Genomic DNA, 63987 nt, shown 5'->3' with positions numbered 1-63987 from the left:
TAACCAGCTAGCTAAACACTTTTGAGGATAAAGTCACTTGGCTCTGCAGTTATTTAGACATTGCTATTGTGGCAGTGCCAGCCATGGCTGTGGAAAGGAGAAAAGTGTTGTAGGATCAGTTCCAGTTAATGCAACCTGATGATATGGACAGGATGCTTGCAGTGATGCACCTGTCCACTTGCACATTAGATCCTTGGCTTATTAAAGCTAGCTGGAGCAGGATGACTGAATGTGTTATGGGCATGGTAAACATATCTCTGCATGATGGAGTGTTGCCTGCTGCTCTCAAAGAGGTGGTGGTGCATCCACTTCTTTAAAAGCCCACTCTGGACCCAATTGAGTGTAACAACTTTAAACCAGTTGCCAGCACCTGTTTCTTGATGGAGAAGGTGGTTGTGGAACAACTTCAGGCATTCCTGGATGAGACTGATAACCTAAATCCACTACAACTGGATTCAGGCCTGGTTTCAGAGCTGAATCAGCCTTGGCCACCCTGGTTGATGACCTTTATTGTGAGAGAGACAGGAGAGTGCAACCCTGTTACTTCTGTTTGATCTTTCGGTGGTTTTTGATAAGTTGACCATGGTATCCTCCTGCACTGATTCAGAGGAACGGGCATCAATGGCACCGTATTGTGGTGATTCGATTCTTACCTGCTGGGCTACAATTGGAAAGCAGCACTGGGTGAGTATTCTTTGACCCCTTGGCACATTGTAAAATAGGGTTCTACAGGGTACTATCCTTTCTCCAGTGCTATTGAACATCTATATTAAGCCATTGGGAGTGGTCATTAGGAGTTTTGCAACAAGGTGTCATCAGTATGGTGATATATGTATTTATTAAATATGAGTGGTGTGTGTGTGTGTGTTTATAGTGAGGTTCTGCAGGGTACTATCCTTTCCCCAATGCTGTTTAACATCTATATGAAGCCGTTGGGAGTAGTCATTAGGAGTTTTGCAGCAGGGTATCATCAGTATGCTGATATATGTATTTATTAAATATATGTGTAATTAATACACACACACTTCAATTTTGTCCTTTTTGGTTCATGACTTTGTTTGATTCCTCTTTAGGTTTATACATCAGTATGCTGATGACACACAGGTCTATTTCTCCATAACATCTGAATTAGGAGAGGTTGTGAAAACTCTGGATCAGTGACTGAATGCAGTGGTGAACTGGATGAGGGCCAATAAACTGTGTCTGAATCTGGAGAAGACGGAGGCTCTTTGGGTGGGTGGTTTCCATGTCTAGGAGACAGGCAAGTTACCTGTTCTGGATGGGGTCACACTCCCTCTGAAGGAGCAGGTGAGTAGCTTGGGGGGTATTCCTGGATGCATTTCTATCACTAGAGGCTCAAGTGTGGCTAGGAGTGCCTTTTACCAGCTGGTTCACCAGCTGTTCCTAGGCAGGGATAGACTAAGCACTGTAGTCCATGCGTTGCTAACCTCGAAGCTGGAATACTGCAATGTGCTGTATGTGGGACTGCCCTTGGGCCTGGCTCAGAAGGTCCAGCTGGTGCAGAATGCAGCAGCCAGGCTGCTGATGGGGGGATATGGCCAACATGTGACACCATGGTTAAAACATCTACACTGGCTGCCCATCTATTACCAAGCCAGGTTCAAGGTCCTTGTATTAATTTACAAAGTCCTGAGGTCCAGGGTATCTTAGGGACCACCTGAACCTTTATAACCCAGTTTGGTCACTGAGATCATCTGCCAGAGCATTGTTGGTTCTTCCCCTAAATTGGTGAGGCTCATTTGTAAAAAACAAGAAATTGAGCCTTCACTGTCCAGTCCTGCGGAATGCTCTGCCAACAGAGATTCAGCAGGCACCTTCTGTTCTGGCTTTTAAACATCTGCTGAAAACTTTGCGACGTCATCAGGCTTGTGCAGACAATTGGGAAAGGATCTTTCTGCAGTAGTTAGTTATTTTTTCCTGATTTTAAATTTTTATATGGTTTTATCATTATTTATATATGTTTTAAATTGCTTTGATTTTTTAACCAATAGCGGCATATAAATATTTTTTATAAATAAAATAAAAATTCTTAGCAACTGCACTCAAGTTTCAACTTCCATTTTCTCCATAACCTTTTTGTAAAAAACATGGCTCTTCAACTAGGGATGGAGGAGAAATTCAATTCAGAACCTTCACACTTTCTGAAACACTATGCAAACTTAGGGTAGAAACACACTCATGGTCCTGCTGGTTCCAGTGCATCTCTACCTCTCTCATCTGAAAATGGGGGCACACAACGCTACACAAACCCTGCCCCTTTTTCCTGTAAAACCTGGTGGTAGCTGCTTGAGTGCATTTTTTTTAATTGCTTCTGAGAGATTTTACCACTGATTGTCAGGTAAACCTATTCTCCTTCCAGGTGTGGCTAATGGAAATGCTTTGATCCAGTGACTAGTGTGTTTGTAGCCCAAAAGACAGCCATTCTTTGAAATCTGCAGCTTCTCAAATTTTGCAAGGCAGTAACCAAGTAACATGTACAAAAATGCATATACTAGGGTAAAGTGTGCATAAAATGCATATATTCATGAAAATAATATACAAAAATGCAATATATTTGCAAAAAATGTATATTGCATGTAAAATATGTAAGGAGAAATTTGATTGATTGATTGATTGATTGATTGATTACATTTATACCCCGCCTTTCTTTTCATGATAGAAACCCAAGGCGGAATTTGCACTAAAATGCTGATCAATTTTCATGAGGACTTATTTCTTAAAAAAATTCTGATGTGGAAATGTGGAGAACTGAACTTAACATTGTAAAAATGAGAAACTGAGAAAGCAAAACTGACAGATTCATCCATCTTTACCTCCAACACATAATCTGTCCTGACTGTGCAAAAGGTAGGAGGTGAGAGATTCAGTAATTCCAGTAGAAGAATGCTAATAATATCAGTGCACAGCTGAACTACAAATTCTGCTGTACAGCTATTCAAAGCCTCAAACTTCTAAACGCAATTGGCCCTATAGGCCTTTCTCTTTAATATGACCATTTTTGGCAGCTGATGTTTGATATAAGGATGCTTTAATGGGTTTGAAGTTCAAGCATAACTTTTGAATATACATTATTTATAAAAGAACAACCCTGTGATATTATTCAGAATATCCTTTGTAGTTCATCTCATCTTAAAATAGCATTCAGTAGGCACCTAAGTTTCAACAGTATCAGAAACCAACACCAAAGGAAGTCACGAAGCTACACAGTTCTGACAGCAATGCAGCAGATGACAAACACTCTGACTCAATGTAGTCTTTACAGCTACTGTTCCTGTCACTGGCAAGCAAATACTGCCTGTTGCACAGCAGAATCTTACAGAGGTAGATGAACTGAAAGACCATCTGGTCTAACCTCTTCTTCTATCCCTGTTCAAATGAGGAGAGGGGAGCGCCTTCCCTACCTCAGTGTGGACACTTGCAATCCCCTGGACACCCGTAATTCATGGATGGTCAAACGGAGAGGGGGAGGGGCATTTGCTGAATATACTCCAGCGGTGGACTGAAATTCTCCAACAGCGTAGAAGGACTTTGAAAAAAGACAGTTTTCAAACTTGTCAAAAAATTATTTCCTGAGAAATTTCACCTTAGCCCTAGTAGAAACAGAATGGCAGACTAGATGAATCTTTGGCCCAATCTAGCAGAGCCTGCATGCATCCTAAAATACCTGCCCTGAGCCTTTTCCTGTACAATTACATCATGTCTGAGTGCAGCTTTTTGAGCAACTGCTACATTTAAAGCAGCTTCATATGTTCCTATGCTGTGCTGTTCTTTAAAATTACTGATTTCTTGTTGAGTTGCTCCTATCCTGACAAAGCATCAGTGCGGAGAATGGGCCCACCTGTCCTGCAGTGTATGTCCCTTACACATTTACTGACACCATCCCTCAGTGTACTCAAGATGCTGAGAGAGGGGGATTTGAAGATTTGTATTTTTTCACTAAGGAGGGCAATCCCCAGCTAGATCTCCCCAGTTAATACTAGGCAAGCACAGCCTGTTTTCCCATTGTCTCTCAGTGACCAAACCATGTATCATCCGGCACACTTCTTGGGATGTCACAAGTATGTAATTAATCACATGTTCCAAATTAATATGCTTTATTATGAAAGATTAAGGGTGAATTAGAAAGAGTATAACAAGGAAATAAAATGTTTTACTCATTAAATAACTTACTAGACAGCAGGTGTGGGGAACTTTTGGCCCTCCAAATGTAGTTGTTGAACTACAGTTCCATAATCCTTGGCCATGCTTGCTGGTTCTGATGGGAGTTGTAGTTTAGCAGCATCTGGAGGGTCAAAGGTTTCCCACACCTGTTATACAGCCTTAAAAGCCTGAAGTTGTGGATAGCAGGGATCATCCATAGTGTTCTAGATGGCAAAAAGTGAAAATAGGTGAAAATACCATAGAGAGTCCATATTTATCCCTGAGGACCCAGGGAGGTGCTGCCAAAGGCTGTGAAGAGAATCCACCAATCAGGTGTGAGCAGGGAGGGTTTAATGTACACTTAAAGAAAATGGCATTCCAGCATATAGGCTCAGAGCCTTATTTAATGAGCTGTTAACACTTTCCCAACAACCCAAGTAGATAGACTTAAGAAGTGTGAATGGGTTATATTTTCTCTTGGATCCTGGTCGATAGGATTCATGAGGGCAGGGGGAGAATTCCATCCAGCGATGCTTGATATGTGCTAGGAGAGATGATATGAAGTTCATTGGCCTTTAGTGTGGCAGCACCTACTCTTTGGAACTCCCTGCCTACTGACATGAGGCAAATGCCTTCATTATACTCTTTTCAACACCTGCTAAAAACATGTTTGTTTAGCCTACTGGGCATGTCGAAGCTATTGCGTTTTTTTGTCTGTTTTGTTCTAATTTTTCTCTTATCCACTTTTTTCACAGTCCAACTTTCACATCCATACATAGGGATCGGGGAAACCGTGGTCTGAATGATCCTGACTCCAGTGATACATCTCTGCATTTGAGGACCTTTATTAGTTCTGTCATAGCTGCCCTCCCCAGTGCTAGCCTTCTTCTGATTTCTTGACTATTGTCTCCATTTTGGTTGATGACTGTCCCAAGGTATTGATAATCCTTGACAAGTTCAATGTCCTCATTGTCAACTTTAAAGTTACATAAATCTTCTGTTGTCATTACTTTAGTCTTCTTGACGTTCAGCTGTAGTCCTACTTTTGTGCTTTCCTCTTTAACTTTTATCAGCATTCGTTTCAAATTGTTACTGATTTCTGCTAGTAGTATGGTATCGTCTGTATATCTTAAATTATTGATATTTCTCCCCCCAGTGTTCACACCTCCTTCCCATTAAACAAGTAGGGTGATAAAATACACCTCTGTCTAACACCCTTTCCAACTGGGAACCAATCGGTCTCTCCATATTCTATCCTTACAGTAGCCTCTTGTCCAGAGGATAGGTTGCACATCAGAACAATCAGATGCGGTGGCACCCCCATTTCTTTTAAGGCATCCCATAGTTTTTCATGATCTACACAATCAAAGGCTTTGCTATAATCTATAATGCACAGGGTGATTTTCTTCTGAAATTCCTTCATCCATTCCATTTTTCAATTTTTGAATTAAATAGGGTTTATTCTGGATATATGGGATTAGCATTGCAGCTTTACTCCCAGAAAAGCGAGTATTGGATTAAAGCTTCATATTGGGAAGGTTTTCAAAACACTGCCTTCTTAAACAGCCCAGGAAAATTTAAACTTGTTTGACTCCTGTACACAAGAGAGAAAAAGACTGAAAGCTATATACCTACTCAATTTATGAGATTTTCAGATAAACAGGAAGAAAAACAGTTTTCTGACCTTGCAGTGGGGTCTAGGTACTGTCTTGTCAATCACAACTCTGACTTCACTTATTGGCTACAAACCTAAAAGGGTGGGATTAGAGCAGCCAGCTATGAACTCATTTTGCAGAAGTTGTGGAGGTGTCAGAATGCAACTGCAGTGCTGAAGGAGGAGGGATTTAACTCTAATAACACAATTTTCCAGATGAAAATTGTCCCAAAGCTGGAATTTGAAAATCAAATGCCTCTGCTCTTAATTTTAGTTTTGTGCCAAAAATTGCTCACCCATTTCCCTACACTTTTTATATCAATTGGTGTGAAAGAAATGGCCTTAAAAATGATCAAAGGGGAGAGAACATTTATTTTCAAGGACAGGATGGTTGTTGTGTTTGCTTATTTTGAGGCAGCTGAGGGGTGTTTATAAGTGTCTTTTCTTTCATTTTATTTCAGCAATGATCTGCACTCTGCAGCCTTCCAGGGGGTCCGTGCTTCAATTAAGCCCCAGGAGAATACATTACAAAGTAATTCCTCCCATGGGGTTTTTTCCGATCAGGAACTGTGGGCAGCCAGGGAGACTGCAGAGTGCTGGAGAAAAGTTTACTGGATAGAAAAACACACAACACTGTCTTTGGCCACTTTGCATGATGTGGTAACCTCAAAACGCTGTACTCAGAGAAATTCTAAAGTGCTAAAGGTGGTGTGTGTGACAATAAGCAGAAAAATGGAAGCCTCTTTCTCAAGGGAAGAAAACTTTTGAGAAATTGGAGGGCACATTTCAGCACAGCGCTAGTTCCTATCTCCTTATTAGGCTATCAATTTCATCCCCTCCATCTCATTTTTTAATCTAACGTTAAAGCAGCTATGCAAAGCTGCCTATGACTGATTTTTGGATAGAGGGTCTTTGCAATTTCCTCTTTCATGTTTCCTCATTTCTCAGATCACTATCGCCTAGAATAGTAGCTTTCCCATTGCGGTAGGAAATGAATCATTTGCAGATGACTGCCATTTAAAAAACATCCTTGTGGGAAGGAATCACTAAAAATGGGATGATTTATGATGCAGCTGCAGGGAAAGGTGTTCTAGAGTGAAAGTTGACTAATGTGGTGAGTAAGTAGAATCTAAAGGAGTTTGAAAGGAAAGGAAATGGATTTCTACATAAATGTTCTCTGCAACAACTTTAGGTATAATATTTTCCATTTTTATATGAAATATAAGCAGGTCATTGCATATCTGTTTATTTATCTATATAGTTATCCATCTCTACACAATTTCTATAGTCACAGAATAATTGAGGTGGCCTTTTCAACATCTGAGTAAAATTAGGAAGCTGCCTTATGCCAAGTCAGGCCATTAGTCCATCTAGCTCAGTATTCTCTGCACCAGGGATGGGACACCTACATCTCTCCAGATGTTGTTGGAATACAACTCCTATCATCCCTGCCCATTGCCGTTCACCAGTTTTGGCCCCCTTTGGACAGAGATGACTTGGCCATAGTAGTCCATGCTTCGGTAACTTCCAGACTGGATTATTGCAATGCGCCCGATGTGGGGCTGCCCTTGAAGTTAACTCAGAAAATTCAACTGGTCGAAAATGCAGCAGCCAAATTACTGGCCTGGGTTCCCTTTAGAACTCATATTACCCCTGTTTTAAAACAGCTGCAGTGTTTGCCAGTTTGTTTCTGGGCCTGATTAACAGTGCTCACATTGATGTTTAAAGCCCTAAATAACTTGGGTCCCAAATATCTGAAAGACCACCTCTGGCCCTGCAGACCCTCTTGGGTGTTGAGATCAGCAGAGGGAGCCCATTTGGTAGTCCTGCCACCCTCAGAAGCTTGTGGGGGTGGCCTGGGAGAGGGCATTTTCTGGGGCAGCCCATAAGTTGTGGAACTCCCTCCACACAGAGGTGCATCTGGCAACTTCACTGTATAGTTTTCGGTGAAAGCTGAAGACACACCTCTTTACCTTGGTCTTTGACACCTGAGATGCATATTTTTAGGGTCCACCCTATTTTTTTGTGTGAAGTTGTGATTTTAGGTTCTTTTTAACTGTTTTTCATTATGTATTTTAAAACTGTTGTAACCCTGTCTGGACCTTTGGGTGAAGGACGGATAATTTTTTAAAAATAATAATAAAAATAATGGAGGGTTTCAGACAGGGTTCTTTCCCATCTCTACTAGGGATTGAGCCTGGGAACTTTTGCATTGCCCTAAATAATCATTCGACAGCTGGTATAACACAGTGGGGAGGAGAGCCTGGCTGGGAGTCCAGCGTCTGTGAGTTCAAAGCCCCACTCGTGTCTCCTGGGTATAAAGGGCCAGCTAAAGATCACCCCCACAGTGAGTGGCTCAGCGGTTACCTGCCCTGCCACCTGTGCAGCCGTGGGCAAGCTGCATAGTCCCAAGGAGCCCAGTTGCCCCCCAGCTGGCAGTTGCGGACAAGGAAGGGGCTGGCTTGTGCAGCAGTGGCAAGCTGAGCAGGCACTAGCCAGCTGGGGAGGACTAGCCTCAGAGGGAGACAATGGTAACCCCCCTCTGAATACCGCTTACCATGAAAACCCTATTCATAGGGTCGCCATAAGTCGGGATTGACTTGAAGGCAGTCCATTTTTCAAATAACCCTTCATATCAGACTGGTTCATCCCAAAGAAATAAAGAATCATAAAATGTGGTGGAAATCATACAGAACAAAAGTTAACAAATGTCCTGTAGGAGGTGGCTTATGCAGAAATGGTGTTTGTTTCATTGTGCCTTCCATTTTCAGGGCTGTGAGACTTGTGGATGGAAGGCAATGTTTGCTATCATGCCGTCCCCACAGTCTTTTTTTCTCCAGGCTAATCATACCCAGTTCCTTCAACTTTTACTTCTTGGACTTGTTTTTCATACCCCTGATCATCTTCGTTGCTCTCCTTTGATCTGATTCCAGTTTGTCTACATTCTTCTTAATGTATGACATCCAGAACTAAACACAGTGCTCCAGATAAGATTTGACTAGTGCAGAATAAAGAAGCAATCATTCTGCTTGATCTAAGCATTTGATACCTTTATACAGCTGGACAGGAGCTGAGGCTTGTGGAAAACAAAATGCTGGATAATTATTATAATTAGAGCTAAAGTATTGGAGGACCCAAGCTGAAAAATGGAAACTGAGCACAGCATCCTCTAAATCTCTAATTTGAGTCAAAAACTAATGGCAAGAGGACCACAGTGGAGGTACTAGATGGTACTCGCACCAGTTAAACTTCCAAAGCTAACAAAAGATATAGTTAGGAATATTGAAACTGAATCAGATAAAATAAAACCTCTCTCTCCATTGGAAGCAATCATGTCTCAGTGTGTTAAATGAAGAACAAAAAACTCACTCTCTGTTCTGTAGAGATTTTGAGACAGTTGCTGATTAATGAAGGCAAAGGCTATGCTAGCCTGTGAATTACATTATAATTTATAGCATCATATAAATTGTGATGAGCTATCAGCTGTGATAAAATCAAAGCATTAAAGAAGCTCTTTGTTATCCTTGGGATGCTGTCACAAATTATATTAACTAAAAGAAATTATGCATCCAGTCTGTCCTCAACATCTCTATCTAGTGCTGCCCAAAATCCTTTATCATCTTTGCTTGAAGACAACAGCAGAACACAACAGCAGTCAGTGCTGAGTTTTGGTAGAAGTCAAAGTCCAGGCACAAGAAAGGCCAGCTATGCCATTGTATATAGAACATTCCTCCTTCACTTGCTTCAAAGCCCAACATAGTTCAGCAGAAACCAATAATGTATTTAAGGTCAATGGATATTCAGATTAAGCTCCTGAAGAATCTCCAAGACTAAAGGTGCCAACTGAAACCAGCATGCTCTGTACCTCATGTACAGGAGTGACTTCTGCTAAAACTGATTTAACCAGGACCAAGTCAAAACTGACAAAATGCAACATTGCAAAGCGGAAGAGCTGGACCTTAAGTTCTTCAGAGAAGATCCTGCTGACTATATGGTTACTGGTGGAATGTCATCCTGGAAGCAGGCCTTCTCTGTGGTAGCACCAAGCCTCTATGATAAAGAAATCATCAAATGTGATGATCTTCAAATATCTGTGGATGACTCATCTGTTCTGACAGGGTTTCCCTGACTCTTATGATGTTTTCAAAGTGTGCTGTTACGTTTTTGCTCTTCTAAAATTCTAAATGATATTGTTGTATTAGATGACATGCAGTATATTTATGGTTTTATTGTTTGCTTTATATTTTATTTTTGTACACCACTTAGATTATTTTGATATTAACTGGTATATAAATGTATTTATTAAAATTATTTTTAATTTAATAAAGAAGACTGGGACTTAGTGCATTAAGGGAGAGATAAAAAACTTTGCATATGAAACAACAGAAGTAGTGCATGCAGCAATAGTCTCTTCTGACTCAGTATTTTGGGACCAAAAGCAGGGAAAGCAGCTGGATCCTCTGCAGATTTTAATTGCATTTTAATGTGGAAGTGGGATAGAATGAACTTATGAATGTTTTGGACATGAGAAACTGGCATGGAAACCATCTATCCCTACCGCAAACACAGGGACATGCTCCAGAAGGACTGGAGGGTTATTTATTAATGGAATAGTCATATACCACTTTTCAACAAAAGTTCTTAAAGCAGTTTTACACAGTATAAGGTGGCTTGTAAATATGTTTGAAAATAGGTGTTTACATTCTCAACAGCAGCAGGCTGGCAGATCTTTTACTCTGCAACAAAAGGATCAGAATCCCTCCTTCCGTGCAACTCCTTTTTTAAAATCATATTTACATCCCACCTTCCCTCCAAGGAGCTCGAGATGATGTACAAACATGGTTCTCCCCATCCCAATTTTATCCTCACAGTAACCCTGTGAGGTCACCCAAGTACATCCAGTGAGCTTCACAGCCAAGGAGGGATTTGAACCCTGGTCTGTCAGGTCCCAGTCTGACACTCTAACCCTGCACCACACTGGCTCTCCACACCACACTAGAGTCCACCTCACACACACACATCTGGGAGCAGAAGAGATAACAAATTCCAGAAGAATTCAGAACCATTCCAGTTTCCTGCCACACAGTTCTTTCCACAGGCAGCTGGCTTGATAGAAGTAAAACTCTTCACAGGAGAGGCTCGATGGAGTGGCCCTTCCCTTGCTGATGTAAGTAGTTATTCTGGCAACCCCTCCCAGAAAGCATACCCCCCTCCAAAGACCAAATCCAGGAGTGAAACAGATAACTTTATTAGCACAGAGGCATTCTGAACGAGTTGAGATGTAAAGATAATACTTCCAAATTATTTCTCTTTATATCCTGGTACTTGATGTCATGTCACAACCTGGCTCTATACAGCACATCTGTTGGTAGTACAAATGGAAAGGCATTTAGGCATTTTGCAGTAGAGTGTTTGTTACAGGGAACTGGCCAGCCAAGGCATCCAGGTTATCTGTGTAGCTCATTTTTTCATCTTCATCGTCATGATAAAAGCATTAACTGAAAGTTTCATCTCTGAAAGCAGATCTTCAAGAGCTACTTTTCTCTGCCACTTTTGCTGGATAATCCATTGGGATCCTGTTTGCTGGAGCCTTTATTTTTGCCATCCTTTTTGGTTGTGCCATCTGGATTATTGACTAATGTGGCAAAAAGATATTAATCCTGGCCAGCCTAAGACGCAATATTGCCTGACAGGGCAAGGCAAGGTGCATAGTACCCAAGTTATTTTGGCACTTAAGGTAGAAAATTCCACAAACACTTCTCCCAGCAAGTAAAAGTACAGCAGTGATAACAATAAGAAATAGCCTTTTCTTCCCTTTCGTGATAGCCAAATCCAGCTGCTTCACTCAGCCCAATGGTTAGAGCTGTTCACATGCAGTTTCATCCTGATCAAGCCAAATTGTTGGTGTCAAGTCTCCCTGCCTTAGGTAGTATGGGAAAGAAGAGTTATTATTTGATGTGCTGATTCAGTGCCTCACGTTGAGAATTGGTAAATCAGCACGTCAAACAGTAACTGTTCTTTCCTAGACCATTTTTTAAAATTAAAAATATTAATAATCTGCCATATATCATATTGATCTCAGGGTGAGATACAAGAATTCCATCTAAAACACAATTTCATAATAGAACAATTAAACAGATAAGATCCATAAGTAGCATCAACATTCTTAAATAATTAGAGTGACTATCAACTTTAAGCTATGCTGAACAATTAAAAATCCCTAAATGCCTGATAAAATAACCAGGTCTTAACCAGGGACCAAAACAAAAACGGGGTTGGTGTCAGGCTTACTTCAAAGAGGAGGGCATGCCAAAATGGAGATAGGTGATAATGCAGGGTGACTCTGTGCACTGATCTTTTGGCTCAAGCAGGGTGAAAATATAGGAGAATCCAGTCCAATGATGTTAGACGTGTTGAAAAACACCATGTTCTAGTTGTGTCAGTTTATTCTGGAAAAGAAGCATTAATCAAGAATCATTAGGTAGCCACTGATTTGATTTGGGAAAGGGAGCAAATTTGTTGTTACTTGGGATAACTTAAAATAAGATAAATTCAAATTAATTTCCCTGGTGATTCTCTCAGTAGCTTCCATGAAATCTCAATCTCAGAACATGAATATTCCGTTTCAATGCATGTGTTTGGCAATTATTATATAACCCTTAAAATGCAATTGTCTATTTTGTCTTTGCAAAGACTGGGAAACAACAATACAGTAAAGGAGACTGTAACAGAACTTTTAATGCTTATTTCCATTGATAGTACCTCATGTATGTAACAGAGAGTCGGAGTGCTTGCTGCTTGAGAACAGAAGAATGGTGTGACAATGTCCAGGGAGGCCCACCTGGTGCCACCACTGTCTGTTTTGAGACGACAGGTAAAAAACTTTTTAATCACCCAGACTTTTGGAGCTTGATTCTCTGCATATTTTAGTGGGGTGGGGATGAGTTTGATTTTGCTTTTTTATGCATGAGATTGTTGTATTTTAGGTTGTTTTATTCTTGGTTTTATATCTGTTTTTTAATCTTTGCAAAATGCTTTGAGTTCATTTTTGAAAAGAATAAGAATAATGTCACCATTCAAATTATATCTATCAGTTTCAGGAATAATGGCCTATATTGGTTTGTATACTCCACAAGCACATAAGTTGTTTTGATGTATCTTTCTTCCTTGCTAGGAGAACACAGAGAAACAGCAATTGTAAGAGGAACTACAGGCTTGTCAAGACACTTCGTAAAAAAGAAATGGGTATAGATGAATGCCCGTGAGTTTTCCACAAAGCAGTTACTCCACAGAGCATCACAGAAATCCTCTTGGATAGCCATTGCCATTGTGATTAAGATTCACATTATTAAGGGTACAATTATACCATATTAATTAGTGACAAATGGACTGAGACACACATCTCCTTTTAGAACTGGGTACCAGTTTTTTTCTGCTGTGGCTCCTCCCCTCTCCTTCACCACCCTTCACTTCTCTACTGTCACATACACTTGGTCTGGTTCTACTGTGCAAATTTGCTCCACCCCAACCCCACACAGCTCAAGCAGACTCTTAAGGTTTTTTGTGGGGGTTCTGTTACATTTTCACCCCAAATCCCTAGTTTTTTATCCTTCACAGTGGACATTAAACCACCATATGTAGCAATTCTCTTGGATCATCATTATCCCATTGCTGTATGTAAGTTGTATGCCAAGAATGAAGTGGAGCAGCCTGAGGATACTAGATCACAGGTAAGGAATCTGAAACCCAGGGGGCACATGTGGTCATCTAGGTCTTTGTATCTCGCCCTTGGGACTCTCTCCAGGCTACACCCCTCATTGATCTTGCTCTGGCCCTCCTCAATTGCTTTTGTCTGGATGGGCTATGATGGGCTATGATGATGCCTCTTACTTGCTTGGATGAAAAGGTGTGTGTGTGAGAGTGTGTAGAAACCTCTGACTTTTGCATTGGTGGAGTATGGTCTACTTGAACAGAGGTAAGAGTTAGATCCATTGCTCCACCCACTTTTGCTTCTGGCCCTACCCACCATTGGCATGCAGCCCCAAGAAGGTTGCCCACAAAGAATGTGGCCCTTGGGATGAATAAAATTCACAATCCCTGCCCTAGGTCTTTACTTAGAAGTAAATATACCTGCTTGAACCATGACATCTTTTTCAGAAGCCTTTCTATGGGTCCCCCCACCAAATGAAATGAGACAGGTGGCTGCTATGTAGAGGGTTTTTTTAGTGGTCGTGCCCTGTTAATGGAATGCTTTCTCCAAAGAGGCTTTCCTTGCACCAAGTAAAGAACATCTGATTTTTCAAGACTTTTCAATTGTGGCCTACCAGGTGCTTTAGCCTTTGCACCAAGTGGCAGGGTTTTATGTTGGTCTGAACTTGTTTAAATTGTTCAAATTGCTGTGTTTTATGCTGATCTTAGTTGATTGTATTTATGGTGAACTTGGTTGGACAGACAGGATAAATATGCAATAAATACATTTTTAAAAAATTAGAACTTCTGATTTCAAGTGACCTGTCCTACCACACTGTTGCACAAGATTGCACTCTACAATTTTTTATTTTATTTTTATTTGTTTAAGACATTTATATACTGCTTAATCATTCACACTGTGCAGTGCACATAAAAACAAGCCATAAATAAAATGAAACAATAAAATAATCATAAAGCCCAACATTACCTTAAAATGCCTGCTGGAACAGGAAAGTTTTAGTTATACACCTGAAGGAGGTTGCCTGTCTAATCTCAGTTCAGAGGGAGTTCCAGAGGCTTGGGCCCATTACACTGAAAGCATGGCTTCAAGTCATTACAAAGCCATGCATCTGAGCCACAGGGACCACCAACAGAGATTCCCCCAAGATCTCAGTGATTGGGCTGGGGTATAAGAGATCAGGTGGTCCTTAAGATATCCTGGACCAAAGTTGTTGAGGGCCTTGTAAATTAATACAAGAACCTTGAACCTGGCCTGTTAATATATGGGCAGCCAGTGCAAGCTTTTTAGCACTGGAGATATGTGCTGGTGGTAGGGATGTGTTAGAATTCTGCCCAATTTGGATTTGGCACCAAATTTTCAATTAATTTGCTTATTTTTTATCATTGTGGATTGAATTTTTATGTAGTTATTTTCCATGGCTCTTTTCGAAAATGGATTTTTAAAGAAAAAATCCACCTTAAAATATTGATATCAAGAATCATAATTTTATCAATGTTTCCTTTCAATATATCAATATTTCCCTTCAAAACAACACTGATAATATTTTTGGGGAGGGGAAAAACAGATTGGTAAAAGCTGCCCTGGGCTCCTACTGGGAGGAAGGGCGGGATATAAATCAAACAACAACAACAATAATAATAGCAGCGGACAAAGAACAAACTCAAACTGATACTGGCCTGTTAGGTTGATGGAATGCTTTTGAGCCAGCACCAGCCAGCCCAATTCCTAGCTGGCAGTAGTTGCTAGGTAGCCGCAGCAATTTGCACCAGCTGGAGCTTCCAGATCAGGTGCAAGGGTAGCTCTACAAAGAGAACACAAAGTCCCACAAAGATGTTTGGACAGCATTGTATTTGAAGAGCTGTTTTGGATGGAGGAGTGGGGAATAATAAGAACAGCTTATGCAAAAGGATATAGGAAAGGGGAGGAAATACAAACATTGGAGAAAACATTCAAACCCAACTTTTGACAAAGAGATTACAGTCAGGAAATGCTCAGCAATGCCTGATCTCCTTGAATTGTGCTCTGTGCTGGCTCCATATGCACGACAGACTGCAGTTGGATTGGGGCCACAATGTGTTATGGGATGGATTCAGAGTTAGTCATGTTCAGAGTAGCTCCATTGAAATCAATGGGACTTGGGCAAGATGCCCTTAGTGAGGTCTCCTTCAGTTAGTTGTCCAGCTCCTCACCACTGGCATTGCTGCCCGATATCCTATTCTGGTCTTCCAGAGGAGCCCACAAGGTAGCCAGGCAAGTCAGAAGTTACAGCCCCACACAGTGAATAACATGCTCTAACAAATGCACTGTGTGAAACTATTCATGCAGTGGACAGTTAAACTATGGAATTAACTCCCTCAGGAGGCTGTGATGGTGACCAACGGATGGCTTTAAAATATTAGACAAATACATGAAGGATAAAGCTATCAATGACTACTAGCCATGATAGATATGCTCTGACCCCACGGCTGGAGGCAGTATGCTTCTGAATACCAGTTGCTGGAAACAGCAGGAGGGAAGGGTACTCTTGCACTCAGGTCCTGTTTGTGGGCTTCCCAGAGGCATCTGGATAGCCTCTGAGAACAGGATGCTGGACTAAATGGGCCATTGGCCTGATCCAGCAGGCTGTTCTTATGTTCTTAGGATTTGCCCCCCTCTCCTCCCCCTGCTCACACTCTGTGCCACTCCAACATCTGCTCTGGAGGTTGGGGAAAAACAGAAAAATTAGGGGTGTGCAGGTGGTGAAGAGGGGGAGAATGTTCCATTGTGCAAGCAGAAATCTTTGTGCAGCAGAATGATCTGCTTAATTCTATGGTGAATACAACCCATTGTGTCCTGGTCACTGCTGGACTCAGTCATCATGACACCCATTTGCTTGCCCCCTTCCACTCAGCACAGGTGTCCTTAGGGAGAGGAAAGGTGGTGAGCAGAGGCTGCTGCTGCCCCTTCTGTTGTTGCTTGCTCACTCAAAGCAGGCAGCAAGAATAGGGGCAGGGGGGTTGGTGGTGGGCCTGGTGCTAGCACTGATATACACGTACCATGGTGGATGGGAGCTGAAGCCTTTGAGAAGAGTCAAGAAGTGATGAGGGGAACCCCTTGTTTCTTATTGGCATATTAAACTAACTAGGGTTGCACTCCCTGTTTCAGAAACACACCTGTAAACATAATGGAAGAACTCAGACTGGGTTCAGATCAAAGAACCCCAACCATGCCTTAGCTGGAAGTGAGATTGGTCCTGAGAAAAAGCCAGCTTCTCAGCAGGAGTTTGCTTCTGCGTGGTCAAGAAAGCCAAGCCAAGCACAACAGATGCTGGGACCAGATTTACAAATCAACAATTGCATAGCAGGCAAGTCCTCAACTTGGAAAATGAACTTCCTGTATCAGAATTAACAGTTGTCCCCGGCCATTGGCCAACTAACCCGCTCCATCAGCACAAGAATTTCCACTTGCAGAATGGGACTTTTCCACCTCTCCTCCCTTGCCTGCCTCCTAAATCTATTCTGGGCTTCTCCCCAACCTTCTGGAGCAGATTTGGGGAGTTCTGTTGCACAAGCAGATATCCTTGTGCTGACGGAATGAGTTCATTGGATACTGCTTCCCCTATATTTGAAATGCTAAGAAGCATGTAATTATAGACACACTGATACAAAGCTGATCCTTCTCCAGTGTGTTACTTTTTCAGACATGGCTTACTGTCCCAGAACCATCCCTTTCCAGGTACTCACAGACATCACCAACATACATTGGCATGCATGTCAGATGATATGATAAAATACATTGAGATCTCTGGCCACAGTCAGGAGCTGATACCTGTAAATAGTTACCATGGCCCTTCAGACAAAAGCTGAACTGCTTAATAAACTTTGGTATTTGATCCAATAGTTATAGGGTCTCTTGGGCCCAGAGCATATTCTGATGTGCTAGGAGCCACAGAAATTCTTTCTCTGGTTGGAAGATACTGGAAGTAGGGGTCTCTGGAACTGTGAACCCAGAGCTTGATGAGCCATCTAGAACATTATGGATCCTAAGCACACTTACCAGGAAGTATATCCCATTTATTTGAAATTACTGAACTGTCCTTCATCTACTCTTCAAGGTCCTGTTGAGGGAGAGGGGCAGTTCTCCTCCAGTCCCCCCATATCCATGCATGATAGTCTCTCTCATCCTGTTTCACAATATGCAGGCCAAACATTTACCCTCTTAATGTTGAATCTCACCCATAGCTTTGCAGTGTGTGTCTCCACTTTCCAAACTAACCTCCTTTCTGTTCATCTCAAATACTTAAACTGTTATGGGGATGATGTTTACTCTTTGCTCATATGTAGCAGCTCTGAAAACTCACAGCGCTCGAACACCAGACAGGTAATGAAATTTCTTTCAGTCCCATCTCATGTGAATTCCAATGAAATTGCTACCCTGGTGTTAATATTACACTAGTATACCAGGACTTGGTGTGACTTGCAAGAATTTCTTTGAATCACCCCTTTGTTCTTTAAAATAATGATTAAGATATTCTTTATCTTCCAGAGATATGGTAAAGAAAATACAATAGATTATAGGGCATTCAAAAATATTCATATAAACAAGACTACTGATTATAGAATATGCAATGGAATTAAATAATCAGGAGATCTGAATAATCAAAGTTCAGATAATCAGGATGTTATTGTGTACCTTGATGAGAGTCTGACACCAAGTTAGAAAAACCACAATAAATGGAAACATAAAAAGGTTGCTGTAAGAAGTTAAAGTGTGAGTACTTTAAGCAGCATCATACACATTATTATGGAAAATCATTCCTGATGCCCTTTTCAAGACCTTAGAATAATTGTTGCAAGCCTACTTATTAGATTTTGCATTGCAAGGGACATTGTAGGAAAATTAAGAATTCATGAACTAGCTGCTTTGCATGCGTAACTCCCAGGTTCAATCCCTAACATCTCTATTTAAAAGGATCTCAAGTATAACCAAGACCTGGGTGGGTAAGCAGGGAGGAGTCAGTCTCTCCCAGCTATGCCCGCCAGGGTACCTGGTTCAGCATCAGGGTAGACCTGAGGGTCGGGGAGGGGGTTGCTGTGGTCTATAGGAGCTCCATCTCCCTTTGCAAGCACCCTGTCCATGTGACTACCAGTCTGGAGTGTTTGCACCTTGTGTTGGGTCAGCGGGACAGGCTGGGGATTCTGTTGGTGTACTGCCCACCCTGCTGCCCAACAGACTCCCTAGCTGAGTTGACTGAAGTGGTCTCAGGTGTACTGTTGAGATCCCCCAGACTGTTGGTTCTGGGGAAATTCAATATCTATGCCAAGGCCACCTTATCCAGGGCAGCTCAGGATTTCATGGTCTCCATGACAATCATGGGACTGTCCCAATATGCCATTGGCCCAACACATGTAGCAGGGCATACTCTAGACTTGGTTTTTGCAACTGGACATGGAGATGGTGATCTGAATGTGGGGGGCACATTCCCTCTGTCATGGACAGATTACTGTTTGCTGAAGTTTAGACTTACTATGGCTTTTCCCCTCTGCATAGGTGGGGGACCTATAAAGTTGTTCCACCCCCAGAGACTAAAGGATCCGGATGGTTTCCAAAGGGCTCTGGGGAGTTTTCCGGCTGATAGGGCGGGCGCTCCTGTCGAAACCCTGGTTGAAGTGTGGAATACAGAAATGACCCGGGCAGTTGACATGATTGCTCCTGAGCGCCTTCTCCTGTGTAGAGCTTGTACGGCTCCATGGTATACCCCAGAGCTGACAGCTATGAAACAATATAGGAGATGGCTTGAATGCAGATGGAGACGAACTCCTGGTGGATGCAATTACACACTGGTAAGTGTCTATGGTAATATGTATTCAGGGGCAGTGAGGGCAGCAAAAAAAACCAATTAATTTTGCTGCCACTATCAAATCATTAATCTGCTGCCCAGCGGAGCTTTTCAGAATTGATGGGGGGCTATTACATGCTGGCCCCAAGGACTGGATGAGGGCTAATAAACTGAGGCTCAATCCAGACAAGACTGAGATGCTGTTAGCAGGGGCATCACTACCGGGGTGTGGAGGGTGCAGACCGCACCCGGGTGACACCCTGAGGGGGGTGACACCCAGAGCCACCCCGCCCTGCGCCGTTGCCCCGCACCAACTCCTCCTCAGAGGCGGGCGGGCGAGACCAAAAGCAGGTGCCCGCTCACTGGTGGTGAAGCCAGGACAGGCCTCCCACTGGCAGCCTGGAGCACGTGGTGAGTGCGTGTGTGTGTGTGTGCACATGCGCACGCAAGACCAGCCACCCCGTCCATGCACCTGGGAGGGTGCGTGCCGGAGGTCCGCCCCGCCCCGTACTCCCGCTAGTGATGCCGCTGGCTGTTAGTGGGTGGTTCTTCTGATCGGATGGTGGATGTCCAACCTGTCCTGGATGGGGTTGTAGCTTCATAGCTTGGGGGTTCTCCTAGAACCATCTTTGTCACTTGAGGCTCAGGTAGCCTTGGTGACACAGAGTGCCTTCTACCAACTTTGGTTGGTGGCCCAGCTACACCCCTATCTGGACAGGGATAACCTGGCTTCAGTTGTCCATACTCTGGTAACCTCCAATCTAGATTACTGCAATGCACTCTACGTTGGGCTGCCTTTGAAGACGGTTTGGAAACTGCAGCTTCTGCAGAATGCAGTGGTCAGATTGGTAACAGGGACCAGACGGTTCAAACATATAAAACCAATTCTGGCCGTTTGCATTGGCTGCCTGTATGTTTCCAAGCTCGATTCAAGGTGCTGGTTTTAACCTATAAAGCCTTACACAGCTTGGGACCACAATACCTGATGGAACGCCTCTCCTGACACAAACCCAACCGTACACTACACTCAACATTAAAGGCCCTCCCTCCAGGTGCCTACTCCAAGGGAAGCTGGGAGTCTGGCAACAAGGGAGAAGGCCTTCTCAGTGGTGGCCCCCAAATTATAGAATGATCTTCTTGATGAGGTGCGCCTGGTGCCAACACTCTTATCTTTTCAGTGCCAGGTCAAGACTTTCCTCTTCTCCCAGGCATTTTCTCATGTGTTTTTAAATTGCTTTTTAAAAATGTTTTTTTAAATCTGTATATTTGCTTTTAATGTTTTAATTGTAAACCGCCCAGAGAGCTTTGGCTATGGGGCAGTATATAAATACAATAAATAAATAAATAAGTACAAGAGTGAAGAAAGATTTCTTCCTGATACTTGGAAGAGCTACTGCATTGTGCTTCCTGGCCAGTCAAGAGTGCATACTAATAGGAAGTAGTGGAAGTCAATGATTTTTTTAAAAAAAAATAGGAACTGAAAAGTAAGTCTTGCTTTTATGAGTGTATGATAATCAGGAGTAAACAACAAAAGGGTAAAAAGAGCAAGTTCTGCAATTTATAAATAAAATGCACAGCCATCTAATAATGCACAGGCATGCACTAATAATGTTCAGGTGAGGAAATTCCTTGGACCATGTGAATTAAACTACAAGGATGGGGACTGTTGTTCCTGTATGTGATTTGCTTACCTCTGTAAATCTAGGAGACTAGATTTGCATGTACTTAAAAGACCCACTGAACACAGAGGGGCTTACTGTTGAGTAAACATTGTGCTGTAAGAAACAATTTTTAATTGGTTTCTTTTCTTTTTGTAAGCATGATGCAACAACAATAGCCTTTAAATAGCACTTTTTCAGTGATCAAAGCACTTAAATGATCTTGTGATTTGGGTTCAATTTAAAAAAGAGACTGAAAATAAAATTGCCAATATCATAATACCATGATACAAATATATGGTGTAATTATACTTGGAACATCATGTACAGTTTTGGTCACCTCACTTCAAAAGGGATATTTTATTTATTTATTTATTATTTGATTTATATCCCACCCTTCCTCCCAGCAGGAGCCCATCATATTGAAAAGGTTCAAAAAAGGGAAACACCCCTATGAGAAAAGGTTACTTGGGGCTTTTTAGTTTAGAAAAAAAAGGTGAGTAAAGGGAGATATGATAGAAGTGAAATTATGTACAGTGAGGAGAAAGTGGGGATATATACATTTTTCACCTCTCTCATAATGTTAGAACCCAGGCTCACCCAATGAAGCTGAATGTGAGATTGCTGAGGACAGGCAAAAGAAAGTACTTCTTCACACAGTACATAATTAAGCTATGGATGATAAGTCTATCGGTGGCTACTAGCCATGATGGCTAGGTGCTATCTCCAGTGCCAGAGTCAGTATGCCTCTGAATACCAGTTGCTGGGAAGCACAAGTGGGGAGGATGCTGCACTCATGTCCTGCATGTTCCCATAGGCACCTGGTTGGCCACTATGGAAGCAGGATGCTGCACTAGATGGGCCTTTGGTATGATCCAGTGGCGTCTCTACAAGACTCTAAGGTAGATAGGACAGTATTGTTATTCCCAGGCTGAACCAGGGTGAGGCTTGCTTAAGGCTGTCTAATGAGTTGATGATTGATGTGAAATTTGAACCGGAGACTTCACATGCTTCACCATTGTGCTGTACCAGTTCTGGAAAATAAAGTGGATTGGCATAATCACACGCTGGCATGGTGATTTCAGTGACTGAATGTTAATATTCTTGAAACAGAATTTATTATGCTTCTGCAGATCTGAATTTCAAGTTGTTTCCCCTATATTGCAGCATTCTGGGTCAGATGAAGTCAATTACACAGCCATTGTTTTCCAAGATCCCACACATAGTACCAGCACTGGTAGAAGTAATGAAGATCTAAATGTGCACGGCCATTATGAGAATGTGTCTCCCTAGGAAAGGAAAGTTGCTTTCTGATCATGCTTTTGTCCAGTTGCTTCCAGTTCAAGCGATGAAGCTACAAAGGACCTATAACTACTGTAATTCTCATCGGATTTTCAGTAACGGTTGCCGTAACCTATTCTTAACCTGATATCTTATATTTTATTCTGGCTAATATTCCAGTTGAAAGTGTCATATTACCTATGAAATATGTTTTTCACTCTCTGCTAGGAAATGACATGTCATGCTATATCTTATATATTACAATAAACTAAAAAGTAGCTTTTGCCTGCCTACAAACTCTCCACTCCCAGTCATTGTCTGACCTGCTGTGATGACACAGAATATTCACAAATATTCTAAATTCTGAAAGAGAAAGATCAGTAATGGAATACTGAAGTTCAACACAGCTTGGCATAGGGGAACATCTAAAAGGGCCTAGAAAAAAATATGGGCTGTTTGGTTGTGGTAGGAAGTAATGTGGCATAAAGTGAACATAATGCAGCTGTTGGGGAGTAGAGCTGCACTGCTGTCCCCACCTCCAACAGTCATGCCTTGGTGTGGGTTTCTCCACTGAAAAAACCCTACATGCAGTTCCTTGTGCATAAGCTTCCATGTAATTGAGGCTCTAGATTGCATGAAAACCTATGTATGAGCAGCTGCTCATGCGTAGGCTTCTTCAGTACAGATGTCTACACCAATGCATGAACATCTGGGGGTGCAGCAAGCAATGTGCCCACTGGAAGGTTGGTTGACACACACTCTGCTGGTAATTGCAGGAAGTCTTTGTTCTTTTTATTCAGGGAGCTGTGCTGGGTTCTTGCATTACATAATTCCCAATATTCATAATGAAGAAATTAATCTCCTTTCATTGCTCCTTTGTTCTGTTTTGCTACTTATTTTTTACTATTTGACTTCAGGTTTTCCAATCTACCACTTACTCGTATAGCTTCAGGAATTTTTACGTCAACAAGGAATTAAAAATCCTCTTTTCATTCCACTGGATTAGCCTTAAGCAGTGCACTTGGGGAAAGTTACATTATCTTTATAATTCTGCTACATTAACTCTATCAGATGTCACCTGGCTATATAGGCAGTTGGTTCTAGTTACTATAAAAAGTTCAATTTTGCATGTTTTTTGCAAAAGGAGTTGTTGCAGTATTGGTAGTGTGTCTGAATTATTACTTTAAAATGGTTAAATTTACTTTTTCATGTTTGTTTTCATGCTGGGTATTATATTTCTATAAAGGTCTCATAGTACATTTTGAATCTTTCTATCTGGCGTTTTAAAAATTGTTTTGGGGGTTATTTCATTTTCAGGCATTTATCTTTAAATTGGATTTTGTTAGACATATTTTGATATAGATGCATTAAATTGAAAATGTTTGTGGCATAAAATAAAACAAATCAATAACTTTGAATGGTTTAACATGAATTTGTATTGGAGTTTTGTACAGAACAAAGAGAAGTGAACAAGCAAAACTGAGAAAACAAACAAGTTACTTTAGAAAGGAACCAGCAGAAGGAAGAATAGATTGCCTTTTTAGAAAGGAAAGGAATATATTGCCTTTCTGTCTATCGCTCCTCACTGGTTCAGGTTATTTTAACATGCTTTACTCCCAACAATTTGTCCATTTTCAATGCCCTTGAAAAGGGATTTTTTTCTTAAATATGTTAGGCTCACAATAAATGCTCTTTTATAGCACCGGGAGTATTGTCTCTCCCCCCACCTTTTTTTCCCCCCTGCTCATGGTAACCATGTGATTTAAGCAAGAAGGGGGCTGCCAGGAGGAAATAGAAATCAAGTGGCCCAGCATCTCCACTTCTTTTGCAACATCCAATTACATCCTGAGTTCCAGTTAGGTTAAAGACAGAGAAGCCAGGATCCTGTCATTTATGCAGAGTCTTATCCAGTGGATGGGAGGCTGCCTTCGCCTTTGTATGCAATACAATTGGAATGTCAAATAGCAGCCAGTTGCCCTGTGGATGCTCTCCATATGAAGATATGGTTGAGAAAGTAGGAGCATGGGGATGGGGAACCTGTGGTTCTCCCAGAAGTTACTGGATTACATAGGAGCATAAGAAACTGCCTTATACTGAGTCAGACAATTGGTCCATCTAGTTCAGTACTGTCTACCCTGACTGGCAGTGGCTCTCCAGGGTTTGAGGCAGGAAGTCTCTCCCAACCCTACCTGGAGATGCTGGGGATTGAATCTTGGACCTTCTGCATGCACTATGCTCTACCACTGAGCTATGGCCTTTCCCCATAATCTTCCTGACCATCAGTCATGCTGGGGCTGATGGGAGTTAGAGGCCAACAATAGCTGAAGGGTCACAGGCAGCCCTGTAACCAGTCTTCGTTGTTAAGTGGGGCAGCCACATTTCTAGGTGGGGCATTGGGGAGAAGAGGCACATAGTGCCAGCTAATTCCCCCTCCCCCTCACTGGTGGAGAGGATGTGAGGGTCAGGCCAGGAGAAGGGAAAGGCAGTGACCTTCCTCCTCACTCCTCTTCCATCCAGAGAGTGTGTTAACTTCTATGAATGAACTTTAATCTTCTGAATTGTCTCAGCCTTCTTTGAAAGATCCCCAGGAATACCAGACTCAAAAGCTTGACTTTGGCTATAGCTAGAGTCTCCCTTCCACCTGTGTTCTGTCCCTGTGTTCTGATGCTTCATGAACCGAACTACTTTGGTAAAGACAGTGAGGTTCTGAGATTGACCTTGATGCTGCATTAGGTATCTCAGTTTTAGATTCCACCTGAAAAACAAACTTGTCCATACTACAAGTTTGGGGAAGGGCAGATAGAAAATAAATACTATAGGGTGCATTTGTTAACTCCTCCTTGAGAGTTTTTCTTTCTAGTCTTTCTCCTGGCCTTTAGAGTTTCCTTCCTGTTGGACAATCAAGGGAGAACTTTTTAACTGGCTGTTATATAAAGGATGAACTTAGCAATTGGAAACTAATTGTGGAAAGCAATTGAAAAATTTTTTTATTGGTTGCTGGGTTGATTTTTCTGTCCAGAAACCCTGAAAAGGCCTCATGTGGAGCTGCACATATTGGAAAAAATCAGAAATTAGGCCTGAATTACAGCCTAGGTGTCCAGCCAGCCAGCTAGCTAACTGTTGCATACACATCTATATTTCTATTCCTCTAGGGCTGTTATCATCATCAAGTACTCAAGGAAAAGAAGAAAAAGCCACTGTGATTGTGAGTATAGTGAGTGTTTAAAAGAGTAAAGGATAGCCATTTTTTTCAGATCACTTTAAGTAATTTCTTTATTTCACTCTTTAGCAATAAGCACCCAATCTTGCTCTACTCATTATAACTGCAGAATAAACCATTCCTTACTGCAGGCAAACAAGCATGCTTCTTTATTACTGGCTGCTTAGACAGCAGAACTGAAAATTAAAATTAAAAGCAGAGCAAAGGAAAATGCAAAGAGTGTAGTCTAACTAGCCCTTAATACAAAGTTCTGATATTTAATTCTTCAAGGATCATGTCCCTATGCAGGCTGTTTTTTCCAGGATCCAGGGTGATTGCGAAAATGAAAAATCAACCCTCAGTCAGGGAAAGTCTTCAGTGAGCAGACTTTTTGGGGCTCTTCCAGATTAAACTTTTCTTGTGCACTCGCCCTACCTTATTCACCAAATTTTTCAGAGAGTCCTATCCTTGAATTGCTCCTGTTCTTAAAAAAAGCTGTCATTCTTTAAATGGAGGTAGTCATTGTCTGTCATGTCACAAATTAAAAAGAAGACAATTTTTGACCCAAAAAAATCCTAGGAGGAGGGGTGCTTGCCGCTCCCCCTTCCCCCAGCTACAGGCCTGCGGGTCCTAAAAGAACCCTCATTGGAAAGCTAAATCGTTCATCCCTCTGATGAACCTTATAAGCCAAAAGGAACATTAACAAAGACCATATCTAGTAACAAAACAAACGCAGCTGTATTTCTTACAAAAGGGCTTGAAGAAAATGAATTTCCTTTTTCTTTGAAGAACACAATGCTGAAAACACCCTGGGCACAGGTTTCCATTCTATTTATTTATTTATAAATAGTGTTTGATCCAGTTAAAAAATAACCAGAGGGGGTTTGCCGTGTTAGTCTCTTGCAGCAAAAGCAATCACTTTAAAGTCTTGTGGCACCTTAAAAATGGAAATAGACTTAAAGACCAATCAATTTATGATGGCATAAGCTCTTGTGAGGACTTAAACCCACTTCATCAGATGCATGAAGTACAATCTTATTTGGAGCATATATAAAAGAGAAAATGGTAAGATGGAGGTCAAATAAAAAAAAAATTATTTATTTGAAATGCATTTAAAAAATAATCTCCTTACTTATTTTATACCTTTAATTCTCTGGAAGCAATACAGAAGAACTGCTATACTTTAGCCTAAGGTAAACTTTAAATGTATATTATTTTCATGTTATAGTTTGGGCAATCAACCCCTTTGCTGTTTGTGTTGTATCTTGTCCACAGAAATGAAATTCCACCCTTGTTCTTTTTGGTGCTTAAGCTATTCCCAAATGCAACCCCAACTTTCCCAGCTGATTTTGTTTTTTTGCAATGTGAAGTCAACTCCAGAGTTAAATGTGATGTTTGAAATCCAGTGGGGAAGCACTAGCCCTCAGCCTCTCTTGGGCATCTATCTTTTTTCACTTTTGACTGATATTTATGATGGATCAGGTGAACTGTTCGTGATGGGATAAAGGATAACTAGCCTAAATCTTTTTTGAAAAATCTTATTCTAGCCTGCTGTATCTGGCTTCTGAGTCAGAACTTTACCCATTGTTTAAATATGCCATGTATGCTATTTGGCAAAAAGGGTATCATTAAGTTTGTTGGTGTGACAGGCACAGTATAAATTACTATTTGATGGTACCTGATACTCACAAGGCTTAGTGAGATGTTTTCAATTATGCTTCAATTATTGGAAATGTAATATTCTCATGCAGATCTGACCCATATGTGGTATGGTGGGGATGACTGGTAGATTATAGTTATTGGATGTTGTATTGTTATAACTGTATCGGGCATGAATTGAATAATCTCTGAAAGTACCGTCCAGGGCCAATACTGGAAAAAACTGCAAATTACATTAACTTCCTCAATATTAAAATGTACCCAAGATGGATAAGCTAATCAATGCAACATATAGAAGGAGAGGCACCCCAGCAATAACCAATACTGCCAAACATTATCCTTCCTTTAGAAACTATTGTAACATATAAAGTTTGATAGAAATATATTGTTTTAATGTAAAAAGCTTTGTCTGCCTTGCTTTGTATTGTTTGTTTCCCTAAGAAAAGTGAAATAAACCATGCAGGCTCATGTTTAGTATTTCATTACACATAGGTACAACTCAGACTGAAATTGGGGAAGGGATATAGACTGATGGTGCGAGATATTTTAAGCCAATCTATAGTGTATTGTGCTTGTGGCAGTGAAGTCGCTAACATGAATTGAATGAATAGCTGGAATGTTCCATTAACACTTCTAATTGCTCAGTGGGAAAAACCGTCAGAATGTGCATATGCCAACTTATGTGAGGGAAGGAGAACTGTCAGTATGAGTGGGAATGAATCCTTATCAGGCCCTACATACAGAAATATTGGGCAAGCTGAGGAATGCAAACAGGGTGGTCAATGACTGGGTGACAGGTGGCATAACCACTGGGAGGGCACATTGGTGGGAGGGAAGGGGATATGCCTTTGTGACCCTGCAACCCCCTCATGTGTCCTTTTAGCACAAGGAGAATTGTCTGAAAACCCCCTATTGCTTTTGACCTATGAGGTGAAGGCAGCACCACTGTAATTAACAGTGGGGCAGATGGTTCCAGAGCATTGAAAAATATAGCATGTCCAGAAACCTCACTAGATTAGTTCTCACTTGTATTGGACTTTGATTCTGCCTCCTTCCCTCTGTTTCCCCTCTGTACAATTTTATATTGTAAGTTCTTCAGGGCAAGGACCTCTCCTCTTCTACTCTGTAAAGTGCCATGCACACTGCAGTGCAGGCACTTCATATTTTATACACCTAATTCTGCAACTGCATCTAAAATAGCTGGACAGATTGTAGAATAGGAACACTGACACTCAAACAGTCCCGTTGCCCACTCTTCTTTCCTGCTACAGTGAGATGAAGCTATGGTACTGTTTGCCAAAACAGCCAGGACAGATGGGCAAGAAGATAGGGTAGGGAAGAAGGCATCAGAGCCCCTCCAGACTGGCGTTTTATTGCAGGTGTGTTCAGTGTTGCAGAGTGGCAAAATTGGGAATGGAGAGACTGAGTGAGTCTTTATGTGTTTGAATCTTTGCTAATTACACCTTCCCTGCAAATTAGTCAGAGACTTTAAGCTTTAAAATAAGAAATAACTACTTTATTCTGGAAGTACATTCTTGATAGGAAAGAGTTCTACATCTAGCTAACTAGCTAAGTTGGAGATGCAAACACTAAGCCTAGTGTTTGCCCTCATGCTTGGAGGAGAGGGAGAGACAATGAGAAAATGCCTGCTCTCTCTCTCAACAGAAAGAAGGAAGGAGACCGGAAGATGTGGTCAACATCTTAAGCATATCAGTCTAGCAGGAAGGGAGAGTCAGCAGGAGATCAAAGGATAGGTATTAGCCTAGCAATCAGGAGGTCTCCTCCCTAGCTACCCTTTTTAATCCCATGCAGCCTCAACCCACAAGTTGGAGTTGAACTACATATTCCAACATTCAGCAACATGTTCTTGACACAATAATAATGCATTCATAATGAATATATTCCACTTTAGTTTGGTTTGTGATCCTTCCGCAATGGCTCCACATTGTTGATATCCAGAGGGGCTATAATGCAGCAAAAACAGGACAAAAAAATAAACCAGTCCCATTGCACAATTGGAAATCCTTGCATTGACAGGCATGTTACTTGTTAGCTTTTAAACAAGATGATTCTGACTGATGTTGAGGCTGTTCAAAGTATGGCTGCTTGTCACCGTCATCTTACTTCTTCCCCTCCCATAATTAGGGTTGCCAGGTTCAGGACCTGACACTGATCCTGTATCTTTAGGAGAAGAGAAAGTCAGCCAAGTGCAGGTGTTCTTGCAACCCTGTAATGGGAAAAACCAGAAGGTGGAATTCTCCCTTCCCCCTGCACAACTTTTAAAGATACAGAAGACCTCTTGGTTGCCAGGCCCAGCCTCCAAGAGGTCTTCTGTATCTTTAAAGATTGTGCAGGGAGAAGGGAAAATTCCACCCTGTGGTTTTTCCCATTACAGAGTTGCAAGAACACCTGCACTTGGCTGACTTTCTCTTCTCCTAAAGATACAGGATCAGTCTCAGGCCCTGAACCTGGCAACCCTACCCATAATAGATATATTGGGGGGGGAGAACAGTGCATAGGCAAACCCTCCCCCACTTGATTATTAGCTTCCTTCCCACCAACACACCCAACTTCCCCCATAATGGTGACACATTAAACCAAGGATAAGGAATCACATTCCCTTGTGGACAACCTTCTACCAGTGGTGGCTGCCTGGGGTCAGAGGCAAAAGTGGGTATGGCCAGAGGGGGAAATGGGTGGAGTAACAGATGTGACTCTTACGTTTGTACAGTAAGCTACATTCTAGCCACACAAAAGTCAGAGGTTTCTGTGGGTAAACACACATCTATCCATCCTCAATCCATGCAAGCAAGAGACATTGTTCCACTTTAAGGACATAGTCCTGCTAGGCAAAAACACTTGAGGAGAGCTCAAAGCTGAGTCAGCAGGGGAGCATGGTCTGGGGGAAAGGGAGTGGTCTAGGTAGACTCCTAATGGCCAGATTGGCCTTCAGGACTGCATTTGGCCCCTGTGCATGAGGTTCATCACCTCTGCCTTACACCCAACATAACCAGACCTATGACTAGCAGGGATCTAAGTTCAAGAGAGGTGCATGCTGAAACCTGTTGTGTCTTGGTCACTTTTGGCTTCACAATGAAGATAGGCTCCTTTGAGAAGGGCACTGGGGGCAACAGATGGAAACATGACAGAAGTTTTATACATGGTGTGCAGAACGTGGATAAAGAAAAGTTGTTGGTTTGTTGCTTTTTTATTTATTTATTTTTGCGCTCTCTCATAATTCTCGGAATTGCCCAATGAAATTGATTAATTGCCAATAGGTTCAAAGCAGACAAAAGAAAGTATTTCTCTATATAATACAGTACACAATTAACTTATCAAAATCACTGCCACAGGTGTGTCAGCTTACCACCAAACAACTTGTCTGAGAGTGACCAAGGTCTGGGAAAAGAAATGTCTCAGGCCTGATATAGGAGCCAAAGTGCTATGTAAGAACATAAGAAGAGTCTTGCTGGATTTGACCAAAGGCTGACCTAGTCCCGCATGCTATTCTCACAGGGGTCACCTAGATGCCTAGGAGCCCACAAGAAGTTTCTGACAGCAGCAAAGCACATCAGTAGAAACTGGGAGTAAGTATTCTTTGTCAGCTCTAAGATTCGCTGAACAAAGCTCTTGTGGATAAATAGACTTTCTAAGTCCCATACATGCTAAGGCCATCATATTCCTCTGCCTTCACATGCCCATTCAGAGTTCCAGGCATAGAGCAACTATCACCTAGTGGTGCTGCACTCTAAAGCCTACATTTTAGAGTACCCCTGATTCAGTCACTGTGTCCTCATATGGCTGGCAGAAACCCTTCAAGTTCCCCAGTTGCATCTGAACCCCAACACCTGTCGCAGCTGGGGTGCTCTGTGGGCTGTGAGTCAAGATAGTGGTTTTCCGGCTGCAGAGGCTCCCATTGGAGAACTGCCTCTTCAGGTTGGAGTGTAGGCTCCCACAGCAGGAGAAAAAGCACACAACATTGTGAAAGAGATGCCCACTGAAGAACATATAAATCCAGGGGTTGCAGCAGCTGCTGAGGCTGGCCAGCAACATGGTGATGGTATAAGTGACATTGCTGGACTCTGAAACAGAGACAGAAATAATGACAGGATTTTTTTCAGCTGCATGCCAATAAAATGTGCAGTAAGTTTATGACACATGTACATTTGTGTGTGGATTGTTGTATATGCACTGGTAAGGTTGGTCACTTATGGTTTCTTTGCATATGCATACATGGTAAAATACACTCACTTCTGATAATGATAACCTGTGGTGATCATTGTGTCAATCGATTCAGTGTATTTTTCCTTTATAGAAATGTTTTCTGCATAGGAAATATGTAATACAGGGGTCACCAATCCATCACTTGCAGGTGCCATGGTGCCTGCAAAGGCCTTCAGAGATGCCTCCAGCAGGTAGACCAGAACCTGAACTTTCATCTTTTGAAAAAGAGTTATGGAGCAAAATGTGCAGGTACCCTTCAAAGCAATTTATGTGACTAGGGGCTCCGCCCCTGCTCACTTTACTCACCAACTCTGTCTACCATTGCCAAAGCTCCCCCCTTCCTTCTGCACAGGTCACCAAAACTCCTCACTTTCCCCTCCCCCAAGTGTTGCTGAAGCTGCCGCCTAGCCACGCATCTGGCCTCCAAGCTGCTGCTGCTGCCTCTGCCACTGGCCTCTCACCCATCCTCCTACCTAGGCTGCAACTGCAGCTGCCACTACCACCGGCCTCCCACCTGACCTCTGGCCCAGTCTCTTAGTTAGGCTGTGACCACTGAGGTTCAAGCCACTGCCACAGCAGGCGCCACTTAGCTTGCTGGCTCACCCCACCCTCACTGTCACGCTATGATGACATAATGGTGTGAGGGCTTACATTTTTATATAGATAGATAGAAATGAGCTAGCCTGGCTGCTCCTTCCTCTTAACTTTCTTTCTAAGAGGGTTAGAGACTTCCTTTTTAAAAAATGAAATCTCAGTTTCTGAGCTACCTGCTGGGGATGCCAGTGGTATAGTTAGCTTCCAGTACAATGGTATACATGTCTACTCAGAAGTAAGTCTCTGGGTTTAAAGGGGCTTACTTCTAGCTAAGTGGGTACAGGATGGCAGCCTAGGCTTTGTTTAGGGTTAGCATTGGGGAAAAACAGGGTTCTTGTGCCTTTAACAGCTATATGGCAGACAGAAATTCAACAGGTTAAGTCTTTTCTAGTCTGGAAATGCAATTATGGGAAAAGCTTCAGCATGACTACTCTCTAATTTTCTGTTATGCCACACTTCCATGGCAGCCATTTTATGACTAGTGCCCCCAGCACTCTCTCAAAATTTGAAATGTGCACTCTGGTCCAAAAAGGTTGGCAGCTGCTGGTGAAACACATAAGACAGCATGAACTACAATTAATTATATCAACTACTGCCAGTCCTTGTACTAATGGAACCCATCAATGGCATCTTGTATTTTCTTTGTACTCACTTGTCAGCAATAGTCCCTAATTCGCTTCCTCTTAATGTCCTCACATCCTTGTGCTCCCACCCAACCCTGTACTCTGTTGCACAACAGATAGGCTGTTTTTGCACATTAGTATTACACCACAGTTTAGCAATATAAGGGAGAACCACAATGAGCCTTGGGCTTGCACAGTCTCCTTTTCCCCTCCTCTGGCACAGCTTTCATTTGTAGTTCATGCAAGAGATAAGTTCAGAACCTAGGCTTCCATTTTAGACTAACCATAATTTTGCACAACATCCAAACCTGACAAACTATAGTTAATCTTAACTATGGGTTGTTGGGGGGAGGGGAGACAGTTTCAAACTGTAGTTTAAAACGCTGGTTTGTTTCAATTAGCCATAGTTAAGATTAGTCACAGTTTAGTGTTCAGATGTAATGCTAAAGTGTAGTTAATCTAAAATGGAAGCGAAAGTTTCTAAACTCCTTGTAATTTTGCCAGAGGGAGAATGGGAAGCATGGAGCATGTGAGCTCAAGCCTCAATATCTCTGCAGTCCTAAACCATTTTTTTATTATACCTATGAGATGTATCATAAAATTCTCTAGGTGTCATACAAATAAAAAAACGAATAAAAACATCACAATAAAACCATGATAAACTTAAGACACAACCAGCACAAAAACCCAAATTCAAAACCAACACACTACAACACCAAAGAACTAAACCAGCCATCAAACACAAATATTAAAACCACCACATGGTGGTAAACCATATTTTAGTACTACATGCAAACACATCCCATGGAGTCCTGCTCATTAGTGCAGGCAAGGGAGGGGGGTGCATGATAGGACCAAAAGGAAAATGAAAATGCCTCCTCTCCTGATTCAGAAGTTTGGACTGTAAATGGAGACTGTCCAAGCTGCAGCCTGGCAATTGCAGGCCTAACTCAGTTTTCTAGTATAATGTTTGATTTTTTAATCTTCCTGTTTCCATGAAGGATCCTACACCCTTCCTCTTCCCCTCACCCTATTACTCTCCATATTATATAACCACAAGAGTGGCTGTATACTATAGCCAGCATGGATTTTTTGCATTCCACCATGTTAAATTGATTTCCCCCCCAATCTTAAATCCAGTTCTCCACATTTCTGCAGCAATCTGCAATTTAAAAAAAATCTTCATGAAAATTCTTCAGCATTTTAGTGCACATTTTTCCTAAGAAAACATTTTTAGTGCTTTTTTGATTAATGTACATAATTTTGTACATTATGTACATTCAAAGTATGATGTTTTCACTCATATATTCATTTTATGCACATTTCCCCCAAATTGATGCATTTTTGTAAACACAGTTTGGTTGAAGATCTGCATTGCAAATTTTGGGTAAGTGCAAATTTCAAAGGATAGCTGTGTTTTGAATCTTTATTGTTTCAGAAAGTGTGGATTTGATCGATCTGGCTTTAAATAGGAACTGAATCAAATTTCTTCTCAACCCCTACTGAAAATACCCCCATGTCATTCTGCTGTTTCCCATAAGCTAATTTCAAAACAAAATCTCATAAAATTTATAGTTCTGAACTCAGAAATGCTTGCTTAACAACCCTCTAAGTTTTCACAGTGATACACAAAACACTCAGAAAGAATCTACAGTTCAAAGTGTAAAACAAGAGGGAAAAATCCAGACCCCAGTTGAACATTTTTTTTGTCAGTGGTGTCAAAATTTGTTGAAATTAATTAAAAATCAGCCATGTTCACAAAGTACCTGTAATCCTATTACTGACCTTGCCCCATACTCTGACCTTCATCTTCTGCAGTTTAAAAGTTTTTAAAAATGCATGGTTGATTTTTAATTGACTTAAGAAATTTAACATTGGAATCTATGATAGCACAGCCATGCTCAGTGAGAACCAACTGTCAGTGTTCTAAAAGTCAGACTCACAGCTGTTTGGCTTGGTTAATCAGGTGGCCACACCCATGCCAGGCATTGATTCCACTTTAAACAGTCATGGTTTCTCCCAAAGAATCCTGGGAAGTATAGTTTGTGAAGGGTGCTGACTCCTATTCCCCTGACAGAGACTCCTATTCCCCTGACAGAGACTCCTATTCCCCTGACAGATCTCCAGTGGCCAGTGTGGTTTAACAGTCAGCCCCTCTTCTGGTGACTGTAGCTCTGTGAGGGGAATAGGGTGTCTCCTAACAACTATCAGCACCCTTCACAAACTACACTTCCCAGGATTCTTTGGGGATGCCATGACTGTTCAAAGTGAAATAAAAGTCTGGTGTGGATATGGCCAGGGACATTGATATGGAGCTAACAAGCTGTCTAGCTTGGCCCTGAATAGCTTAAGGCCTCCTGAGGTAGTTTCAGTTGTTAAAAGGTACCTGTAAAAAGGTTTAACACTGAAAAATATGATGGATGTGATCTTTCCCCATGCAAGGCAAATATATTCTGTAAATAACATAAAATAGGGAAATTAGTGAGTATATTTTACAATCATGATAGCTTATTAATTCACATGCTTGCATTTATGTTTCAACAACCAATTTTTCAACAGCATGTGATGTTACGATCTTTCTTCAAAACAGTAATGTTAGGAGCATCTCGGTCTTGTAACCACACTGAAAATAATGGAAAGCAATTAACTGTAAAGGGTCAAAACAATTCCCCCCCCATTTCTTTTCAAATATAAAGTCATTTCTGTTCTGCCTTGATGAAAACTAGGTGGAGATGTAGAGCAATACAATCACTACTAGAATATAATACATATTGTGAATGTGCATTAGTGACAGAGATCACCCTAGGTGTTGCATTTGACTATGAAGGTACACAAAATGCAGGTATGTGTTGGGAGGAAAACATTTCTTGCCTGATGTGAGTGAATGAGTGATAGATTTCTCTCTCCTGGGTTGCAAGTATAAAACAGGAGCTAGTGTGCATTTGCATGTGAGAGACAGAGGGTTACTGTGGGTAGTGTGTCTGTATACCTATCTGTTTGTATTATATTCGATGTGTGTTCTTGATGGTTTTATTTGTGTATGTGTAAAAGCCTTTTTTTTCCAGTGGGATGCATATGAAAGAAAAATCAATACTTGATCCACATGGATGTCTGACTAAGGTCCAGTGCTTGCACTGGCCATGATATAGCAAGCAAGATGACCATTTAAACTGGCTGCCTACTTCTGTTCCTCAAAAGGACTCACCATCATTTGGTGCATTTTTGTCCCACACCGACCACATCTGCATGCTGAAGAAGGGTGCCCAGCAAGCAACGTAGGCCAGCACTATGACAAAGGTCATCTTCACTGTACGGATCTTCGCACGTGAGATGGTGCGTACACTGCTGACCCGAGAGCCAGAATGACACTCTGCTCCCTTCTGAGCTGTGGCTGCATAGGAAATAGCAGCAGCAGGAGCAGCAAGAGGAGCAGCACAAGGACCACAGTTCTGTGTTTTTCCTCGAAGATTCTTGCAGATCTTGTGGCAGATGAGGCTGTAGCAGACTGTAAGGATAGCCACAGGCAGCACAAAGACACACAAGGTCATCCACGTAACATAGGCTTTAGCTCCCCAAGGGTACTTGAATTCCGCCCAACAGTCCAGCACGCCAGAGCCTTGGCGCACCTCTCTCACTGAGAAGATAAAGATCTGAGGCAAGCTAAGCAAGCAGCTGACCAACCAAGTGATTCCAATCATCAGGTAAGCCTGGCAGCTGGGCTGCTGCAGAGTTCGTAGAGGATGGCACACAGCCATATAGCGGTCCAGGGTCATAGCAATGAGCATGTAGGTGGAGGCAAACATACTCAGCACTTGCAGGTACTTGACAGCTCGGCAAAGAGGATCAGGACCCTGAAAGCGATAGGTTACTTCCCAAATCATTTGGGGAAGGACCTGGAAGAGTGCCACCCCAAGGTCAGTCAGGCCCAGGTGCAGGATAAAAAGGTGCATGCGGCTCATCTTCTTCCTTAGCCTGTACATGACCAGAAGGACTCCCAGGTTTCCCACCATAGTCACCACCAGGATACCAGCCAGAACTCCAATCTCAGCCTTGGCAAGTTCTTCATCTCGGGTGTGGAGGACAGTTTGGTTGGGATTTCCATCCTGTGGCTCAAACAGTTTAGTATTCTCCAGAAGAGAGCTGTTAATAACATCAGTGCTATTTTTCTCCATTGACTAGGGATCAAAGTAGATTAGCAATTTCCCAAAACAGGTTCTGCAGTATGAGACCCTAGGTAGCTGAGAGGCTTCTTTTGTCTCTCAAAATTATTTCAGAGCAGATTGTTAGATTAATAGATCCCTCAGGATGAGATCTGTTGAAGCCTGCTTAATTTCTCCATCTTTCTTTAAATATTTGGTACCATTATTTCTCTCTATTATGAAGCAAGTCAGATTCAGCCAACAATATAATCAGTCCTCAATCCCCTTTTCTAATTTGCCTGGAAATCTGCAAATCTTTTTATAAATATGAAGTACATGCAACATAACTTAGTCAGTTTTCACTTTTTCTTCTGTACCTATGAATACTCTTGCTGTCCTTTGGGGTCAGATAGCTTTTGGAATATGATCTCTCTTCTCCCAATCCCCTCACTTCTTTCCTAGCTCCATCTCCGGATCAGTTCAAAACTCTTCTTTCTTCTCTGGACTGATCAGCCCTGATAGTACTATTATGAATTTTTAGAGCCTCGTATGGTAGTATCAGTTTAAAAAATAAAAATAAATCCCACAGTCAGGCACAGATTTTCGCCTAAACAGCAAAGCTGAATTAGAATAAGGATTGATAAATAAATCTAAAATCCAAGATGCTGGATCTCTTTTTGGGTGCCAGTCGAAGACGCTAAATCTGAATGCAGCTGATTCCCCAGGCTGTGTGAACTGCCTGCTTCTCGGGTCTGGATTTTATAGACTGGGAGCTGCCCTCTGTGGTTGGTTCTTGTTGTCTGGCTCTATTGTCTCCCCTGTTGCTGAGCTAGAGTCTGAAGAGAGTTTCCTGGTTATACAACACACACACAAACACACAGGTGGGTGTCCCTTTCTTTCTTGAGCAAAGTAATATATCATTAAAAAAATAAAACTTTGCATCTGAACACCTTTTGGCATCTAAATGGCAAAGGATTTCTTTAAAAAAAGCCTTCACTAGTTTTCCTGTAACTGTTAATATGTTGTGCAGGAGTGCACAATTTGCAACATTCTTCCCTTCTTTCTTTCCAAGACCTTTCTTATATTTTCTGCCTTCTAGCCTATAATACCTTCATAACCAGAAGTTTGATTTTCCAACGCTCTCCTTCATCACAAGGAGGGAGGTAAAAGGGTTGTGATAAATGGAATAAAAGAGAAAATCAATGAAAATATTCTTGTTTAAGATCTACCTGTTTGTTTCAATAGAATCCTGTCACCAGCCCCTTTTCCTTCATTCTCCCCAGAGGCTGTCTAGCAACTATCCACAAGACTACAATGATGAACAATTTTGGATTCCTTAGGAACAGACTAGAATCTGACATTGAAGGTTGCGGTAAATACGTGTGCAGCTTCTGTTGTCATTCTGAAAGAGCTTATGAATATTTTTCAGGTTCGATCATCTTTTTTTAAAGTGCCACAGTAAACACAAATTTGGCAAAATTGTTTTCTAGAGAATTCAGAAGATACGGATTTGAGATTTGTTGACAGAACTTTCTGCATGAAATCATGAACAGAATCATTTCCCCTACAGCTACACATGATGAAAGCAGCAGCTGTGAATAATTCCTTGTGGTCCTAAGCACGTCCCCAAAACACAGCGCTGTAGCATACACCATTACAGTGATGGGTTGCCCCAATAGAATATCATTGTCACAGGTGTATTTTGGCTATGGTGTTTATAATAACAAAGCATCCTTTGTTTCCACAGAGTTATCATTGTAGTTTTATATACATTAAGATTATGTACTGCTATCAATAGTCAACTTGGTTGCTATTCCTCAGAGGAAAACAAAAAAGTAGCTTCCTGGATATTATTGCTTTTCTTTCAATATGATTAGTTTTCTGCACAAGGCAAACCTGGGGTATTTGCAGTGTTTGAACTGTGTGTGTTTGCTGTTCTTCTCTCCGTAGGCACTGACAGTAAATTCCAGATCATATTGGTCAACCAGAAACTGGCATAAATGATCTTGTGAATATATGGCTGCAGCATCCTGTAGAAATGTCTGAAGGCATGGACTTGTTATGCAGGAAGAGAAGCATTACAAGGAATAATATTGTTACCATTTTATAGTCAGACTGTCTGATAGTTTACTAAAATGTGTAATAAAATGAAAACCGAAATAAAATCCAGCTGAACGTAGAAACGGAATGGAAATCAGATTCCTGGTAGCACATCTTTCCTGGGCACGTAGATGATACATTATTTTGATATAACAGCAATATACCATACTCTGTAAAAACATTCTGATAAGGAAGGGAGATGGAAAGGATTTCTTCCAGTAGTAGGCTATTGCTATGTTTGCAGCCATCGATACATTAACTACCTCTTCCATATCAGCCTCTTCTACAACAGTTACTTAGTAATGCTGCTAAAGCATCCCTGCCTCCCAAAGCCGTAAGAACTTCAGGAGGGGGTGCTTTCCTTTGGATAAGTGGGCAGCTGAGATTTAACTTTTGAAATATTTGCTTGATTTACCAATATAGGCAAACAGCAGGGACTCCCAGCTGGCCACAGATTCACTATCCCATAATAGTCTTCCAGAAATAGACCTGCACCCTTCAGCCAGTTCACAGTGCTCTCTTGCTGTAGTCTGCCTCTTTCTTCTAAAACTACCAATCTGCTATTTCACAATTGCCCGAGCACTTGCCTCACAAGGCTCCATCAGATGACCTGTTTATTGAGCATTTATCCTGATTTGTTTGCACAAAGCTTAAGTGGAGGTTATATGATGCCTGCTATTCATTGAAAAACCAGATCCATTAAAGTGGAACTTTTCTCAACCAGATTTTGTTGGGCTAGAACATCCATCATCCCTGGCCAATGGGCACACTGCCTGGGCCTGAAGGGAGGTGGAGCCCAACAGCATCCTGAGGGCCATAGGTTTCCCACATCTGTTCTACACAGGACACAAAATGGGACCAAATTTAATCTCACCCGTGGATGTGCTGCCTCAGAGCCCATAAGTGAAGATCTTTCAGTCTGAGTTTCTCCCATGTTTTAAATGAAAGGAATAATGCCTTCCTTTATCGGTATTACTCTGAAAGTGAAAAAGAAAACAATGATAAAAGCACTCTAATATTAAGTGCTTCATAAATTAATGATCAACTATGTTTCATAAAATACAAGCTGATTGTGATGCAACAGTGTGAGTAACTGACCTTCAAGAATATTGAATGACTTTCCAGGTAGTCAGCTGATCTACAGAAGCTTCACATGACTTGGTCAGCTGACCTACAGAAGCATCATGTGAGAAAGTCTTGTAGTGGTCAGAGGGCAGTATAAGGTATAAAAAGGTGGGAATTCCTGCATTAAGAGTATCTTAGGTCAGGAAGGAGTTTCAGCACAGTCAGGCTACGAAGGTAGTTCAGATGTGTTTAGGGCCCATAAGACAGCTATATCTAATCATTCATGACAGATTACTTTCTGATACAGTTATCTCGATTATCCTGAACAGATTATTCCATCACTTTAGTTAACTCATACAAAGCTCAGTGACTTCCCCACACCCACAATCCTGGACCAGTGGATTAAGATGTGTTTCCAAAATATGGTGGCATCCATCCAACAGTACAGACACAAATGCCACTAGACAGCCAGTGAACCCTCACTGCCCCATTTGCCATAAGCCACATTGTCTCCAGCTGATACTGTGAAGCAGCTCCATTAATTGCCTTCCCTTCCAGTTTTGTAAGGAGAGAGGGAATAGAGACTATTTCATGTCCAGTAGGACTTCTTGGTCACTCCAGGGGCAACTATAGGAGATGGGTAGGTGTAATCTAATATCACATGTCTACCTGTTACCTGAATGGTTAGTATAGGTGCAGTTAGTTTTATTGCTCCAAGGCCTTTTCAATTTCAGCCAAGACAAGGAAATAGTGGCTGACCTGATTCCATTGGAGTAATTTATTTATAAAAATATTTATATACCACACTCTCAAAAAACATTTTGAGTGAGATTTACTAATCAGCCGATGCCAATTCCGATGGAGACTGTGGCAAGCCTAGGTCAGGCTGCCAAGACCATGGAGAGCTCCAGGTGAGCAACTTGCTCCAAGGGTTGGGAGCAGATTTTAAGCCTCTGTCTCTAGAACACCTCCTCCAGGCTCCAGAGCTTTAAAGGGCCAAGCCTCTGGCCTGAAGACAGGCATTCCTCTTCTGTTCCATAGCCTCCCTCCTCCCTGCACTGCTGGACTGGTGAGGTATGGTGGGAGGCATCTGGTTCTTCAGGCTCAGGGGTGTGCCTGAGAGAAAAAAAATAAAATAGGATGTGTTTATTAACTCCTCTTGAGAGTCCCTTCTTCTAGTCTTGTTCCTGAACTTCAGACTTTTCTTCCTGTTGAACAATCTAGGGAAAACAAATCAAGGACAAACTAAGCAATTTGAAACTAACTGTCGAAAGCAATTGGAATTTTCATACTGGTTGCTGGGTTGATATTTCTGTCCAGAAACCCTGAAAAGGCCTCATGCTGAGCTGCACATATTGGGAAAGTCAGAAATTTGGCCTTACAGCCTAGGTGTCCAGCCAGCCAGCTAACTGTAGTGTACACAGCAATATTTCAATTCCTCTAGGGCTGTTTTTATCCTTTGTCCTCAGTTAATCAAGAAAAAGAGGGGAGGGAATAGCCACTATGATTATGAGTATAGCAAGTGCTTTAAAAGACTAAGGGGTAGCCATTTTTTCAGATCATTTTAAGTTATCTCTTTATGTCACTCTTTACAATAAGCACCCAATCCAGCTCTACTCATAACAAACTCTTACTTCTTACTGCAGGCAAACAGTTCTGGTTTAATTTGTCCTAACACCCAATTATTTGTCATTTTCGCAGTCCATGGTATGCAGAAAGCTCTCCTCCAACACCACAATTCAAATGAGTTGATTTTTCTCCTATCTGCTTTTTTCACTGCCCAACTTTCACATCCATACATAGAGATCGGGAATACCATGCAGTGATACATCTTTGCATTTGAGGACCTTTTCTAGTTCTCTCATAAGCTGCCCTCCCCAGTTCTAGACGCCTTCTGGTTTCAAAGTTCTAATATGTAACTCTTTGAGGAGGATGTTTCAGGCCGAGTTTTTTTCAGAATCACTTAAGTAATTATAGGGTGATTGTGATCATGAAAAATGCACCCTCAGTCAGGTAGAGTCTTGAGTGAGCAGACTTTTTGGGACTCTTCCAGATGAAGCTTTTGCTGTGCACTTGCCCCTGCCTTATTCACTCAATTTTTCAGAGGGTCCCATTCTTTAATTGCTCTTGTCCTTAGAACAACCTATCATTCTTTAAATGGAGGTTGTCATTGTCTGTCATGTCACAAGTTAAAAAGATTTTTCCCAAAAAAATTGTGGGGGGGGGCAAAGCACAGCTCGGGGGGGCAGTGCCCCAATTTGCCCCTGCCTGGCTACAGGCCTAGCCGTATTCCACTGGTGGACCAGAGGCAGAGAGTAGGTAGGGCCAGGGATAAATGATAAAAAGTGAAACACTGCTCTCTTTGTGGACTAGGATACATTCCAGTCATGTAAAATGTAGGGGTTTCTATAGACAGAAATTACATAGCCCCTCCAGGCAAGCAAGAGGCAGTTCAAGGACACATCCCAGCTAGGGGAAAGCATTTGAGAGGGATGCCCAGCAGGTCCAGTGAGGGTAGGGGTGCAGCCTGGAGTGGGGCACAGCCTAGAGAGAGTCCTGAGGGCCAGACAGTGAGAACTGGAAGACCACATTTACTCCCTTTACCCAAGGCTCCTTACCTGTGTTTTAAATGAATTTTGAGAACTTGTAGAAGCAGTGTATAGACCAGCAGATGCTGTTGGACTCCAGCTCTCATCAGGTCCAGCTAGCATGGTCAGGGATGATGAGAATTGTAGTCCAACATCTGCTGTCCAACAGGTTCACCACTCCTCCAACAGAAGTAGGCAGAAGTGCAGTCCTGATTCTATGCATCGTCATCATCATTATTTATTAGTCATTTGTTACCCCAAGGTCTCCAAGTGACTTACAACATTGTTAAAAACATAAGTAAATATGCCATGCCATAAAACCAAAATAATAAAACAACAGTGACCCCCATCCAGCCACAGAAAGCTTTGGCGGCACACTAATACAAATGACAGCACCTCAGTCTGCCTGGTGTCAAAAAGCAATCTGCCTGGCACCAGTGTTGAGTTCCAGGGTGAAAGAAAGGCGGGGTATAAATGTAATAAATAAATAAATAAATAACATTTTATTAGATTTATCAGTTGCTTGATACCCAAAGGTCCCCAACTGACTTACACAATGTTAAAACAAAAACAAATAAAACACACTATAAAAACAACAAAACAATAGCAATACTGATGCAGCCACACTTGGAATTTTGTGTACAATTCTAGTTGTCTCATCTCAAAAAGAATGTTGTAGGGATAGAAAAGGGTGAGAAAGGGACAATAACAATTATCAAGGGGCTGGAGCAGTGTTTCTCAACCTGTGTGTCTCCAGATGTTGTTGGACCACAATTCCCATCTTTCCTGACCATTGGCAATGCTGGCTGAGGCTGATGGGAGTTGTAGTCCAACAACATCTGGAGGCACACCGGTTGAGAAACACTGGCCTAGAGCAACTCTCCTATGAGGAAAAGTTATGACATTAAGGGTTTTTTTAGTTTAGTTTAGAGAAAAGGCGAGTAAGAGGAGACATGATAGAAATGTATAAAACTATGTATGATGTGGAGAAAGTGGACAGAGAAAAGTTTTTCTCCCTGTCTTTTAACTTTAGAACTTAGAAACATCCAATGCAGCTTAATATTGGAAGATTCAGGACAGGCAAAAGAAAGCATTTCTTCACACAGTGCCTAGTTAAACGAAGGAATTCTCTCCTGCAAGAAGTATCAGTGGGTACTGTCACAGCACCCTCAGCTTCCCTGGACCCCAGGCCATGTGAAGAAGGGAAAGGAGATCCAACCAAGTCCTTTACTCACCCTTGCCTTTAAAAATCCTTGCTACTACCAGGTGAAAGGATTTCCCCCCCTACAAGGCTACCTTCCATCTAAAAAATCTCCTTGTGTCTCCTGTGAACACCTCAAAGAAGTACAGAACATGGCCAAGACGTGAAGTGGTATATTAAATAACAGAGACTACAAGGTTTTGAATTGAAATTAAAAGCTTACTAAGGAAAAGAAGTTTAAAAAAAAAAAGCTTAAACATAGGTACAGTTATAGAAAAACAACATATTCCACCAATGGAGCAAAAATACAGTGAAATAAATGTAGGTTTAACTGCAAATCCAGACTTTCCCTTAAACTTACTCTCCCGCACTACAACCTTCCTGCAGCCCTCCTCCATGCTGTGTGCCCTTTTGTCTGAGATTCCCCTGAAATATGAACGCCAAGAAGTCCCTGACTAATTATAGCCTGGAAACCCCTTTGATTTGTATTGCAATCGCATGCATTTCAAAGGCTTCAAAGAAAACACTAGTCTCTATCCTTGATCTCCAACCAACTTTTCTAATTAAAATGTGACACCTATCAACTTGTTTTGTGATGGGAAAAGCAGACCTTATACACTGCATTTTCTTTACAGCTGCCAACTTGAATGGCTTTAAAAGAGGGTTAGACAAATCCATAAGGCTATCCATTACTAAGAACAAAGGCTATGTTCTACCACCACTGTTGGAGACAGTATGCCTCTGAATGCTAGTTGCTGAGAATCCAAAGTGGGGAAAGTGCTGTCACCCTGAGGTCCTGCTTTCAGGCTTCCTATAGGCAACATTGGTCACTGTGAGAACAGGATTAGCTGGACTAGACAAGGCATTCTCCCCAGGGCCATATCTCCATCCCTTTCAAGCTGCCATTGAAATTTCCCAAAATGGACTGTGTATAACATTGCTCCAGGGCATTCTGGGAGATTTAAAGGCCACACAGGGCTGATCCCAGCTTCGCTGCTGCCTGTCTCTGTTGCCACAATCATTTAAGGGCACTGGGGTCTACTGAGACAGGAGAGGGTCCAAAGAGGATACCTGGCCAAAGGCCTCCTCAATTCTGGAACTGCCCTATACAAGCTGCATCACAATACTACCAATATTACAAGGAGCATCACACTTCCATACTACCAGGCTCTGAAAAGGAGTGCTACATTAGGAAAATAAAAAGCTGCCTTACACTGAGTCAGATCAATGGTCCATCTAGCTCAGTATTGTCTACACTGACTGGCAGCAGCTCTCCAAGGTTTCAAATGGGGGGGCTCTTTCTGTCTTACCTGGAGATGCCAGAGATTGAACCTGGGACCTCCTGCATGCAAAGCAAATGCTCTACCACTGACATACGACCCCATGAATTATGTGGCTGAAGCGTTTCCTTGCTCACAGTTATTATCAGCAGTGTGACTAAAGGTTTGTTCCCACTGAAGTGGTAAATGTGTGTCAAGGCAAAAGCACATTAAGCTGTTGGTAGGCAGGGAATGACATGACTGAATGATCCTCTATACCAAAAAATTATCCCACGTAGAATAGCTTGATGTCAAGGAGGAGGGTGGTCTACTATCATTTTGCAGAAGATGAAAGCTCTTTTCTGTAATCTATCTTACTGGAATCAGCAACAATGGCAACTGGCCATGTTTGATGCATAATTATGCTCAGTTACGGCCATATCACTGTCTATTCTTGGAGCTTGACTACAATTATTTGTTTCTGTTCAGTTAGAGCTATCACATTATTGTTTTCCATTTAATTAAGCTATCAATTTGGTTTTTAAAACATGAGCCTGGCTCTCAGATTCAAGCTGATAGCAATCACCCTTTGTTGTTTTTGTCTCTCAGGCTTACCCAGTCCTGGCACCTGGCCAGCTGGATACAGTGACATGTAGCCAGCCTAAGCTCCATGAGGAAGTAGATGCTGGTTTGGGCCTAATGTCCGGAGCTGTAGTTAGAATGTCCACTGCTGGGTGAGTTACCCAGGCACCTTCAGGTACCACCAGCACTCTGGACCTTCAGCCACCTAGTCAGGCAAAGGTTTATTTATTCATCCATTTATTGCTATTATTTCTTTTATTAAATGTTTGGGTTTTTTTATTTTGAACAATATGAACAACATTTAAAATGGTAAAAGGGAAAAGGAGGAGAGGAGGGAGTGGAGAGCAGGGGAGAAGAGAAAAGTCCCCTGTCTTGTGTCGTCAGTAAGGATGACTGTCAGGCCACAATTAGAATGATTCCTAGACTATACATGCAACTCCGTATATGATGCCCAAAAGTCCTCATAAGTATCAATAAGGTGCAGAGGAACATAGGGAGCTGCTTTGTACCGAGTCAGACCACTGGTCCATCCAGCCCAGTACTAGCAACATTGAATGGCAGTGACTCTCCACAATTTCAGACAGAAGTGTCTCCCTGCCTGACCCAGAGGTGCTGGGGATTATCCTGGGACCTTCCTCATGCGAGGCAGATGCTCTACCACTGAGCTACAGTCATTCTTTGCTGCCCTGGGCTCCTACTGGGAGGAAGGGGAGGATGTAAATCTAACAAATAAATAATAAAGTACGGTAAGGTAAGGCTCTATAGGGCAAGATGTAGTTCTGGCTCTGTGCTGTGTCAGCTGGACCCACAGCCTGTGCTGGTCAGCTGACCTCTCAAATCAGTGGAGAGGCCCCAGGCTCCATAAAGGTCTTCTGTCTAGGCTAGTCTGGCAATCTGAACAGCTTGTCCTGTCAGGTAACAATGCATACACCTAGCTCACTTTGTACCTTCCCTCATTTTAGCTCACTTCAACTATCCAGTGCAACGCACTTGACCTCCAGCATCTCCATGTCTTTGTCTCTTGCTTCTAGCCCTTGGCTTCTACTTACCTGATCTGGTGTCTGACCTCCAGCCTTTGCATGACCATGCCTCCTGCCTCTGGCCCACATGCCCATTGTCTTTTCTGTGGCAGACCCCGTGGCACTCTTTTGCAAACTAGGCTCTAGGCCTGACAACTGGCGATACCACCACCACCACTATTTTATATTATATCTTTGGGAGTACCTGTTGTGGACAGTTGGGAATTTAGGGATGCTCCCTTGTCAAAGGGTGTGTGAATTCTGAAATTGGGAGACAAATAACTGATTTTATCCCATTTTATCCCTCTTCTCCGTACTTTTATTTTTCCTCAGAGAGGAAAGAGCCTAGAGCTGCCCTGGCCTCACCATATTATACTGGATGCCTGGGGAATTATTACACAGGGTTTACTTTATAAATTTAGAATCTGGATTCTTATCCCTGATTCTAAAACAAGGTGCATTTACAGAAGGCATTAGACAATTATCTTCCCTAACTCAGACCCTGCGAGTGGGTATCTGAAAAAATGAAGTATATAAAACCGTGTCAAGAGGTTTGGTGGAGTATTTATTGTCATGTGCTAATGAAATAATTCCAATGGCTAAGTGAACAATGCTGATTTGTACCCTACTGATTTTCTCCCAGAGGCAATATTGACCTGCTGCAATGATTCACTATCCTATTAAGAAGCTATTATTCTGCTGATACAACCATGTCTGTTTGCAAGGTGGACAATTTCTTTCCCTGTTTTCTTTCCATATGCCACTGACAAGTGCTTTTTTGTTTGCTGAAGTTCCACAAGTGCATTCAGACTGATGTATTTATTTATCTGTCAGCTGTACAATATCTATTGTAGCTCCAGAGAGATGCCTGTATGGAATGATGCCAGCTCAGCTGTAGCTCTCTCCTCTTAATCTTCCTATAGGTTTGAACTGTCCTTAGCACGAAGCCTAATTAAATCAAGGGCCTAACTAGACTGGAAAAGGGCCATTTGCTGGCTTGCTGTTTATTTGAATGAAGGTATGTGGGCTCTTTTGTGAACTCACTTAAGAAGTAAAGACTGCAAAGATTGGATTTAGGACACGCATGTGTAGCAGGCATTTTCACTGCTCAGGGGCAAAACCACATGTGATATGGGACATCTGTGAATGAGACCTCACACAGTTTTTGTTTTCCTAATTGTCTGCTATAATGATCCTGTCCCTCTTTTATGGTGAAAAGAGAAGGTTCTGTTATATTATCAAGAAAGGCACAGCATGATTTGTTGATAGGTTCGCTATAGAGAAAGAAGAGCTGAAAAACTGTGTCTGACTTAGAGCGGAGAGATAAAAAGGCAGAAGACAAATGTTGTCTGGGAGCAAAAAACATCCCTAACTATGATGGCTTACTTTAAGGCAGTCATTTGATGTCCCATAATGAGAGATCCCACATGCTTCCATGGACATATAAATGACAAAAAGGCATATTTACACAGGCTGTAAAAATCTAATGCAAGGCTTTAATGGCTCTATTTTACTTAACTCTGCACTTGAGATCTTACTGGAGCCCTTGACAGCATGCAACTATGTGATAAACTGCTGCAAGAATAATTAAATGTAGCGGGGTTGTATAAGGCAACTTCCTACTGTGTTGTTTTTACTGTATTCCCTGGACTCAGAAACTTTTAGTATGAACAAAACAGTTCTACCTTCCTGGTTCTACTTTGTTTCAGTCATTCTTTCAGCCAGAGTATTCATAATATATGATGGCCTTGTGCCCTACTTTAGAGAGGGGAGTCCTTTATTTTGAAGGGCTGTCAGAGGACAGTCCTCTCCTTGAAGGTGTCCTCTGTTTGACTGCTTTCCAGCCCAAACCTGTTTTAAAGAGTCTTAAAGACAGTCACAGGAATGATGGAGCCTTAAAGTTGCCCATCAACAATCAGTAGCACCTGGTCAGCAGACTCAGCAGCCACACAAGTCACCTGGTGTCTGTGAAATGTAGCATATTTATTTATTTATTATTTAATTTATATCCCGCCCTTCCTCCCAGCAGGGAGGGATTGCTATTTAAATTATAGTAATTATTTCTAAATTCGCATCCATACCATATGGAAATTTTATTCAAACTGGTGTACGCTTTTGCCCTCTGTTTTGGTGATGCAAATCCTTTTTTTGGTACAACTGGTCACTCTAAACTACTTGTTAGGACTTGAATTCTATTTACCCAATTACTGCAACTAATCCCTGTTGAATTCAATGGGATATAGTTCTGAGAAGACATGCATGGGATTGTGCTGTAACCAGTGGGGTAGTGAGAAATTCAGAAGTGCAGGAGGTCTCTTCATGATACACCACACCCCTCACAGCCATGGTCCCTTTCCCACTTTCCCTCATCTCCCTTGTTTTGCCTTTCATCTCACGAGCCCACACTCTATGACAACAGACGTCCCTAGGAGCCAATCAGCATGAAAGTGGAGGCTGTGTGTTAGCTACTGCGAAGCGTCTTCCCAGTGGCTGACTCACCTCCTTTCACTCTGCACAAAAGGAAAAGGACTTTTCTCAGTGGCTAACTTCTCCCTTTTCATGCTGATTGGCTCACACATAGGGACCTGGCTGGGACCTTGCTCCCAAAAAAGTATCAGGTTAATGATCCCCTATGATCCCAGATGACTACACCTCTGGCTGTAACGGTGCAATTCTATCCTATATATGAACTCAATGGGACTTACTCTAAGGGCAATGTATCTACATGTTTTTAGCCTTACACAGATACATGCACTTCTTATAATTATTCTGCAAACCTGGGAACCAATGAAATCTCATCCATCAGGGTGAATGGGGTGCTGCCCCACCAACCTTAGTCTGCCCTCAGCCAGCCCCTACCCATCTGCCTTCTTATTTACATCCAGTCCAGGGTGAGGCATCAGCTTCCTCCTAGTGTTGCTGTTGGAGAGGAGGATGAGGCCAAAACTAGCATTAATTGGCTCTGCATCCCATTGGCTCAGGCTCCACCTATTCTTGGCTTCCCTGCCTTCTGCCCTACCAGTTCACAATGGGCACCAACCACCACTGCTGGGAACATATAATTTACTTTGTTCCTAGTAACAAAGTATAGCTTCAGTATAAAAGATTGTCTATTGTAACTGTGAGAAAAGACCCAGATATACTGCAAGGTCCCCTGAAAGCCAGGCTACCTTAGAATGCCACCCCCCTCCTCTGCCTACTGTTCTGTTCTTCTCAGCAGGGGTAGGCATGGCTGAACCCCATCATCATCATTGTCATCATTTTCATTATCATTAAACTGAGTTTATATCCCTCCCTTCCTTCTGAACGAGCCAGGGCGCAAACACAAACAAAACAATGCAACAACCAGACACCATGGACTTAATTCATTCACTTATTGCAGCATTTAGATGGCACTTTTGCACCAAGCAAAGTTGCCTTCAAAGCACGTTACAATCAGAGTAAAACAACTTACACAACAATTAAAAAGCAATTCTTTTGCATTTAAAGCCTGTGTCAGTTTAGAACAGAACCTAAAAATGATGTGTGCCAATGGTTTTATTTTAAACCAGCTACTCATGCACATGTATTGATATAAGACCAAATCTGAACCATAAAAAAGAACAAAAGAAGAGGCTGCTGCATCAGCCCATCTAGTCCAGCATCCTGTTCTCACAGTAGCCAACCAGATGCCCACGAGAAGCCCCAAAGCAGAACCCAAGCAGAAAACTCCCCACTTGCTATTCCCAGCAACTGGAAGCTGGCATCACGCTACACAGCATACTCTGCCACCAGAACACAAGGAAGATAAAGACAATTATGAGCTAATTCTCTGCCCAGAAGGCTCATATTTTCTTCTGGACTGACAATTGCTGAGTTCAGGGGCTAATGTCAGAACAATCCCCTTACACAGATAGCATTAATATATTTGACCAAACAACTTCTCAGTATGCGCGTGAGACTTCACAATATTAAATCCTGAAGCCAAATCTAATATTTAAAATGTTTCCGTACCACCCCAATTTTATTTTGGCTTAACTTTCATCCCTGCCTTCTATCTCTGCTTGATTTCCACCTTAATCCATCACTAAAACCACATTTCCAATCAATTTAGTAGAAGGGCTGGCTCTGGACTTGTTTGCACCCGAGCTTTTCACATGAAGTAAGATGTAAGCTTAGCCAATGTAAATGTCTATGCACAGAACACACTGCAGCAGCAATGTGTTTATAATTATTTGTGTCTCAGACTTTGCAATTAAGTCTCCATTTATGTTCTTAATGCTTGGCTTGCATTCTGCTTCCTTTCCAGCGTTATTTCATGAAATTCCGAACTTCCAGATGCTCCTCAAGAATGAGACATTGGGGTCCTTTGGTGAAAGGAGGTTCAGATTGCTAGAGAGTAAGGCTTCTTTCATTGGCAGCATCCCTAGTGCTAAAAAAATTATTTCAGACTTTTAAAGCCTCTTCAGATAGCAATATCATGCCTACATGTCCCAATTCAGACATTCTTTGCAACAGAAGAAATATGCTTAATTTATGTACGTTATTCTTAAAATAAAAGCTCTAGGCAAGATTTTTTTTTAATGGATCAAAGATGCTAAATTATCTTTCAACTCCCAGAATTCATCTAACTTTTGAAACTGCAAAGATCTCCTACAGTATGAAGGCCTGATGACCTGCTTCCCTCCTCCATTACAGTCCTTGACAATAAGGAAGATAGCGAGGATTGAAAAATGCCCTCCTGTGATTACCTAATTAGATGGAAAGCACTAGTGGCAGGCCTTCAAAGTTCAAGAAAGCATAAACCAAGATGTTACCTTTTGGCAATTACCACCCAATGAAGCATTTTTCCTTTTATCAGTCATACATATTGAAGAGCAACACATATCCTGGATAAGCTGCAATAGGTATTCCTTATATTAGCTGAATCCACTGATAACAAGATGGGTTGCAAAGATTCTTCTTCCAGATTTGGCAGGCATTAGAGCTGTGGCTCTCAATCTGTGGGGTGAAAAATGAAATGGACTGCCTTCAAGTCGATTCTGACTTACGGCAACCATGTGAATAGGGTTTTCATGGTAAGCAGTATTCAGAGGTGGTTCACCATTGCCTTCCTCTGAGGCTGAGAGGCAGTGACTGGCCCAAGGTCACCCAGTGAGCTTCATGGCTGTGTGGGGATTCAAACCCTGGTCTCCCAGATTGTAGTCCAACACTCAAACCACTACACCACACTGGCTGTCAGTGAGAGCCCTCCTTTAACGGCACAACATACATGGAAGGGGGTGCAAAGTTAATGCGAGAGGCAAGATTCAGAGGTACATGGAGCTGCACTAACAAAAAAAACCCACCAAGAACAAATGGGTGGGTTGATAAATAGTATGAGCTGGTACAAGGTAGTTTCCTATGTTACTGTTCTCTTATCAGCTCCAACCTAATTTGGCAGTGCATGCTTTTTAAAGATGTTTTCTTATGTGTGGTTTAGTAAATGTTCAGTTTTCCATTTGTTATGAAACAAATGCACACTCCTAACTTTAACCCAGCCATTGATTGGCACTACGTACATGCAATAACAAGGCCCAGCAATTCTAGTAGGTGCACAGACCCAATGCAACCTAGAGGTACTCATGGCCTTTGAAAAGTACATAAGATCATTCCATAATGCTAATTAAGCTGTTTTTGGATTACTTCCTAATGGCCACTCTGTCACCGAATTTGACAGGCTTCTCAAGAGAGTCAAAGACTGGTGTAGGAAAAAAGGAGTTTTAGAGAGATGTCTGAGGATGTCTGCTCTGTGCTCTTGTTTATGACTCTAGCAGCTGTCTACAAGCCCTTGCTCTTAGTCATGAGTTTTAACACCCAGCTAATAGCACTGAGGCAGTAACATTTGCTGCCCAGACAGACATAGTCATGGTGGCAGACAGGTCCACCTACTTTCCTTTTACTTTTGCTAACTTCTGTGACTCACAGGAAGTGAAGGAGAGATCTTATAGAAACTGATTGCATCACATGGGAAAAATGAATCTTTTAAATTGCTAAACAGGACTCGTAGGACAGCACAATCTAGATATTAATCAATTCAAACATTTCCCCTTGTTTCTAAGATTTGTTTGGGTTGCAGTAATAACCCTCCTTTATATGTGGATAATGTTGTTATGCAGTAGATGGCACTAAACTTAGTTGATCTGGATGGAGTCAGGAGGTTCTTGTTGCTGTTGAGATACAAATAAAGTTCTTGTCCAGCTTCCTGACTGGCGTGTCCTCTAAACCTTCGATGGCCATCTGTAATGCAATATTTAATCTCTGTATCAAATATATTTGTAGATTATATGCATTCTAACATGTAGAAAAGAAAGACTTGACTACAGCAGTGAGTTTTAATTTAAAAGGTCACATTCCCAACCCTATTGTCATCAGAATTGCAAAAAATGCAAAACAACAGCAACCCAGCTCTGTATTGGATTATGATAAATATGTTCTCTTGCCATACAAGAACATTCAGATAGCCTTTTGGTTGGAAAAACATATAATTTTTCTGCTTTTTCCTTTTTAGTTCTCAGGTTGTGAAATCTTGTCTACCTGTTAGGTTCCACAAAATCTAAATCCCCTATCTGTATACAAGTTGTTGTTTTTGTTCTGTGTAGTAACCAGCAGTCCTCACCTGGCTTGGCTATAATTTTGTTGTGCGTAAAAGGTCTTGCCCTGTATCAGTGAGGATACTTCATGGAATACAAGATCAATTTCAGATGATGCCCTGTTTTGAGACACACATGCTGTATATGCTTGGACAACCAATCTGATATGCCTATGCTGATTATCTAGTTCCCTTGCTGGAACATCCCATGACCGGGCACAAGGAGGTAAGGCAGCAACAGAAAGATTTACAGCTACCTGCTAGGTGAGACAGATATACAAGCAAGGACTACCAAAGCCCTTTTTCACCTTCAGCTCAACAAAGGCAGAAGAACAGAGCCTACCTATTATACTGTCTGTTCCTCCAGGTATTCTGAGTTCGTTAGCTCTGCTGATGCAATTTACAGCTATTTTCAGGTAGTGTAAAGATGCATTTAATCCTGTGATACAAATTTAGGAACATACTACCTTGATGACCCATGAGCAGAATTGCATTTGTCAAGCTATGTGCCAGTTTATTTTACTTCTGAGTAATTTGGAACAATGAAATAAAAAACCATGTCTTTCAGCTCTCAGTGATCTCAGGTCAATATTAACATGCAGAGAGTATCATGTATTTGATCTCAGTGGAAATTTGAGGAATGGCACGGGCTTGGTGAGGGGCAGGTTCAAGTTTGCCACCCAAGAGCGGCTGAATCAGCTGTTCATTGTAAGGGTGTTTTGTTTTGCTTTTAACATGAGACATAAAGCAATTCTTACTTTAGTTAGGTTTTGTTTTTACTTTAAATTTATTTATTTATTTATTTATTAAATTTCTATACCGCCCCATAGCCGAAGCTCTCTGGGCGGTTCACTACAAATAAGCATCTGAAGTACAAGTAAAAAGCCATATATAACACAAGTTAAAAATGAATTAATTAAGCAAAAAATGTAAACATAATAAAATACATAAGTAACTGCAAACTCAATACTAAATATGAAAATGGTAAAGATGTGAAATTGGTAAGAATGTTAAAACATTAAGATAATTAAAAGTCAACATATTAAATAGTTTAGATGTTTAAATGTTTGAGATGTTTAAAATATTTAAATGTTTAAAATGTTTAAAATGCCTGGGAGAAGAGGAAGGTTTTTACCTGACGCCGAAAAGATAGTAGTGTTGGCGCCAGGCGTACCTCATCAGGAAGGGTATTCCAGAGTTCGAAGACCACCACTGAAAAGGCCCTTTTTCTCGTTGTCACCCTCCGGGCTTCTCTCTGAGTAGGCACCCGGAGGAGGGCCTTTGATGTTGAGCGCAGCGTATGGGTAGGTTCATATCGGGAGAGACGTTCCATCAAGTATTGTGGTCCCAGGCCGTGTAAGGCTTTATAAGTTAAAACCAGCACCTTGAATCGGGCCCGGAAACATATAGGCAGCCAGTGCAAGCGGGCCAGGATCGGTGTTATATGTTCAGACCGCCTGGTCCCTGTTAACAGTCTGGCCGCCGCATTTTGCACAAGCTGTAGTTTCCGAACCGTCTTCAAAGGCAGCCCCACGTACAGTGCATTGCAGTAGTCCAATTTAGAGGTTACCAGTGCATGGACAACTGAAGCAAGGTTTTCCCTGTCCTGATAAGGGCGTAGTTGGGCCACCAGCCGAAGTTGGTAAAAAGCACTCCGTGCCACCGAGGCTACCTGTGCCTCTAGTGACAGGGATGGTTCTAGAAGAACTCCCAAACTACGAACCTGTTCCTTCAGGAGGAGTGCAACTCCATCCAGGACAGGGTGAACATCCACCATCTGATCAGGAGAACCACCTACTAACAGCGTCTCAGTCTTGTCTGGATTGAGCCTCAATTTATTCGCTCTCATCCAGTCCATTATCGCAGCCAGGCATCGGTTCAGCACCTTGACAGCCTCACCTGAAAAAGATGAACAGGAGAAATAGAGCTGCGTGTCATCAGCATACTGATGGCATCACACTCCAAAACTCCGGATGATGGCACCCAGCGGCTTCATGTAGATGTTAAAAAGCATGGGGGATAGCACTGACCCCTGCGGAACTCCATATTGGAGAGCCCAGGGTGTCGAGCAAGATTCCCCAAGCACTACCTTCTGGAGACGACTTGTCAAGTAGGAGCAGAACCACTGCCAAGCAGTACCTCCAACTCCCAGATCAGCGAGTCTCCCCAGAAGGATACCATGGTCGATGGTATCAAAAGCCTCTGAGAGATCAAGGAGAATCAACAGAGTTACACTCCCCCTGTCTTTCTCCCGACAAAGGTCATCATACAGGGCGACCAAGGCCGTCTCCGTGCCAAAACCGGGCCTGAAACCCGATTGAAATGGATCCAGATAATCGGTTTCATCCAAGAGCGTCTTTAAAAAAAAGTTTTACACTTTACCTATTTCTTTACAACCAGCTCATACAAACAAAGAAGATGTAGCACTCATTAGAAAGAAGTACTGAAAGGTAAGACACAGAAATGAGAAACAAAAACTGGAAGTAAAAACAATCAGCATCTATGCTGATAATGATCCAAGATTACAAAGACCTGGCTACTAATGAAAATAGCAAAAATTCATAATGAATCTCACTGATTATTACCCTCAGTCTGGCAGAAAATACTTTCAGCTGTAGTACATGTAAACTGTTTTGCATTTGTTAAGCTTTGATGTGTCAGTCACTTTTGTAATGCAAATATAAAATGCAGTTTTGCCAAAATGCATATTTACATTACAATTGCCTCTCTTATTGCTTCCTCTTTTACAATACTAATTATCAGATGTTAGCCACTGTGTGGTAGGCTTCTGTGTGAAAACACTCCAGGAGAAGTTACCCTTGGGGGCGTGGGCGGGGCTAGTCACCATGACTTGATGGAGGAGGCTTAATTTGCCAACAGGTCAGTTGAGATATCAGAAATAGGTCATTGGCAAGAGGATTTATCATTATTACTATTATTATTATTATTATTATTAGGGAAATAGGGAAAAATACTGGCATGTTGATGCCAATGATGTTCTGTAGATGCTACAAAAAAGTTGCATGCATGAAGAGCACCAACTGCACAATAAACACATGTCTGGAAGCACCTGCAGTTGCATTTACTAGGTGGGCTACACATTAGAAATTGCTCTGTTCTGTTGAGTATGCTACTTGATTTGATTTGATTTTAATATTTCTACCCCGCCTTCTGGCAAAAAGGCCCTCAAGGCAGCTTACGAAAGAGCACCCGTATAAAAATACACCAATAAAACAATAATATATCAATAAAACATCAATAATACATAAATAAAACAATAAACAATAAACAAATACATTTCAAAGTTAACACAAACTACCTCCCCCCCTCACTTTCGCAAAATAGGTATTATAGGCATTGGGCTACTTTGCAAGGCTAGCCACACTCTCTCAGTCATAATCCTATCCCCATAGTTCTGGGAGTGGCGTGGCCGTCTCAGCCCACGGAAGCCGGGGCTCCTGCTTACGATGGCGGCAGGATGGCAGTTCTGGCCCTGGAGCTGCCGGTTCACCTTGCGAGGGTCCTGAAGATGGAGTCTGATTGGGGGAGGGAGGGAGAGCGAGAAGCCGCCAGAGGACTTTCCTCGCTGCGGCCTTCCTGCGTCCATTTCTCCTTCTTGGTGCTGGAGACGCTACCGCCTTCCGCTTGCTCCACGCACTTATTGAGCTTCTTCTGGCTGGGTCCAGCGCTTGCTGAAGGACTCCAGGTGATGGGGACGCCGCTGCCTCCCTTGCAGCCTTCGTTGCTTTCGATTTTGATAAGCCAGTGCTTGGGGGAGATGTACTTGATGGCAGCAGCGTCAGGCGGGGTGGCGGCTCGCCTTTCACTGAGGCAGGGCTGTTGTGCCTTTCCCTCAGTTGCCTCCATGGAGAGATTGAACCAAGGTCTCTGCTCTCTGCAGAGGCCCCTTGAGTCTCTCCTTCAGACCGCGGAGCCCAGGAGCAGCCACAGCATCCACATTGCCCCAGCACGACGTCCACTCTGCAAAGTTTTAATACCTCTTTTCCTGAGTGCCTCTTGGCCCGGCCCAGGTCGCTGGAGGCAAAGGCTTGGAAAGCCCTGCGCACAAAAACTGCCGGATCCTGGTGAGTCCAGCCCGGACTGGCAGCAGCAGCTGCTCTCCCCTTCCCAGGCACAGAGAGGGGTGTGTGTGTGTGTCCTTTCTGTGGGAGTCAGAGATCTTGCGCATTGTGCTTGTTAAAAAAGCTCTTCTTCTTTGCACTGAGCACAAATCAAGTAGTTCAAAACTCCATATTCTGGATGAGAACTGAAATTTAGCATGCTGTGTACTCTCAGCACCGAATACACCCAAATTTTCTCTTTCACATATCTGGACATGATCTGATGCAGAAGATTGGAGGAACAAGGAGATGACAAGGGATCCATATGTCCAACTCTGTCTGTCTGTCTGTCTATATACATGTAAGCAAAATGGAGAGGATATTGCTCTAGGGCTGCTCTGCAGGGGCACTAGTTAGGGCTGTCTCTACCTGGGTTTAGGGATTCTCCTTGGCCTGGGAATATGCCCAGTAGCTTCAACAGCACGTGCGCATGCACATGCATGCACACACACACACACTGATGCCCAGCCTGTAGCGGGGGGGGGATTGGCACACACATACCCCCAACCTGTGTTTCACCCCTCTAGGATTTTGGGGGGGAAATTGTCTTCTTTTTAATTTGTGACATGACAGAAAATGACAACCTCCATTTAAAGAATGACAGCTTGTTTTAAGAACAGGAACAATTAAAGTATAGGACCCTCTGAAAAACTGAGTGAATAAGGCACAACAAAAGCCTCATCTGGAAGAGCCCCCAAAAGTCTGCTCACTCAAGACTTTCCCTGACTGAGAGTGCATTTTTCATTATCACAATCACCCTGTAATTACTTAAATGATCCTGAAAAAACTCAGCCTGTAACATCCCCCTCAAAGAGTTACATATTAGAACTTTGTATCATGAACTAGTGTTAGACTCCACCCTTTGGACTTTCCTTTACTCTGCTTTTTATTTTCATTTTCAGTTGTGTACTCTTCCCAGTCCCCTCTAGGATGCACACCTTAACGTGGTGAGGGGGTGTTGAAGAAGCTGAGAGCAATGCAGTCAGGAGTCTAGACCAAGAGGCTAGACTCCTAGCAGGGGCACCCATGGCGGAATGGTCAAAGCTGAGACACAAGACTAAGATGCATCCAAACTCAGAGGAAGGCAATGGTAAACCACCTCTGAATACCTCTTACCATGAAAAGCCTATGAACAGAGTATCTAAAATGCAACACGAGATAGTGCTGGAAGATGAGACCCCCAGGTCAGAAGGCACTCACCGAGCTACTAGGGAAGAACAAAGGACAAGCACGAGTAGCGCTGTGACTAATGAAGCAGCTGGGTCAAAGCCGAAAGGAAGCCCAGAGGCTGATATGCACAGATGCAAAAGGAGAGTCCGGAGTTATACAATGCACACAACAGGAACATGGAATGTGAGAAGCATGAACCAGGGAAAGTTAGAAATTGTCAAGCAAGAAATGGAACATATCAACATGACAATACTTGGTGTGAGTGAATTAAAATGGCCGGGAATGGGGCATTTTCAATCAGGCAACTACAAAATATTTTATGCAGGAAATGAGAAATTAAGAAGAAATGGAATTGCTTTAATAGTGAGAAGTGTTGTAGCAAAAGCAATTAGGAGCTACAATACAAGGTCTCAGAGAGTGATATCAATGAGATTAAATGGGAAACCTATTAACATAACCATCATCCAAGTCTATGCTCCAACAGCAAATGCAGAAGAAGAGGCACTGGAGAGATTTTATGCAGAAGTACAGGAAGAAATTGATTACACACCAAAACAAGATGTGCTGATAATCATGGGGGAGTGGAATGCAAAAGTAGGGAACAGAGAAGAACTAGGAATTGTGGGGAAATGGGGCTCAGGAGACAGAAATGAAGCAGGAGAAAGACTTATTGAATTCTGTGAAGCCAATAATTTGTTTCTTGCCAACACATTTTTTGAGCAACCGAAAAGATGACTGTACATGTGGGCATCACCAAATGGTCAATATAGGAATCAAATTGATTATATAATTGGTAGCAGAAGATGGAGAAGTTCCATACTTTCTGCAAAAACAAGACCAGGAGCAGACTGTGGTACAGATCATGAACTGGTCATATCGAAAATCAGAGTAAAGCTAAAGAAGAAGAACAAAGCAATCATAATGCCAAAATACAATTTAAATAACATCCCAGAAGAGTATAAAGATCAAATAAGGAACAGATTTGAGGCTTTAAACTTAGTTGACAGAGAACCAGAAGAACTATGGAGTGAAGTCAGAGACATCATCAGGGAAGAATGCAAAAAGACAATACCTCTAGTTAAAAAGAGAGAAAGATGTATCATTCAACACTAAAGTCAGGATCATTCAGACCATGGTATTCCTGATCTCTATGTATGGATGTGAAAGTTGGACAGTGAAGAGATAAGAGAAACATCAACTCATTTGAAATGTGGTGTTGGAGGAGAGCTTTGCAGATACCATGGACTGCGAAAAAGACAAATAATTGGTTATTAGAACAAATTAAACCAGAACTATCATTAGAAGCTAAAATGATGAAAATGAGGTTATCATACTTTGGACACACAGAAGACATGATTCACTAGAAAAGACAATAATGCTGGAACAGAAGGGAGTAGAAAAAGTGGAAGGCCAAACAAGAGATGGATTGATTCCATAAAGGAAGCCACAGACTTGAACTTACAAGATCTGAACAGGGTGGTTTACGACAGATACTGTTGGAGGTCACTGATTCAGGTTGCCATAAGTCGTAGTGGACTTGAAGGCACGTAACAACAACAACTCTTCCCAGCCAGCAATAAAGAAGCATGGTTGTTTGCCTGCAGTAAGAAGGAAGAGTTTGTTTATTCTGCAGTTATTATAATGAGCAGAGCCGGATTGGGTGCTTATTGTTAAAGGGTGAAATAAAGAGTTAAGTTAAAGTGATTTAAACAAATGGCTACCATGAGTTACCTTTTACCCTTTTCAAGCACTTACTATACTCACAATCATAGTGGCTATTTTCCTTCTTTTTCTTGAGTATTTGATGGCAAAGGATGAAAACATCCCTAAAGGAATAGAAATATTGCTGTGTACACTACAGTTTAGGGTTGCCAGGTTCATGGCCTGAGACTGATCCTGTGGTTTTTCCCATTACAGGGTTGCAAGAACACCTGCACTTGGCTGTCTTTCTCTTCTCCTAAAGATACAGGATCAGTCTCTGGGATTGAACCTGGCAACCCTACTACAGTTATCTAGTTGGCTGACTGGCTACCTACCTTGTAACCAGAGCTTGGAAGATTACTTTTAAAAAGTAATAAATTACAGTTACAGTTACATGGCCCAAAAAAGTAGTTTATTATTATTATTATTATTATTATTTAATAGGTTTTTTTAATTATGTTTCTTCACGGGTATCTTTATATGACATGAATTTTCTCATTTACATCAGACACCAGTATAATTAAGAAGCAATAGTTATTCAACAACAATAAACAAAGAAGCATTCAAATGCTAACAAAGAAAATAAAATCTGCTCTGAAAGTAACTGATTACTTTACTTTTTCTCAAAAGTAATCACTACAGTTACATTTCAGTTACTTTTAAAAAATGCCTACAAGGTGCTGGCCTTGGCTGCTGCACATCTAAGTAGCCTAAAACATTAAAAATAAACACACACATACAGAGGTAGTAGAATAATTATTTTTATCCATAAGATAGCAATGGTGGTCTCTTCGCTGGTAAGGGTGGTGGGGAGGGAGAGGCTGAGGCCACTACTCAGATCTTTGCATGTCAAACCAAGTGCAACCCCCCCCTCAGCCAGGAAGCATAATCTCTCTCACTTAACCACCTCCTGGACCCTACACTGTCACCAACTAAGGGACACTCAGCCAAGCAAACATTTTCCCCTGAGATGCAAAAAAGTTAAAATATTGCAAATGCAGCACAGTAGCCAGAGAGGGTGGTGGAGACCACTTTGTGTGTGAAAACATGTTGTTATCTTTCACCTCCACAGTTCTTTATCTCCATTCTGCTGCTGCCTCCTTCTCCTCCTTTATCCATGTTCTTGCCCTCCAGCTCCTTTCTCCCTCCACTCCATTCTTCACCACCACCATCCATTTTTTTAAACAATTGTTTTCTCCACTCCACCCCGTCTCACTCTCCACCTCCTCCCTTGTTGTCTCCTACCCACCCACAGACCATGATGATAATAAAAGTTAAGGAGGAAAGCACAAAAGCAGAACTACAGCTGAACATCAAGACTAAAGTAATGACAACAGAAGATTTATGTAACTTTAAAGTTGAAAATGAGGACATTGAACTTGTCAAGGATTATCAATACTTCGGCACAGTCATTAACCAAACTGGCGACAATAGTCAAGAAATCAGAAGAAGCCTAGGATTGGGGAGGGCAGCTATGAGAGAACTAGAAAAGGTCCTCAAATGCAAAGATGTATCACTGAACACTAAAGTCAGGATCATTCAGATCTCTATGTATGGATGTGAGAGTTGGACAGTGTAAAAAGCTGATAAGAGAAAAATCAACTCATTTGAAATGTGGTGTTGGAGGACAGTTTTGTGCATGCCATGGACTGCGAAAAAGACAACCATTATAACCAAGTGACTTCCTGGAGCTATTTCTGCAAATAAATAGTCTGAATGCCAGCACTCCCGCTCGGCTTCTAGATCTGAGGCTTTCATTTGTAAGTTTGACAGTTTGATTTAACGTCAGTTCACAAAAGCACCAAACATCCAGATAAAAGCTGGCTGCAGGATCCCCAGTTCCAGTCTCACTTAATGGTCCTCGATAAGTCATTTGAAATCTGCTATATTAATGAAGCATTATTGCCGGATAGCCCAATATCACTGCACACATACATATGTGAAGGCAACTCCAGATACATAGCCCAACCACCTGTTTCAGAGTCCATCTACTACCTCAACACTTTCAGTAAGCTAGGAGTCCCCAGACAGAGAGCTCATATCTCAGTAGCAGAGGATATGTGTTTTATGCTCTGAGGTCCTAAATTCAATCCCTGACAGTTAAGAGGATCTTGATGACAAAGCTAGCAAAAGCCCTTTGCCTGAGCGGCTGCCAGTCAAAGGCAGTAATACTGGGCTAGATGAGCCACTACTCTGATTCAGTATAAAGCAGCCTCCTATGTTCAGAAAACATCTTCAACTTGAGGCATCTCCTTTCAAATCCACAGAACTTTCCAAACATAATACACACACTCTCCCCTATGAAGAATTCAATACCTGACAGAACTTCCTGGGTTTTTAGGACCCAAACAAAACATCCATAATTCCTCCTTCATTCAGAACCTGGAGAACTAACAGTCTACCCTATTCATGTTTACTCAGAAGCAAGCCTCATTCCTGATCCATCTGTCCTTGACCATTTGTGGGGAAGAAAGCAAATATTTCACCAGACAGCAGGAGGGTTTTTGTGAGGAGGGTGGCCCCACAGTTCTGTAACAAGAGCATTAAGTTCAATTGGACTTGCTTCCAAACAAGCTTACTTATGATTCCAGTCACCATGCAGTCCAATCTTATGTATGTTTAGCAAGATCAATGCAACTTAGTCCCCTGAGTGTTTTAGGCCTGTGCACTAAGTACTGCGAACCAATCCTATGCAGTCTAATTTTTTTATGCTCAGAGGTAATCCACCAAATTGACCCCCTTATCCAATATTAGATGGTAAGCTCCTCCAGGCAGGCACCTGTCCTGTGCCTTAATATGCAGTGTTGTTACCTAAAAAAAAAAAATGCTCACCAGTGAAGTGTGCATAGCAGAGAGAGGGAGTAGGGGGTGGGTGGCAGGGCAAATGAGTGAGTGAGCAAGCAGGGGGCAGGCGTGGGCAGAGAAGAGGTGGGGCAGAGCGAGTGAGCGAGTGAGCAGGGATGGCAGGCAGGGAAAGAGACCAGGGGTGTGGGGGCAGGGCGATTGAGCAATTGAGCCAGCAGGGAAGGCAGGCGGGGGGAGAGAGCAGGGGACAGAGTGGGGGTGGGGGGGCAGGGCAATTGCATGAGCGGGAAGGGCAGGTGGGGAAGAGAGCAGAGGTGGGGAACAGGGTGTTGAGCGAGCAGGGGAGAGAGCGGGGGTGGGAGGTAATACACACATCATCGTAAATCACCTCCATTCTGCTGCTGCCTTCTCCTCCATCATCCTTGCCCTGGCTTTCTCCTCCACCATCCATTTTTTCTCTCTCCTGCTCTCCACTACCCTCTGCCTCTTCACCTCCTCCCTTGTGCCTCCTAACACAGTGCACAAGGGAAGAGTGAGGCTGCGCAGGAGCCCAGTGTGAAGTACATGTCTTCTGTCCACCAATCACAGGAACAGAAAACTTCCGCTTGTTCCCCCTCCAAGTAAAGTCTAAACATAACGCTGGAAATGTTACGATTGCTGCTAAAAAGTAGGGAAATTACTAGTCGTTCTATTACTAGTAAAATGTAATGAAACCCACTCGTTACTTTAAAAAGTAATAAATTATAAGTAACTCGTTATTTCTAACGAGTTACTTCCAAGTTCTGGTTGTAAATCAGGTCTAATTTCTGATTTTCCCAATATGTGCAGTTCACCATGAGGTCTTTTCAGGGTTTCTGAATAGAAAAATCAACCCAGCAAGCAGTAAAAAAAAATTCAATTGCCTTCCACAATTAGTTTCAAATTGCTTAGTTAGTCCTTTATTTAGCAGCCAGTTAAAAAGTTTTCCTTTGATTGTCCAACATGAAGGAAAATCTAAAGGTCAGGAACAAGGCTAGAAGGAGGAATTCTCAAGGAGGAATTAACA

At 42.1% G+C, this 63987-nt stretch overlaps 1 protein-coding gene across 1 annotated transcript; it reads right to left on the bottom strand.

Moving 5' to 3' along the window:
* Positions 1–30903: 30903 nt before the first annotated feature.
* On the bottom strand, positions 30904–36754 carry AVPR1B (arginine vasopressin receptor 1B). The gene is made up of 2 exons (XM_061630366.1): positions 35788–36754; positions 30904–31223 (listed from the first exon to the last, which is right to left on the bottom strand). The coding sequence occupies exons 1-2, from the start codon at positions 36752–36754 to the stop codon at positions 30904–30906; spliced, it is 1287 nt and encodes a 428-aa protein (XP_061486350.1).
* Between the last annotated feature and the right edge of the window lie 27233 nt (positions 36755–63987).

The sequence above is a fragment of the Rhineura floridana genome, chromosome 6 (genome assembly GCF_030035675.1).
Source record: "Rhineura floridana isolate rRhiFlo1 chromosome 6, rRhiFlo1.hap2, whole genome shotgun sequence".
Lineage (NCBI taxonomy): Eukaryota > Metazoa > Chordata > Lepidosauria > Squamata > Rhineuridae > Rhineura > Rhineura floridana.
The sequence above is the reverse complement of the archived record's forward strand: the minus strand, read 5'-3'. Positions and strand labels throughout refer to the sequence as shown.

What these genes read in the sequence shown, in the direction of transcription:
- AVPR1B (XM_061630366.1), bottom strand. Translation starts at nt 36,754, where the DNA reads ATGGAGAAAAATAGCACTGATGTTATTAACAGCTCTCTTCTGGAGAAT. An exon ending in CAAAAATGCACCAAATGATG is followed by an intron (nt 31,224 to 35,787) that starts GTGAGTCCTTTT and finishes TCTCTGTTTCAG; the next exon opens with AGTCCAGCAATGTCACTTAT.